Source organism: Magnolia sinica, chromosome 6, assembly GCF_029962835.1.
Source record: "Magnolia sinica isolate HGM2019 chromosome 6, MsV1, whole genome shotgun sequence".
NCBI classification, from domain to species: Eukaryota; Viridiplantae; Streptophyta; class Magnoliopsida; order Magnoliales; family Magnoliaceae; genus Magnolia; species Magnolia sinica.
The window spans coordinates 84,520,489-84,574,874 of NC_080578.1; the positions used below are offsets into that span (position 1 = coordinate 84,520,489).

The window sequence follows — 54,386 nt, forward strand, 5'->3', positions numbered from 1 at the left end:
TAAATATCCTCTTTCAAAGAAAGAATCTAAGTGTGGTTGGCCTCCTATTGCGGATCCTGTATATAATACTTGTACCTCGTCATCCTCCTTTTTAGCCTTAATCGGTTCGGTTATTTGAATGTCAATCTTTCTAGATTGTTGAAAACAATCAAAAGATAATATATGTCTAAATTTGGAGATTTTGTCATGGAGGTTAACATATAAGTTAATATTATTCGTAAAATGATTAATGAACAACAACAAACATGACTAAGTAATATTTTATAAAAATCATACCGATACAAATTAATCTCAAACTCACTATAAAGAAAGTTGATGTATTTTATTAAGAAAATTTTACATTTGCTCTTACCAATATGTTTCGGGATTCCACTCACCATTTCAAAATTTTATTCGACTTCCAAACAAGCATTCTCCACATCAAATAGATGGAGCAATCACCTCAATCCCTATGTGAAGTCAATAAAATACTCATCGTACTTCCCATTCCGTTCGACATGAATGCTATTAAAGAATCGAACCAGTCTTCTATTAAGGTGTGTGACGATCAAAGCTCTTTATTAGTTTCAGATATTTAGTGAAAAATATACCTAAAAAATACATAAGCAGTACTCTAAGTACATCCAAAACAAACACAGCTTATGACTTAAGTTAAGTAAGTCACGTAAAAGTGTAATGGCAAACTTAAACAATCAAAGTTTCACATATACTTTTAGAAGTGATCTCCATTAATATATTCAAAACTCGATCATTAATATCATTTAAAATGACATATCTATCTCTATTTTAATGCTCAACGGCACCATATTTTCGTAAAAGTTCAACACCATCTTTAAAAAGTTTCTGTCACAAATTAATCAAAATATTATTAGTTAGATGTCTACTGTATAAGTTAAATGTGCATGTTATTAAATGAATATTACCCAAAACAATGCCGTCATAAACATTCAATGCTGAAGATCTGCTTTAAAATTTAAATTATATATAATATAATATAATATAATATAATATAATATAAATTACTTAAAAAAAAACTTTTGTTTCAAAATATTACCTAGTCATCAATCCGTACATCCTCTCAAAAATATGAAAGCTACAAATGAACACCGTCATCATAGGCCGCCTTAACAATTTCATATTCATCGGGACTAAACCTTATTAATGGATTCATAAATATTGATTTGTCGGCCAAAATGAGTTTTTATTCGGTGCGAGTGGCTGCATATGGACTAAGAAGCTACATTGACAAACTTTTGTCAATCTTCATGTACCACTCTTTGCGGAAGTTGAGAGTGTCACAAATAATGACATCGCTCCCTCCGCACCACTTTCGGGGTAGGCTCCCGTCTCATAGATATCATCAGAATTGGCCCCCACCTCATCCTTATAATCTGCTGTGTCCTCCGCCTGATATAGCGAGGTGGACCAGGTCATCGACTCTTCTATGTCCTCAACTGCATTCCTCGCCTAATCTGATGACATAAAGTGGGTCCTAGACTCGTTCATGTCATCAACGTTGTTCCCCTTAATCTGTTGATGCGTCATCAGATGGATCAGAGGGTTGGAATTGCACCTCGGCCCTTGCTGACGTGGGACATGTACTATGCAAGAGCATCACATATAGTGATTTATTCGCAATAAATTAGACTTGCACATGATAATAATTATAAATTTAAATACTTTCAACGATTCCACCTCAACCCGTAGAAAGCTCACTTCATTACGAATATTTTTATTATTCTTTCCCACTTTATTCGCTCTTACCGCATACTGCACAACTTTTTCTGATAACATCTTTAAGTGATAATTAATTTTTCTCGTCTAAGCCTTATAGGTCAACTCTCTCATCCTATTCTCATCTCTTGTCTTTCTCATTCCACTATCTTCTTTTGAGGAGGTTTCTTTCTTATTATTCTTTTTCTTCTCTGCATTACTCCTCCCCCGTCTCCACTTCCTTGTTCATCTTTCCCTTACTCATCTCCGTCACCGTCTCTCTCTTCTTGACCTCTCATTCATATATCTTCCATTATATCCGTCTTCTCCATCATCCTCCTCTCTTTTCTCCCCTCAATAAATTCATGAACTTACTCAACAATAATAGTTTAATCCTCATCTGTTGTGGGTATGAGTTTGTCGTTAATCTTAAACTACAATAATATGAATGTAATGTAAGAAACACTTATCATACTAATACAAAATGAATAAATCAAGTTTGAAGTGATATTTCAACTTACCCGTATATTCATAAAAACTTTTAATAGATGCTTGTATTTTAATACCTTAGCCATTGTCTAATTTAAAAATCATGAAATTCTAATCGAATCACGTTTAGTGGCGAACCCATTTGTGCTACATACTTCGGAAAAACCTCAAATGTCCAAACCTATTGAACAAGGGAAATAATGTAAGCCCCGTATCCTAGACCGTATCGTTCCATAAGCTTTCGCGGTCTTCCCGATCGAATTCCGGCAACTTTCGATCCTTAACCGGTATTTGCGCGCGACCCTGATTCTCATACCGTCAACCCGAGTCGACTCAACCCAGGACTTGTACCTTAGTGACCGCGTCGTCGCCGCGGTTCCGATGCCGCGACTCTCACGCCAAAGCGATACCGTGGTTAGGAGATGTGGGCCAGCATTCGGTGCGAGGAAAACACCGCGCGTGCGAATTTTGAGAGAATCTCTATAAGATGTCACATTAATCAATCAACCCATCAATCCCATCATGTCAAGTACACATCACCTTTCACCCATTTCCAAGCAAGCCCCAAAAGTCAAAAAGATCTTACAAGCCCATACCTTCTCTTACACCATTAGCCACAAAAGTCAAAAGGTCCCTTACACACTCATCCCTCTCTCTCCCATCCATCACTCCATCACACATCACCCATCTCTCTTTACAACTCTCTCTCTCTTTCATTTTGAAAATTACAATCCAAGCAACCCAAGAGCTCCTCACGTCCAAGCCATTCCATGGAGAGAAAAATGCATATGTGAGGCCCACCTTTCCATCCCTAGATCTCCCATCCTAGCCATCCATTTCTCATCTTCCTCCATCAAAGAGAAGCACAAGGAGCTAAGGAAGCCAAGGGAGCAAGAAGATCAAGCGGTGGGTGCTTTGATAGGGTAGTTTTTAATGTTTTTAAGATGGGCCAAGAGAGGCCAACCGATCAATGGTTTGGATCTCACTTTGGACCCAAGATGTGGCCGATGGCCCACTTGGATCATCATGATCATTCCATGATGGGGCCATTCTCCATGGACCCCATCATGATGTTTATTTTCCTTGCATACTTAGGGTCATCTAGACCGTCTATTTTAGTGGAGAAGGGATCTCCACCGTTGGATTTCAATTTAATGGGCCCACATGTAATGGGACTCACTTGATGTATGTTTGGTTGCAAGGGAGGACCCATAGTGTCGGGGTCCCTCCATCACGCGTGTCCCACTCTCTATCCCTCTCTCTCCCTCTCTATTTTTTTCTTTTATGAGACCATGATGTGGTTGTGTGGCCCACTTGAATGGACCTCACCATGAGGCATGTATTCTACCTAACCATCTACAAGTGGGACCTACTTTGGGTGTGTTATATCCACACCATACTCCATGAGGTGGCCCACCTAAGCAGGGCCCACTTCAAATGCATATGTGAGGCTAAACCGTCCAGCGTCCCTGGACGCTGGACAAGAAGAAAAAAACACAAATATCAGCTTGTTTCCAAGCTTATGAGTGGCCCACTCATGTAGGCCCCACCTTGACGCAGGTGTTCAATCCATGCCGTCTATCCTATATACCAACTCATTTTAGGCGTTAAGCCAAAAAAAAGAGGTTGATCGGATCATCTGGTGGGCCATATCTTAGCAAATAGTGATCTCCACCGTTTAAAGTCCCCCAGATTTTTCCTTACACTGAAAAATGCCCAATATTGGACTTGATGGATGTGTTAGGGGCTGTAGAAATCAGTGGGCATGGTGGATTCTTCCCATGTGGGCCCCATGTACAAAAAACCTTGGAAAAACCAAGATTTCAAAAAAAAAAAACAAAATGCATGTATGCAGCAGCTGCTGCTGTGTCAGACGGCAGCAGGCGCTGCCTGCGCACGTCCGGGCGGACGGCAGGCGGACAGGATCCCACGGCTCTAGCTGTGGGCCCCACCTTGATGTTTATTTGTCATCCAATCCATTCATATGGTGGGCCCTGAGGTCAGTGGACCACCCTCCAAATTTCAGGTCCATCCAAGACTCAGTTGGCCCACATCATAGGAAGCAGTGTGAATTGAACTCTACCCTTGAAACCCTTTTTGGGTCCACAGAAGTTTTGGATCAGGGTGAAATTTGTTTTTACCCTTCATCTAAGTCCATGTGACCTTATCAACGGGCTGGATGGCGTATCAACATTTTGGTGGGCCCCACATGGAGCCCACTGTGATATGTGTTTTATTGTCACCGTCCAGGCGAACGGTGGAGCCCGCTGTGATGTTTGTGCTCTATCCCCACCGTCCAGGGACGGTGGGTGTGTTCGTGTGCGTGCATGTGTGGGTGTGTACGTGTGTGTGTATATATATATAATATTGTATGTACTATATATTATATTATATTATATTATATATAATTTACTGGAGGTGGGAGGCCCATCCCAGTTTACTTGTGGCCCATGGTTGAGGCCCATTTTGATATATATGTAAGGCCCATCTTAGTTTACTTGTAGCCCCATGGTTGAGGCCCACTTTGATATATATGTAAGGCCCATGGGTCGAGGCCCATTTGAGGTATTAGGGGCCCATGGTTTAAGGCCCGTTAAGATGTATTGGAGCCTATGGGTTGAGGCCCATTTGATGTACATTTGGGGCCCCATTGGTGTGGCCCATTTGATACACATAAGGCTCATGAGATTAGGCCCATTTGATGCATTCTAAGGCCCATGGGTTATGACCCATTGCAATGCACATAAGGCCCATTGGTGCGGCCCATTGATGTGGCCTACTTGATGAATATAAGGCCCATATGATGGCTCATTTGATGTATTTAAGGCCCAATGGGATGTACCTAAGGTCCATTGCAATGTGTGATCCCAACTCGGATTATGTAATGATGTTTACGCCGGTCGTGCCTTGTGAACAATGTTGGTTTGACGTCCACATTGCAAGTATAATGTTGGTTAAATGTCCACATTACAACTCTCCCTAGGGCCCATTATTAGGCCATAATTGTTGTGTGTAGGCCGTCTAGGCCATTTGCGTTGTAAGGATAGTGCATTACTTTATAACATGTATAGTATAGCTCCATAACTCATGATCATACGCATCATATACATGCTTGGTATGAGAAGTAACTAATCATAGCATATGCCTTCGGGCAGATTGTTTAAGGGCTCTCGGATAGGGGGTGTTGCCCTACATGAGCGCATGATACGCGTAAGATTGCTGTATGACTGGATAGTATGATTCATGCATTCGCATTGTGTGATATGGTTACTGTACGCCCTAGCGACATCAGGGTCATGGCCTCTACTGACGTATCGTGGTTGACAGGATTGAATACTGAAAATATTGTTCTACATGGGGTGTTATAGATATCCCTGGGTGAAAGTCCCTAAACCCTTATGGTACCAAGAGGTTGCTCCAGCGTCTAGACCGAGTGGGTGCATGAGCGTCGAGTGCCGATTACCAGACGGTTGCGCTTTCCACTGCGTCGTGGTCGGTTGGAAGGGGGTGCCGCCTTACCCGTCCGAGAGTAGGGGGTAATGCTCGGTTGAGTCTGACCAGTTCGAGGAATGGGTCCGCTATTGACGAGCCGAGCCCGATATTGGCAGGCGGATAGTGAGGTCTTTTCCACTCACCTTATTGCGCGCAATGGGGCGACAATCTGGCTTGGAGTGTACTAGACCCCGGTGATATTCCATATTTTGAGCTGTATCGATATGTGGACTTAGATGAGGATTTGTATGCTTGAGTTGCAATTCTCATTGCATGGCCTTGGTATGGCCGACATCATTCTTTGCACCGCATGGCCTTGGTACGGCTAATGGTATTCTGGGCATTCATCAGCATGTTCCGCATTACTCTGATACTGCATAACTGCATTACCACCTTGAGCATATACTTTCACCACCCTCTAAGCTTTCTATAAGCTTATGCACGACTGTTGCGTGCAGGTGACGTTGGATCGCAGCAGCGTTGAGGCTTGGGCACGTGGCAGATCATTTTAGAGTTTTTGTTCATCTTCATTGTATTTCCCTTTATGCTCATTGTACTTGTAAAGTTTTTTATCATAGTGGAAATGTGATGGAGTTTTTGGTTGTTGTTTGTGGGTTATGCCTTTGGTTATGCTTATTACGAATCAAACTGAGGTAAAAAAAAAATCCTCCTTGTAGTATCCCAGGATCGGAACCTGACGAATGGGCGCTGGGAGCCGAGAATGGGGTTCTACGAAGGCTGTCGGCACCGGATTCAGCGATCAGGAATTTTGTGAGCCCGGTTTCCGAGTTTGGGGCGTGACAAACAATAAATATTAAAATGAAGCATATTATAGTGACATATTAGTTTATGAAAATTGAAAGGAAAAACAATTATTTGCAGGGCTTATAGGCACCCGTGGAAGTCGTATAAGTCCGGAAAGTATTTCTTAATTATAATATTTGTTTCTTCTTTTAGTATTTTGTACCTCACACTCTCCCAAAGTGATTATTAAATGTATCGGAATTATTCACTAAATATATGTACTCATTTACGTACGACTTTTTCATGTCCGATCCAACAAGTAAAATCTCTACACACATTAATATCACCAACTTCATGGCCTCCACGTGATAGTTAGTTCCTCAAAGTCTTTAAAATACTTGAAGCAAACCATTCTTTGTAATATGAGACCGATCCTTGAAAAATTGATCCCTAATACTTTTTTCGTGACGATCCTTGATTGGTTTACTTCGATTCGTTTGGTGTTCCTCACTTGAGACTCATAATCAAGGTAAAATTCATCTCCCTGAATTTGAGAAAGATGCCATGAAAGTCAAAGCGAATATCGCTAAGGTGCATCTGCATCAAGTAATGGATAAATGGTCCATTTGTCCTCCATCCTCCTTCATCGAAATCAATGAGATATCTTAATTGAGTTTTTCCAAGCATCCTCATCTCGACATAACAGTTGTTGAAACCATCTTTCACAAAATGTGTAAATCTTATTGAGCACTTGGAGGAGACATTTATATTGGTGTAGTCTAAACAGGGACCATGTTCTCTTGCCCTATAAAATAATTTTGTAGTGCATAAAAAACATAGAGACAAAGTATTGGATTTAAGTGTAGTCATATCAATTCGTCCAAAGACACTATCTGTAATGCATGAAATGCAAATGAACGTGGATGTTCATTGTGGATCGTGGATATTAACTGTGGATCACAAATATTCACTATGAATATCCATGGTCCATAGTAAATATAAATGGTTTAAAATGAACATCCGCGATCCACGGTGAACATCCGCGATCATGTGGTCCCAATGTAGTAAATATCAACTTTCTACAGTGCTTTGCCTTTATTTTAAAAAAATCACTTTCAAAATGGGACCACCACACTCTCCTCATTTTTACAAACTCCCATCATTCATACAATTCAAAAAACCTAACAAACAACTATAAATGAAACTACTGCACCCTTCTTCATTTCACAAACTTTACCATTCATACAAATAAAAATAAAAATTTATAGAGGGAACCTCCACTATTCATGCCCACCAATAAAAATAAAATAAAGAAAGAAAAATAAAACTTACCTCTGGCTATCATAGCGTCTACATTGGAGATCGTGATCAGAACACTAAAAAAAACCCTGATTTTTGTGCAGAGATAGTGAAATGAGCTTGGTTAGAGTTTTTCGTTGTCAACTAGAGAATGCGAGTTCCGTCCTTATAACTATTAATTGTCAAAGAAACTTCGGCTTCATGTGGTCCCCTCCGTTAAAAAAAAAAATAAAGAAGAAAAAGAAATAAGGAAATGACCAAATGACCTTTGTTGTTAATGGCCCCATGTTTGGAACCCATCCCACATTTTGTGGGGCCCACTAGATTGTCGTAAGGCAAATCCAACCCGTCCACATGAAAGGGGTTTTAATTTCAGATCATTGTCCCAAGTTCGAGGGGCAAATTCATTACAAATAGACCACACCAGAGGAAATAATTCAGAATCAATGCATGATGATAATGTAGCTGTGAGCCATAAAGAGCTTCAATATAAAATTGAAAAATATTATTCCATGAGTTCACGACTATCCGATTAAAATAAACGGGTTAGATTGACAAAGGGGTGAGCACAATCCTTATTTTAGTGGGGCTACACCTTATTTTGAAAAATACAATTCTCTTTTCAGGAAAAGAGCTCACTGCTGCTAACATATGAGTATTTTTGTCCTGAAAAAACTAAAAAGTGTCCGAGCCATAAAACTAAGTTTTATAGTAGGAAGGTTAAAACTTTAGTTACATCGTACCTAAGATCATTTTAATTTAAAACTATCTAAATCCGTGAGCTACCTTCCGTGGGAGAGGATATTAGGTGCGACTAACATATCCAAGTAGGTGAGACCCTTGACTATGGGGTCCACTCTGATGTATGTTATTGAATCCATGCGTCCATCCGTGTTGAAAGCTTATATTAGAGTATGATCCAAAAATGGAGCAAACCCAAGTCCGTGATGGAGCGTGATATGAGAAATAGTGATGATTGATCATTAAAAACTTCACGTGGGCTGAAAAAGCTTTGGGTCCGGTCTCGTTGTCAAGGTGTTCGTGACCTTATCAATAGGTCAAATGACAAATAAACATTCCGGTGGAATCCATGAAGTTTTTAATAATGAGGATTCAATCATGATAGTGTTCCTATAGTGTGGTCCACCTAAAATTTGGGTCAGCTTCATTTTTGAAAAAATACCCTAAAACGAGCTTTCAAAATGGTTGAACGGTATGGATTTAAGTCACATGTATCACTGTGAGGCCCCACAATACAAGGGACCCGCCCACCTCGGTGTATTCGGCAATCCACAGGAAGCGGATTGCGTATTGAGTAACTCAATACGCTCGTCGCTAAGCATATTGGGTAAACTCTGTGAGGTCCACCGTGATTTAAATATTTTATCTACTCCGTCTATCTATTTTAACAGATAATTTAAGGGCTTGACCCCAAAAATGAAATATATCCAAATATCAGGTGGACCTCACAACTCGAAAACAGTCTTAATTAAAATTCTACCGTTGAAAATTTCTTGGGGCCACAGAAGTTTTGGATAAAGATAACATATGTGTTTTTTTCTTTCATCCATGTTTTTTTTTTTTTTTATTTTTATCCTGTGAACAGGCTAGATGACAAATAAACATTACCGTGGACCCTAGCAAGGTTTCAACGGTGGAAGTCATTATTACCACTGTTTACTTTAGCTCCATGCATACTTATATTTTGGACTCAACCACTAAAATTATCTGGAAAAACGGATCGACGGCCTGGATGGACCACTTACATTCAAGGTGGATCCAACTGAGTTTACTCAGTACGATGAGAGCGTACTCGGTACGCAATCCGATTTCCAATCCACCAAGGCCGCGTCCGTACGGAAGGTCGGTGCGGAATCCGAATCCGTAGCACCGCAACATTTGATGGTACCATTGCCATACGAACGCACTTCACATCGCAATCGGTCATTGTAACAGAGAAGCAAGAGAGTTGAACTGGCACGCAACGAAGTGATGTGATACTACGTGCAAGTGCGACGGTTCATACGTAGGCCTCTATAAATTAAAATGATTTAGGTGGCATTATTTCAAACAGGTGAGGCCGTGACCATGGTGCCTACCTTGACGTATGTATTGTGTATCCACGCCATCCATCTGCTTTTTCAGCTCATTTTCATGGACAAGCCTGAAAATGAAGCATATCAACATTTCAAGTGAACCACACCATGAGAAAAGTTGTGATTGAACGTCCACCATAAAAATCTTCTTAGGTCTCCCAGTAATGTTTATTTGCCATCATAACCTGTCTAATAAGGTAACTTCTCTGGATGAAGGTAAAAACAAATTTTAACTTGATCCAAAAGTGTTGTGGCCCACCGGAAGTTTTTAATGGTAGGCATTCAATTACTACTTTTTCTTATGGTGTTGTCTATCCGAGATTTGTATCAGTATCATTTTTAAATTCATAGCCTAAAATGATATAGAAAAAAAGGATGGACGGTATGGATATATTATACATACATCAAGGTGGACCCCACCAGGCTTCGCCACCTTGGGTGAGGTAGGGGTCTCACCTACTCCGCTCTCCCGTCCACGTAGCGTTCACCATTTTGGCAGTACGTGTTGAAGAAGAAAGCGGATTCGGTGGGGCTGGGAAACACCGACTTTGGTGTGGCTGTTGGGGTCTCTCTTGATGTATGTATCATGTATTCACGCCGTCCATCCGTTTTTTTCATATCATTTTATGACATTATCTTAAAAACGAAGTAGATCCAATTATCAGGTGGACCATACCATAAGAAATAGTGGTGATTGACCGTCATAACATTAAAATCTTCTTAGAGCGAATCTTAATGTTTCCATAGTGTTTATGTACCATCCAATCTGTTGATTATGTCACACAAGCCTTGGATGAAAGGGAAAAAAAAAACTTGTTTGATCTAAAACTTTCATGGCTCATTAATGGTCAATCACCGTCATTTCTTATGATATGGTCCACTTGATAATTGGATCTACTTGATTTTTGGAATCAGATCTTAAAATGATCTGGAAAAAAAGGATGGACAGCATGGATACATAATACATATATATCAAGGTAGGCCCCACATTAATCCCAGGCTAAGGTCCGCACAATCCTGGGTGAGGCCGGGGTCTCACCTAATCCGCTCTATGAGGAAGGTTTGCCTTTCAAAAAGTAATATTAATTTAAAGAGCTCAGCCTATGAATGTTGACCATGTGTTTATTTTACTACCATTGAGATGGATTTTTATATGGCCGTCCATTAAATAATATACACAAATCAACCGGTTAATAATATAAAAACATTGCAATTTAAAAAATTTAGCATATCACTCGCGAACCACGAACTGAAGCGTGTATGATTTCTGGTGCTTGCGTAAGAACCATCGCAGGTTGTCAGGGTATGGAATCCTTTGCAGCACCTGGTTTCCGAAGCGCGTAAACAACGTAAGCTCGGACCAGGATCTCAGCTAAAGCCTTTCGTGTGCTTGAAACCTAGGTGGAGCCTACTGTGATGTTTGTGAGTAATCCACCCTGTTCATCCATTTTGTGAGATCATTTTAAGAAATGGGGTCAAAAAGAGCCGGATCCAATACACAAGTGCACTGAAAATGTGAGGATTAAACATTCACGATTGAAATATTTGTGGGGCCACATAAGTTTTGAACCAATCTAATATTTTTATTTTCAGTTCATTCCAGTAGGAACCACGTTATGAACGGTATGAATGGCATGTAAACATCACTGTCGACCTAGTGAGGTTTCAACGGTAGAAATTTCCCTCACAACCTTTTTCTTTAGTGCGGCCCACTTGAGTCCTAGATCTACTCAAGTCCTAAAATGAGTTTAAAGGGGATGGACGGAATGAATTTCTTACAAATATCATAGTAGGCCCCACCTAGGCTTTAGCAAAGCAACTTCACGCGAACGGCTTTTGCCTGGAATTAAGGGTGTACATTAAGTCGAACCGAGTCAAGCTGGCCTCAGCTCAACTTGGCGCAGCCACTAGCTGACCTCATCATGAACTCGGCTTGGCTTGGTCCTCGACCCTGACTAGGGGTGTATACCGAGTTGAACCAAGTCGAGCTGGCCTCAGCTCAACTCAGCTCGACCACTAGCTGACCTCAGCTCGGCTCGACCACTAGCTGACCTCAGCTCGGCTCGGTTCGGTCAGTAACTCGGGTCAGTTTGAGCTGAATTTGCCTTTGTAGCATTTTCACAAACACATGGATTGCACCTTCAAAATCTCACGGTATTTAAAACAGTAGCGGTGATTTTACAGGTATTTTATCAAACACCTTATAAGCAACAAAAAATCAAGAAAAAAAAAAGTATTTGTTTCACATACATGCTTTCCTTGCCACCAACCACACTTCATTGAGTCATTTCATGAAACACTTGGTGAGCAACATCAATATCAAAGTAACCGAGTCATCCAAGTTCGATTCGAGTTGGGTTCGACCCGAATCGAGTCGAGCTAGGGCCAGCTCGAACTCATTTTCAAGCTAAAAAAAATCAGCTCGTCTCGGCTCAAACTCAGCTTCGAATAGAGTCGAATCGAGCTTTTTCGAGTCGAGTCAAGCGAGCTAACTGAGCTAGCTCGGTTTGTGTACGCCCCTAATCAAAGCTATATCCACGAGGAAGCGGATTGCCTTCTTGGTAACTCAGTACGAGTAAACTCTTTAGGCCCCATCCACGCTGTTATGTAACATTTTCACAAAAACATTAACTGTACCTTTGAATTCTTACTGAAAATAAAACACCAATAGTGATTTTATAGGTATTTCATCAAACACCTTATAAGCAACATTAAAATCAAGAAAAAAAAGAAAATTTGTTTGATAAAACATATATTCCTTGCCACCAATGTTGAAATGAAGTATCTCTACTGAGTCTGCCGGTTGAGTTATAGATCTGAGTGTTACTTTGTTTTCTGTTTTGCATTTACTTCAATTATACTAATTCAGTTATGAAATTCCTGCTCCTTCTTATGTTCTTTTACTTATACTACCTAGCTAAATAGATTCAAGTCAAGCTATATATCGAACCGAGTTAAGTTGAGCTAGGCTGACTCAAACTCAGCTCGCACTCATTTTCAAGCTATAAAAATCAGCTCAACTCAGATCCAGCTCAGCTTCAAACCGAGCCGGTTCGAGCTGAGTCAGAGCAAGTTGTACGCCCCTACCTGAAATCCGCGTCCCCGGAGGGCATTCATTAGGTTCCACCTTCGAAAGGGGCTGCAACGTAACTAATTGTGGTGGATCCCCCCATATGTTTGTGTGTAGGGTCTGTGTATATTCCATCAAACCCGTTAATCAGGTTTATCATACCAGGATGATGTGAATACAAAATAAACAGTCTGATTCAAAACTCAGTTGGGCCACACCACCTGAACATAGAAGTCATAGGTGTAATTTTACATTTTTTCCATCTGTGTGGGCCGTCGGAGCTATATATCTGGCTGATCTTTCACGACATAGAGAAAAAAAAGTTCCTCATTCGATGGACGGAGTTGATTTACATGCTCAACATGGTGGCTTACAAAACTAGGGTGCTTTACCTAGGTAAGGGCTATTGGACGGTGCTATGTGGGCCTCACCTTGATGTATGTATTTTATCCACACCGTCCATCCATTTTGGATCATTATTTTAGGGCATGAGCCAAAAAATGGGGCAGATCCAAATCTAAGATGGACCTCACCACAGGAAATAAAGTGATTGAACACCCATCATTAAAAAACCTCCTATGTTGATATGTTCACGAAAACACAACTATCAGCTTATCCAAAATTTTTGTTGCCCCAGAAAGTTTTTAATGGAGGCCGTTCAATAACCACTGTTTCGTGGTCTACCTGAGATTTTGATCCGCCTCAAGCTAATCCTCTAAATTGAGATGGACGGCGTGGATAAAACCAATACATCATTGTGGGCCCCACAGAGAACCGTACTCACTACTGGCAGTACGCGTACGAAATCGGCGCCCGTGTTTTCCGCGCCCACGCGGTAAACCTCTGGTAATAAAACATTCGAGCCTCCTTGGTTATCCTCCCTTTTTCCGAGAGATGTAATCTCTTCCGTATCTCAGAGAGAGAGAGAGAGAGAGGGAGAGATCCTCAAAACGCGATCGCAGCATCTCTCCAAAACCCTACTCTCCCTCTCTCACTCTCTTTCCCTCACACACACATTCTGTCTGTCTGTCTCTCTCTTTCTCTCTCTCTCTCTCTCTCTCTCTCAACCCTACCTTTCCGTTTTCGGTGATGTGAATTTGGACGGCTGAGATGGCGCGAGATGGGTTAATCGTCGCGGTGGACCCACAGGCTGCACTGAAGAAGAAGGCTGCCGTTTCGAGGAGTTGGATGTTGCTAGACTGCACCGGGGAGGGCACCATCCTGGATGTCGACAAGTATGCTATCATGCACCGGGTCCGGATCCACGCTCGGGATCTTCGGATCCTTGATCCGTTGCTGTCGTATCCTTCAACAATTCTCGGCCGAGAACGGGCCATTGTTCTCAATCTGGAGGTGAATTTTCATCCTCTTTTTTTTTTTTTTTTTTGCTTGTTTGTGATTTTGAGGTTTTTTATTCGAATTTGTTTTGATTTTGTTTGGTTGTGTTTGGGTGTTACAAAATTGCTATCAGCATATAAAGGCCATAATCACTGCAGAAGAGGTACAACATCTTAATCTTTTAATTTTTTAATTTTTTCCCTGATATATTCCTATCTTAGTTGGATTTTCTTGAGATTGCAATTTTGTTTTGTTATAGAAGGTTAATCTCTGCATTTTCCTTTTTGCGTCCTGGATTCGAAGTGTCACAGAAAAAAGGATAAGTTCTGATTAGAACTGCTTGCAAGGTTTTAAATTGGTGTATTGGGTATCGTATCTTTCACCACCTATACGCCCTTATTCGCTCTATTGGGCTGTTTTGGGCTGATGCAGCTGTATGTTCATGGGTGATACTGGTGCGATATGTACCAGTTTCTGGTGACACTTGAAACCTTGACTACTCAATTTATGTTTCCAACTGAGATTCCGTTTGGTAAGTGGTTGGGGGAGGAAATTCAGTTGTAAGTTACTTACAACCTGTAAGTCACTTACAGACGAAACTGCCAGGAAATTTCATGGGGCTGGGGTGAGAAGTCACAGGCCAACGTTCTGATTTTTCAAAAAGAGGAGAAGAGGGGGGAAACACACCTATTGAAGTCGTTCCAGCACCATTAATGTTGGATTTATGTCAGTTCCTCATCTTTCTCCCATCGCTTCCTCTTTGCAATTGGCGCTGTGGTGCTCTCTCTCTCTCTCTCCTCGACAATCGGCGCTGGGTGGTTGGGTAATGCGTTTTTATTTTCCTTTTGTGAATTTGAGCGGGCTGCAATTGTGGCGCCTGAAACTTCAGTGAGACCATGAAAGTGGGGCCCGCCTTGACATATATGTTATGTGTATCCATGCTGTCCATCAATTTTGCCAGCTCATTTTAGTTGATGGGCCTAAAAATGAAGCAGATCCAAATCCTAAGTGGACCACACCACAGGAAATAGTGGTGATTGAATACAACTAGAAACTTCCTAGGGCTTACTGTAATGTTTTTTTTTCACCCAACCGGTTGATAAAGTCACACAGACCTGGATGAAGGGAAAACACAAGTATCAGCTTGATCCAAAAATTTGTGGCCCGCAAGAAGTTTTAATTGGTGGGCGTTCAATCACCACTGTTTCCTGTGGCGTGGCCCACCGAGATTTGGCTCTTCTTCATTTTTGGGCTCATGCCTTAAATGAGCTAGCAAAACTGATGGATGATGTTGATGTACAAAACATACATCAAGGTGGGCCCTATGGTCATGGCCTCACTGAATCCGAAATGATGATCTGAACCTTTCATGATCTCTCTCTCTCTCTTTCTCAGTGCATTTGCATCATGTGATATGATTAGTTTAATTTTTGTTAGCTTTTTATGTTTTTGGGTGGTTCATTGAGCAATTACCACCCATTTGATTAGCATAAGTTGACCGTGGTCCATTCATTGTGGGGTACAAGAGATTGGTGAAAAAGTTTGGACTATGGTTCCATTCTAATTGATGGACTTTCATCAGTTGAATGTGGACCATTGCTCATTCTTTCTTCTCCTTCTCCTTCTTCTTCTTCTTCTTCTTCCTCTTTTTTATTTTTATTTTTATTTTATTTTAAATTTTATTTTCTTTAACTATTTGATTTCTTGACTGCTGATTGGACCATTAGGATTTTTTGATTGCTGAACTTGTTCAACTGTGGCACTTTCACGATAGAGCCGAAAGGATGGAGGTTACACAGAATGCAACAATGCTTGAATATAGAGCTGCACACAAGTCGAGTTGAGTCGAGCTTGGCCCAGCTCAACTCAACTCTGCCAGTAGGCTAACCCAGCTTGAACTCAGCTAGGCTCAGTCTTTGAGCCTAATTGGCTAGCTCGGCTCAGCTCAGCTTGGGCCAGCTTGAGCTTGATCTTTCGAGTTGAGTTTGAGTTCAAGCCCACGAGTTGAGTTTGAGTTTAGGTTTTAGGATTTTTAATATATATAATATATAATGTATTTAAATATATAAATATTGACAAAATATTTATATTAAGCGAACTCGATCTGAGTCAAATCGATTTGAACCGAGTCAAGTTCCGAGCCGAGTCGAGTCAAGCTTGGACTCGGCCCGAAATTTTTTCGAGCTAAAAAAATCAGCTTGACTCGGCTCAAACCCAGTTTCGAGCCAAGTCGAGTCGAGCTTTTCCGAATCGAGTTGAGTGGGTTAACCAAGCTAACTCGGTTCGTGTACAACTCTACTTGAATATAACAAGTGTTAAAAATAGGTTTCGGTCTACTGATCTGGTGACCCCAGAAATTGATATGCATCGACCATATAACAGCTAATGAGGGTAGTATTTATGATCATTTAGAAATTTCATGTGGCATATAAGTTATTCAAATTTTCAAATAATGGGTCTTAGTTTAAATGTACCAATGAACATAAAATTACGCTTATTTGGTTATCTGACTATCATATTGATGGGCATTTATTGGATGAATGAAGTGAAAAATATCCAATGGTCCCTGTAAATCTGCTACACGGTGATCCATCCAAGATCCAACTACGAGATGTCACACGTGAATCAGTAGAGGAGAAGGATGAAGAAGGGAATAACATGAGGATGTGAATCTGAGAGGGAGAGGAAGAGAGAAGGAGAGAGATTGTAGAACTGGAAAATGTGATTAGGGCTTCACATTCTAGGGTTGCTTATTATATCAAAAGGGAAAATACAATATTGGTGGGCCTCCAACCTAGGTCCACAATGACTCGCACACGCACATTCCTAGGCTCAAGACCCAAAGCTTTACACGTTACATAAACCATACATTTCTACACTCCCTCTCAAGCTAGTGCATACATATTCTGTATGCACAACTTGTTTCAAATGTGGACACACAACTCAAGGTAATGCCTTGGTGAAAACGTCTGCTAGTTGGGACTTTGAGGCAACATGTTTGGTAACAATCTCCTTGGACACAATTTTCTCCCAATAGTCCACTTGTATATTTTTGGTTCTTTCGTGAAAATCAGGGTTATTGGCAATATGGGTCGCCGCTTGATTATCGTGATGAAGTACCATACTAGACTTGTTGAAAAGCCCAAATTCCTGAAGAAGAGATTTCACCTACATCATCTTGCAAATCGCGTGGCCCATGGATCTATATTTTGCTTCAGTGCTAGACCTTGCTACCACATTCTACTTTTTAATCTTTCATGTAACTTAATTACCCCCAACGAAGGTGCAATACCTAGAGGTGGATCTCCTATTTGTCATAGATCTGGCCTAGTCAGCATCAACGTATCCTTCAACTCAATGGTGGCTATTGGACCTATACATCAATCCTCATCCTGGTTCACCTTTTAAGTATTGTAGGATTTGAATCACTGCCTCCTAATGTTGTTTTCTGGGCCGGTGCATAAATCTACTTACGACACCAACTGCGAAGGATACATCTGGTCAAGTCACAGTGTGATGAATCAGCTTTCCGACCAGCTAACAATATCTTTTAGGATCCTCAAACGATTCCCCTTTGTCACTGGACAATTTACAATTCGGCTCCATTGGAGTATCACTTGACTTGCACCCTATCATTCCAATTTCTTCCAGGAGGTTGAGAGCATATATCTTTTGGTTTAGAGTGATACCTAACATAGAGCGTGCCACCTCAATTCTAGGAAAATATCTTAAGCATCCCAAATCCTTTGTTTGAAATTGTTGCTGAATGTGGCACTTGATTTCAGTAATTCCTAATGCACTGCTTCTCGTGATTATGATATAATCGACGCTTATAATTGGAATAACAATTCCCTTCATGCTTCGCTTCACAAACACTGAGTGGTCCACATGACATCGACGGATACCAACAAGAAGAAGCGTTGTTGAATTTTTTGAACCATGCACGCGATAATTGTTTCAATCCATAGATAACTTTCTGAAGTCTACATATGCTCCCCCTCTCCCCTTGAGTAACGAACCTAGGAGGTTGTTCCATGTAAATTTCTTAGGATAAGTCACTATGTGTAAGGTGTTTTTTTTTTCTACATCCAACCGATAAAGTGGCCAAGACTTGTTAATTGCAATAGAGATTAACACGAACATAATTTAGTTTGGCCTTGGAGAGAAAGTTCCTCATAGTCGAGCCCAATGGTCTGCATATAGCCTTTAGCAACATGTGAGCTGTTTTTTTTTTTTTTTTTAAAAGCAAGCAAGGAATACTCACTTATTACTTACCAAGGGCAAAGCCTGAAAAGATTCAACAAGCAGGGCAAACCCCTAAGAGAAACAAAGAAGCAACCCACACCCCGGGTGCAAAGGAGAGAAGGGGAAAAAGAAAAGAAAGGAAAAAAAAAAAAGAGGAAGGAAAGCCCCAAGGGACAAGAGAACCCACAACATGGGTCAGGCATCAAAGTAAACCGACAATCTTGATCTCAGTGATGATGAGGAGAGAAGCTCATAAAGTAGCGACAAGTTTAGAAATAGACGTACAAAAGTGTCCCAAAGCACCAACAAGCAAGCTTTCGGGTGTTCAACTTATCCATCCAGTTTGTATTTTGATAGTAAATACCCACATGCAACCAACAACCTGCTTACCGAGTGGCAAAGGGACCAACATTCAAGTGCCCGTACAATGCATGGCTTCGATCTCATCCTCCATAGCTTGCCTCCGGCAAGGATCAACTAGGGCATCATGGTACAATGCTGGGACCACATGACTCGATAGGGACATTTCAGATGATTTAAAACTGGGGTTCAACCGATGGCACGACACAAATTGAGAGATGGCGTGTTGAGTGCAGGACTTGGTACCTTTTCGAAGAACAATTGGTAGGTCAAGGTTGGTGGTTGGTTGCTCAGAGACCTCCATGGGATCAGATCATGGTGAGCATCAGTCGGGAGCACTTGTACCATCAACAGGAGAATGCTGCATTACATTTGGAGAGCTGAACATTGGATGGGGTCGCAGTAAGAGTGGACATTCTTGGGAATCTACGGGTGCATCCTTTATCGAATAAAACAGGAGATGTTCAAAGAAACTTACTCACATGTACACGATGGTGATGAGGGTCGAGCCATAAGTTTCCTTTTGAGTTTGGGAGTACCTAAGAAAGATGCATTTAAGAGCACATGGTCCATCTTGTCTAAGGGTATGCCCACCCTATGTACAATGCAATACAACCAAAAACATGAGTGGGAAGAGGAAATGGTTGTTGATTTGGAAAAAAACAATTGAGAAGGGTGAAGGGCCATTCAATACAGAAGAGGGCTGAAGGTTCACGAGATGGCGTGCCATCAAAATTGCATCTCCAAACATATTTGGGCACATTCATATGGAACATGAGAGATCTAGCCACATCCATTAGGTGTTTATTCTTCCATTCTGCCACACCGTTTTGTTGCAATGTAAAAGAGCAGGGTGTTCGATGTGTGATACTGAAAGAAAGATATCTTTGGAAGGAACTAGAGAGATATTTAGACGCATTATCAAACCTAAGACAACGAATCTTGGTATGAAATTGCGTTCTAATTCTAGCATGAAATAATTTAAAGCATTCAAACAGTTTGCTTTGATCATGTGACATGTAAACCCAAGTCATACGAGAGTCATCATCTATATATGAAACAAAGTATCTAAATTTATTGAAACCTTGAACCTGAAAGGACCCCTGCATGTCAGAGTGAAGTAATCTAAATAACCTAGAATCAGGATTGTCTAGACGAGGTGCATAACTAGATTTTGTGTTTTGCCAACTGGCAAGTTTCACTGTTTATTTGAGCAACTGAACTTAAAGATGGAACTATTTTGCAAAGAAACTGGAGACATGGGTGTCCAAACCGAGCATGCCATTGAAGAACTTCAGTGTGTCCAACACTAGTAAGAGCATTGCTACGTCTTCCTGTTTCGAAGTAGTAGAGTCCTCGACTTTCATGCCCTCACCAACCGTCTCCCTTGATTGGAGGCCTTGAAATACACAATGAGAGAGGAAGTATGTTATTTAGCAATTCATTTGTTTAGTTAACTGACTAACAGAAAGAAGGCTATATGGGAATTTGGGAGGCAAATAAAATAGATGGGAGAGACTATTATTGAATTGAACATGGCCCTTTCCCAGAACATTGTAAAGAGATTCATCAGCTAGGAATACTGGTGAACATTGAATGGACTCATCAAGGGAGGAGAAATGGAATCGAGTACCTATCGTATGGGCTATGGCCCCTGAGTCAATCACCCAAGGTGATTTACTAGTGGATGCCATAAAGGCATTACTTGAATTGGCGATGGATGTGGATGCACGTTTCCAGGTTCTATACTTGTACCTTTGCCCAACAAATGTACCAACTCAGTACGAAAATGGACTGTGTGGACGTAATAGACTGTGATGGACCTCCAGTGTTGGTTGAGGTCTCTCCTATGTAAATAGTTGGATATGCCTCGGAAGATGGGGCGCCATTATTGCTCCTAATTAGATCCCAACTTAGGTAAGCTGTGTGGTTATTCTTCTTACAGTAAGTACAATTTACTGCCAAATGGAGGCATGGGACCATCGTTGTATGGTGCGCGTCCTTGACCCCCACTACCAGATCACCCCCCACGGAAGGGTGGTCGGCCACCCCTATTACTGTTGTCCATACCAGATGGAAGGGCCCTATTTTCATTAGGGTGAAGGGATGGTGAACAAGCCCAAGGATTCGGCACCCACAACATATATGCAAACGCTTTAGACAAGGTGGGCATCTTCTCGCTAGCCAGAAGTTGGGCCTTAACCGGTTCTAGATATAGCTGGATCGTGGCAAGGAAAAGGGCTACACATATTTCCTCCCATTGCCGTTATTACTACACAACATCCTGGGTAAAGGGATGGTGGAGGTTCCACTCATCATGTAATCCACGAAACTTTGCATAATGATCATTGAAGCTATCTCCTTGCTTCATGTTCTAGAATTCCTTAAAGAAGTCATATGAGCAGTAAATATTATTTTCAGTTGAGTAAAGCTCTTGGAGAGACTGCTAGATTGCTTTTGCTCTATCACTATACATCACAATGTGATAGACATGTTCCTCCATGCCATGAAAAAGCCAGTTCATCACTTGTTTTTCTCCCCCCTTGTGGACAAGGAGTTTGAATCTTCCAAAGGTCCATTTTCAATGAGGTGTTTTAGTTTTCCCATAGAGGCAAGGAATATTTGCATTGAGCAAGCCCAAGGAAGATAATTGTTCACCCCATGCAATTTAACCAACGAGATTTGGTGGATATCGGTTTTAGTTTCACTTGAGGAGGCCATACTCAATCAAGAACGAAACACGTTGTAATAATGCAGTGTCTAAGGAATTTTATCAAACAGATAATGGTCGAGGGATTATATACAAGAAGAAGAACCAGAGTCACGCATAGGGCCACGTGAAGCAATGAACAAAAATCTTTGGATCTTCTCACTGCACTGGTCCACATGACTCCACACTAGACCCTTGATCGAACAACACCACGACAATATGATCCACAACGAAGATTTGAATCAGAAACGACCACACACTATTCACTTGCCCATGGGATCCAACTGGTCCACATGAAGACACGTACAGAAACACGCTCAATACATCAACATTGCTCTGACACCCAATTGGTGAAGTTGGAGCAAACAAAGTAGTAGAACGATGAGGACGAGATTCAAACTCTCAAACTTGCAAATCTGCGCACTTTTTGTCATGATGGGAGCTTGTAGATCTAAGGGAGGATAGTCAAGGACAAATCAGCCCAACTGTGGCTTTGATACCATATAAATCAACTACAGGGTAATCTATCCAAGATCCAACTACCAAATGTCACCCGTGAAAAGAAGAATGAAGAAGGGAATAGCGTGAAGACGTGAATTTGAGTAGGAGAGGAAAAGAGAAGGAGAACTAGAAAGCATGATTAGGGCTTCATTTTCCAGGGTTGCTTATTATATCAGAAGGGAAACTATAATATAGCTAGGCCTCTAGCCCAGGTCCACAATGACTCAAACACGCACATACTTAGGCCCAAGGCTCAAACACTTTACACACTACATAGACCATACATTTCTGCAATCCTATTTCAACAAACAAGTGTCCCCAAATTAAAGGTCGGGATTGTTCAAACAATCTGATTTTGGGACGTGACTTGGCGTCAACGGTTTTCACAAATTGTTAACGGACTACTACACATTACAGGTGTTTTGAACCTGTTAGCCTGCCCAAATTTATGGCCCACTTGATGATTGGTTTAGCCTAAAAATTGGTTCAGATATTCATCTAGATGGGCTTAACAAAATGACATATTCTGTGCTAAGCTTTCTTATGTGATTATAACCAATGTTGTTGAATCGCATATGCGATCATGTGTGATCGCATATGCCTATGCGCATATGCGATCGCATATATATATATATATATATATATATATATGGTAAAAATTCAAAAAAATGTAAAAAAATATATAAGAAACTGAGAACTTTTCTAAGTTAATAGATAACTAATTTTACATATTTAAAATACATTTGAGAGAGATAAAATCAATTAAACAATGAATTAAACATCGAGTCATCCACATTTAACAATATAGTTAACAAGAAGTAACAACAAAATCAACAAGCTATTTATTTATTATGGTAGAAAATCAACAAGCTATCTTCCTTGAAACTTTAAAGTGCTTGAATCTTGATCTTCCAACTTCCAAGAGAGAGGGAATGTAAGAGAGAGAGAGAGAGAGAGAGAGAGAGAGAGAGAGAGAGAGAGAGAGAGAGAGATTAAGATCACTTGGAAGTAGGAAATACAAGAGAGAGGGAGATTAAGACCACTTCTAATTAAGAATGTAAGAGAAAAATAGAGAAAGAGTTTTGGAGTGAGAATATTGCAAATGGAGGAGAGTTTGAAGCCTTTTTATAGGCAAAATGTTATTTTTTTGCAAAAAAATAAAAATAAAAATTCAATGTGCCATGGCCAATATGCGATCGCATATGTTGTATGCGATCGCATATGTGCCAGATCGCATATGCTATCTACACATGGATATGCGCATATGCAATCGCATATCGCACATGACAACAATGATTATAACATTTTGGAACAATTCTCTACTATGAGCTCTGCTTGGTGTGAATACACTTACTTTAGGCTTTAACCGAATTTCAGCTTACCCAAACACAAAAAATGACTTACTTGGCTGTAAGTGACTTCCATCTTACATCGAAACATGCAGCATTTAATGTAGGTCATTTTCAACTTAAAAACTTATAGGCATCCACATGATGTCTTAATTTTATTTTTCTGAACAAGATTTCAATTTAAAGATACACAATTGATCATAAAATAGTTTTTTGTTTTTTGTTTTTTTCAGTTGAGGAGACTCACTTCCAAAATTTCGCTATAGTGATTTGTTTTGTGTTGTTTTAGTGGAATGATGTAATCTATAGTACTCCTTAAAGCCAATTCTCCTTCTATTTTAAAATTATAAAAATGTTTTATTTTCTTATGCGAAAAGACAGAAATACCTTAAAAATAAGTTTTCATTGGATTACTTAAGGGCATTTAATTAATCTCAACTGTACTAGGGTTATTAAGGGTTGAGATTTTGTCCATTACATAGAGAAACCAAAGAAAGCCATGGATTTTAGCCTATCTCCAGAAAATCGTTAGTAAGAACAGCTGTTATAAAAACGTTTTTACTTTTGGATCAGTTCTAAGTTCAATTTTCGGTCCTTATGAGTTTTGGATCAGGCTGACTTTTGGAAAGTCCCTTCATCCTACATATTGTCACCGTGTGAACTTCTTGGATGGGATTTACACACCTTAATGGCATCACATAAACAGCCATGGCTAGCATCCTATTTCATTTTTTCCCAATGGTGCGGACCTGAGTTTTGGATTGGGAATTGGCCACGTAATGTGGAGGGGCAGTTCTGATGGATGGAGTGGATTTAACAAAAAAATTGAGAGGTGGGCCCCACTGATCTTGGGTTTAAGTTATTTCTATAGTACTATATAAAAGTAAATATACCTTTGCTTGCTTTTCAATCCGCAAAATACCCTCAATACATTATGAAACTATTCCGCACAGTACATGCCCATCGGGCGTGCATCCCTGTTAGTGTCATTTTACTATATATAAGTATACCTTTAGTATCTTACTTTTCAATGCCCAAAATACCCTCAACACATTATGAAGATATCCTGCACATTATGTACCCATTGGATGTGCATCCCCAGTAGTGTCATTTTTGGACGTACATACCAAACACCGAGTGTTGAATTAGCCTGGGTGGTCCACCTGAGTATTGAATCAGCCTGATTTTGGGGATCAAGGCCAAACAATGGGTGTTGCACTTGATGGATGGGATGGATCTTATGCCAAGATGGATGGCTCTGGTTGATTAGTACCATTGATTCTACAATTGCCAGATCCTACTCCTAGATGGATGGGTGTTGTACCTGATGGACGAGTGCTTGTATAAATAATTTCAACTGCTTCTTGTTTCCCCCACCAAGGTTTCTATATGACATCTAATATTTCTATCGGGGTTGCACAATCATGAGATTTAGACATCCCAAATATGAGGCTGATCCAACCATCATGTGGGCTACTACTTAATTTGGAGATTTTTGGATGGTTGTCCCCTTTTTTTCTATGTGGGCCCTACCATATTGTGTATATGCCATCCAACATGTGCATAATGCGAGCATTATTGTAATGATGGAATTCCCCAAAAATCAGGCCTATAAAATCAATATGCAGGCCATACAAATACACAATAGGAAACTATTCCAAAACCTCCAAATTCTTGTGATGGTTCACATTTTATGGTTGGATTTGCCTTTTTTTTTGCGGCGTCCAACTTTCATGGTAGGCAAGGTATCTAATAATGGTATAGTGGCGGTAACTACCACCACCATTACTGTTACAATATGGGCCGTGACGACCATTACGGCCTCTCTCTAAGAAAAAAAAAACACATATCAGCTCCATAATGGCTATGACGGGCTCTTATGGGCCATTTTTTTTTTTCTGTAACAGCCATTGCGGCTCCGTAACACACAACGGTTCCCACCGTCACCGTTATGTAACGGTCATAATTGTTTTTGCATACCTTGATAGTAGGGCTACCTTAATGGATAGATTGGATGCCATACAAGGATTTGTGGGTCCCAATCCCATGCATGGTGCTTGTACAATAAGCTTAGTTTTAAGTCACGTGTACTCTTAACCTCCCAGGATCAGAATAGTCTACAACACATTTGCACGCCCAAGCTCTGTAGGTCCACCATGTCATGGTAAAATCTAATTAGTACATCAGGTGAGAATCATTATTTGAACTGCATGCCCAAAAGATAAAGCCCCATTAGAAACTCATATGAGCACACCAATGGGAACTATGTAAACTTGCTATCAAAACTGCTGAGTTCAAATGGTTTGGTCTGCCTGAGTGTGTGTGGTTTTTTTTTTTTTGGTATTAGACTGGTTTTTGTATCTTCTACCCGTAATTAACGGGTTCGATGAAAGATACACACCATAGTGGCCACACTGACAAACCTATGGTCAACATTCCATCTCCGTTGTTCCACGTGGTGTGACCCATCTAAGCTGTGGATCTAGCTAATCTTTATCCTCGGGGCATAACATAAAGTATAGAACCTGATGGACAGAGTGTATTTTACATTTATAACATGGTGAGCCCCACAAACGGGTTTGTGGGGAGAAGATTTTGGTTGAGGCTCCTGTAGCTATTTTGTAGGATTTGTACTGACGTGAATTTTCTACAACAATAACAACAAAAAGCACTGTGATGCGTGTGTGATATGCATCCTTCCATCATTTGATCTAGCTCATTCTAGGATGTAAGCCCAAAAATCAGACCGATTCAAAACTAAGTGGGCCACACCACAGGGAACAGTGGGATGGAGATGCCCACCATTGAAAACTTCTTGGGGCCCACCAAAGTTTTGCACCAGGCTAATAATTATTATTTTTCCCATTATCCTGGTGAGACGTGTCTTATCAATGGTTTTGATGGCATATAAAACATCATGGTGGCCTAGCAAGGTTTTAATTGTGCACATCCCCATCCTCACTGTTCCCTACGGTGTGGCCCACAAGAGCTTCTGACTTGCGTGGTTTTTGGTGTCATGTCTGAGCATGATCTAGCACAAATGATGGACGGAGTTGATGTCACACACACAAACACCACAACCACCCCAAGATGACCCCATCGAGCTCTTTATTGCATGGGCTCTATTGTATACTGACAACGTATTTCAGTAAGATACGTGAATCATGAAGTCCCAAGGCATCATAATGCGAACAGCATCCTGCTGCACCATTGTATATGAACGGGTTCATGGTTCATCCAGAGTATTTATTTTATAGACCATGGTTCTGATTGAGGATTTCTAAAGTAACATTCTAGACCGTAGCTTCCTAATCCTATGATCATTGGCATGGAAATGGATGGTTAAGAAAAGATACCGCAATGATCCAGGAAAAAAAGGCCAAAAGCTTGAAAGATAAAATCTACTAATTGTGAATATTTATGAGTCATGGATCATCTGAACTCTGTCTCATACTATCAACAGTCTGATCAATGAATGAACCATGGGCCGCACTTGTATGAAATGAGCGTACTAAAGCACATTAATGGTGACCCCCAAACCCCTTGCTACAATACGTTTCCAGGCAGCATTGGAGTTAAAAAATCCCTTTTATTTGTACACACATGGATATGTGTAAATATGAAAAGTGTGTGAAAGATCAGACCTTTCAATCTGATTAAAAGAAACTTTAGATCTTTTGCCTCAAAACTCACCATGTCACTTTGCAAGTGAGCCATACAAAGTAAAGAAATGTTTTTTCTTTTTGCTTGGCCTGGTTTGTAGGCGAGAAGATCTAAACAACAGCCAACCTAATTGAAAATTTTGTTTTCTCACAAATGTTCCATAGTGTACAAATAAAAGAGGTTTGCAAATTCCATAGGCCCTCTAGAAAACCTCTTCCATATTGCTATTTGTAGTATCTATACACAATTACTAAAAATGGAGTTTGACACAATGCATCTTCATTTCCCCACAGATAGCTATAGGATATGTCTACTGGATCTATGGCCCACTTATCCGTGGCATGCACATAGATGGTTAATAAGAGAAATCCACATAATCACCCACCTTTACACCACGAGGATTTTGTGGAACAAATTCAGGTGGTCCACATAATAAAATTATGCATTCTATTCAAAATATTTTTACTCACGACCATCACAATTCATGTCCTACTGAGGTGGGCCAGATATTTATATGCACACACACTTTGGATCCGAATTGTTCATTTATGTAACATGCTCTAGATATGCCGTATACAAAAAAATGGTAACCTTATCCCCCTTATCCCTTTGATTATCAAACCACTTTGTGCCTAACCAACCGTTTCTAATCCTTAAGAGTCTTTCAATTAGTGCTCTAGATATGCCGTATACAAAAAAATGGTAACCTTTTCCTCCTTATCCCTTTGATTATCAAACCACTTTTTGCCTAACCGACCATTTCTAATCCTTAAGAGTCTTTCAATTAGTGCTCTAAGGAACCATACCTTATCAAAACCCTACTATTTTATTAGGATTCCACACGTGCAACGCACGTGCATTTTACTTCTGTAATTTCCGTTCAAAAGGAGTCTATGTTTGTGAAACCTATTCGATATCTTATACCTTTTTCTTTCTTGAAAAAAGAAATTTATGTAATTCGACATACAAAGGCATCTAGAATTGAGTACTTTTCTCAAAGGTGTTTAGAATTGAGTATTTTAAGTTGATATTATTGGAAAAAATTATGACTTTTATAATTGTATTATAAAAATCAAGCATGGAGACTCCCGTCTCAAATTTCCAAGTAATAATTTGACTCTCCATCATTTTCTTCGGGTTGAAAATTTGAGTCTCCAGCTTTTATTGGACAAAAAGAGGAAGGGAAACAAAAATAAAAATCTTATTTTAGTATATAGCGATTTGGAGTATGTGAATCATGTTGAAATTATTGGTGTTGTAATTTGACTCTACAGCTTTTAAGTTGGTTTTGGTTCTTATCTATTATTTATTCATGTTTTTTGGGGAGTAGGTTTTGCTTCGAGATCCAATGGAAGATAATGTGATTCCGATTGTTGAGGAACTTCGCAGGCGTTTACCGCCTGTAAATTCTGCCAGCCAAGTTCAAGGGGATGGGAGGGAACACTCAAGCGGACAAAACGACGTTGAAGCTGGTGAAGAAGATGGTATGCGATCGTTGAGGATGGTATTTGGGTGTTATTTGGTGGTTTACTTCTCTTTTGCATTCTGACGTTTGAAGTGATTTCTGTTTTGTTGGAAACGGAATCCTTGCTTGCTCTTATTTTTTATTTTCAAGTGCTCTGATGGTGCAGTGTAATCCGTTGCAGAGTCCCCATTTGAATTCCGTGCTCTGGAAGTAGCTTTAGAAGCCATTTGTAGTTTCCTTGATGCACGTACCACAGAACTGGAGACTGCTGCTTATCCAGCTTTAGATGAGCTGACCTCCAAGGTATGTGGAATTTTTTTCTTTTGCATCATATATTTTCCAATCTACGATTTTTTAAATTTATTCAACAAATGAATTTGCCCGTTGGTTGATGCTTAGTGATAAGCCCTTGTGCTATGCCCTAGGTAACAAGGGCACACACTTTTCTTAAAGTTTCCCCTGTCAAAATATGTCCATGTCCACATGTCCGGCACTCTTTGGACATAACTTGAATATAGAACTGCTTTTTATGTTTAGTTATTGTTATTTGTTATTTGTGATCCATATTTAGAAGTAAAGATCGTTTTTGGGTTTTGTCCTCATCGTTATTGTCATTTATTTGGATTTTACATATAAATAATTACAATATACTATAAATTATTATATTTATTATTTTAAATATTTGTATGGGTGTGTCAGCAAATCTGACTTTTTGAAAGCCATCATGTTGGAGACTCAGAATCCATTTCTGATTTTGACACGTGCCATACCTGTGTCATAGATGATTGTCTTGCTTGTTCACATAAGCCAAAACTAAGCTGGATACAGCATCTTGCTTGTTCACATAAGCCAAAACTAAACTGGATACAGCATCTTTCTTGTTCACATAAGCCAAAACTAAGCTGGATACAGTACATAGATACTCACATTCCCCCACTCAATCCACTTGAATTAATAGCAATTATTTTCAGCTGCCATTCAGAAGGAAAATAAGCCTCCTACATTGGGAAGTCACTCGGTGGTCAGTCCACATGATGAACTTTTTTTTTTTTTAAAAATAAAATTTAATTTAAATTTCCAACATTGCTCTACAGTTATGGGGGTGAAGGAAAACTCTCTTGCAATTGCTTTCTGACTTCCCTCCCCCCTCTTTCTCATGTTGAAGAAGAATCTATGGAAGAGTCTGAAACAATCTCTGGGATGGCATCTAACCATCCACTTACAAGCATTCTCAATTCTAATAACCAGCAACATCACTCTGACCTCAAACCCTACCTACCCTTTTAGTTGTAAAGACCACTTTCACTTTTACAGTTTACATCAACTTGATGCTGCAAAGACAATTCACCCCAATCTGTCCCGATCCAAATCCAGTGATATTGCTGTTTCCATTTGGAGATTTGGGTTGGGTAACTTGTGTTGGACCGCTGTCTATTGGAGATTTGGGTTGTTGCTTGGGCGTAGCAGTTGGTTGTTGATGACTTGACGTTGAGAGAATGGCCTAGAATAAAAATGAATATGTAGGGTGGAAGTACAGGGTAAGAATAGGATGGAGTAGGTAACAAATAATGTACAAGTACTGCAATAAAAGCGTGAGCGAGGGCATAACTTGATTAAAACAAGACTTGGCCCATCTAAAGGGTCAATTTTCTGGGTGTTCCACTGTCCCTAAGGAAGTAAGGGAGTAGATGGAACAAAACTTAAATAAATTAAAGATAAAAAGGCAATGGGGGAGAAGGAGAGAAAAAGCCACCCTTGATGTTTGATGAGCAGGGCGAGGTGTTGATGAGGATATTGAGTCAGGAAGACTCAGGGAGTTACAACGGCAAGAGGATATTGAGTCAAGGAAGACTCATATAAGACTCATGAGGGTGAGCAACGACATTAAATGTTTGGTAGGACTGGTTCGGTTTCTGATTTAGGGGACAATAGTGCAGTTGGAGGGGTTAACGTCATGCCTTTAGCACACGACGGTAAGAGCCACAACTCTCTTGGCCCGATATTCATATTGTCGATGAGGATGAGAGCGAGCCACATGCAATTTTTGGTGATGAGATGATATTTAGGGAGGCCACTAGCAAGTAAAAGAAATTAAAGCAAATATGGTCAAAAAAGATTATAGATAATCTTGAAAAGGCAACAACAAAGTTATTTTTACATAATAGCATCCTTCCACATGTTGCTGATTCACCGTGTTTTCAGGTATTTGTGGATGCAGCAGCAAATGCAAGACCTGGTATAAAGCACCCATTTCTTATGACATTGGCGCAAAGTATTTAAATGAAGTGTACAATCAAGTGTGGACTTATGTACAATCATTTAGAAGAATATGGGTGAGTAGAGGATGCACAATCATGTGCAATGGTTTGACTGGCCCAACTAGAGTAAGCATTATAAAGTTCATGGTTTACTCTTACTTGGGTATAATGTTCATTAGAGCCATTGATGCATTCAAGGATGAAGTTGGGGAGAGTAATATGGTGTGGATTATCATTGATGATGACGCATCATATAAGGCAATGGGAAAGTTACCTATGGAGAAGAGTGTGTCAAAGTTGGTTGAGAATGCAAGGTTGATTATGATATACATTTACAATCACAATCAGATAATTGCCCCCTTGAAGAAGTTCATATCGGGTGAGAATTGTTAAGGCTAGGGGCCACTAGATTTGTTACAAATTTTGTAGCCATGGAGAGTTTATATAGGGGCACTTAGCAAGATGATTGCATATCGGCAATGTTTAAGCTCTAAGTAGGGAAAAAGGATGAGTGGCACGGTCGTGGGAGTGTGTGCGATAGTAAGAGACAACAAGTACTGGAAAAAAGTCATAAAGATTATGAAGCAATAGGACCCTTGATTAAGGTTCTTCGACTTGTGGAAAGTGGCAATAGGCTGACGATGGGCTTTCTTTATGAGGCTACAAATAGAGCAATGTTGTCTATTCAACGTGATTATAAATACTACACGGATTAGTGGAAGCTAATAGATAAGCATTGGAATGAACAATTTTACCATGATCATACACAACATGTAAAAAAAGATACAACTATTTAGCTTTTTTTATTTTTATTTTTTATTTTTAGTTAATAGTTACAATTATGACTTATGGGTTACTTTTGTTAGACATATAGGGATAAATATTGATATGCTCTTTGCAATGGTTATAGGCTACTTCTTAAACCCTCTATTCTGACATGCACCTACATTTGAAGAGGATAAGGAAGTTACTATTGGTTTGAAAAATGTTATTAAGATGTCAAAGCTAGACTTTAATCGGCAAGTTGATGCTATTAATGTAGTAGTTTAATCACTATTTAAAATTTGGTTTTCTATTTTGAAATGCATTACATATATCACATATGTAGAGTGTAGATTTGTAGTACAAATGACTTGATTTTTCACAGGTGAAGCAATGGTATCAAATGGCGTAAGCGATCTTGAGCCATCTAGGTGGGCTTTGTTGCTTATGCAATCGCATATTTTTTTTTTTTGAAAAAATAAAAAGAAATGCAAAAAAGGGGAAATAGAAAAAATTCATAAAAAATAAGAAAATACTGTGTAATTAATATAAGTGATTGGATTTTTTTTAACCTATTTCATTATAATTTTTGTAATTACCTAATTAGTACATTATTATATTACATTTAAATGACTATTAGACCATCTATGTGTTATATAGCAATCAACAAGTTACACTAACAAATAATAACTTGTTACAAACACTAACATAGAAATTTTATTGATAACTTGATGAGTTACTTGATTTATAAATGTACAAACTACAAACTAACAGAGTAATAGTAAAAATAAAAATAAAAATACAAGTTACAAAGTACAACTTAGTGAATGCTATACTAAATAAATACTAATACCATACACATTGATCCCTAATCCATTGTGGCACATCATCACCATCATCACTGTCATCATCATCGTCATTTCCTTCGATATATACTTTATCTTCTTCTGTTATAGGAGTGCCTTTTCATAGGCAAAAAGTAGCAAAAATGAAAAAATAAAAATAAAGCGTTCAACAGTCATAAATATGATGATTGGTGACTTTGTGATCTGCGGCCCTGTATGCAATTGTGTGATTGTATAATCGTTTATGCAATCACACATGACAACATTGAGGTGGAGACCTGGCGAAGGGTAGCTTTGGAGATCCACTTGTACAAGTTGCTACATAGAGAATCAATCTAGGTATGACGAATAGTATGTAAGATTTACGATAAGCCATGCGTAAAATTTAGAACAAACATGTATGTCTTTACCAATATATTCATTTGTTATATATGTAGCTCAATGGTGGGTCAATTATGGAGAAAGTGCACCTAATTTACAGAATATCTCAGTTAAAATTTTAAGTTAGATAACATCATTCACCGGTTGTGAGAGAAATTGGAGTATGTTCTTCTGCATCATGCGAAGCAACGAAATCGATTAAAGTAGATATAGGTGTAGATGAATGTATTTATTTACTATAATGTGAGACTGCGACTAAAAAATATGAAGAAATCAAGAGAGCAGACATACAACCAACTGCAGTATTGTCTAATAAATTTGGACTATATTTTTGCTGAAGACGACCATTTTTTCCCATGGCTTAAACAAATTGAGGAACAAAAAGACGTAGCCAAAGGTGAGGAGCTTGAATTCTCGGATCTCGTTCCAAAAACAATACAACCTTTGAGTTGTCCAGAGCCGGTTATTGAAGATGTTGATGAAGGACGTAATCATAGTAGCAGTGCGATTGAGACTGATGGGGATAACAACAATATAAGTGAAAGAGGTAGTCGTGGTGGAAAGGGTGATGATCATGGCGGTAGTACTGGTGGACGTACTAATTGGTGGTGCTAGTGGGACTGAGACAGTAGTACCTAGCAACTATCCTTATCCACACGGCCTTGCACTTGGCCCAAGCCATTCTAGTCGAGACCGAAGAAAGAGCATGTCTACTAGCTATGGAGATGATTCCGTGGTGCCTAGTCAGACTCGGGGAGATTATGGTGATGATGGGAGCAAAGTTGTCAAATCGCATATGCGATTGCATAATTGGATACATGATCGCATTTTTATTTTTATTTTTTGAAAAACAAAAAAGGAAAAAATTTATAAAAAATCTAAAACATTCTAAACATTAGGAAAAACTTGCCTAAGTGATTGGATAACTTGTTTTACTTATTTCATTGTAGTTTTGAGTGTTTCATTAAGTTACATATTTAATTATTTATATTATATTTACATAAATTTTAACAAAACAATCAACAAACTACATTAAGAGAGAATTAATTATTAAAAACTTCGAACATAGAAATTTTATTGATAAATGGATAACTTGAAACAACTTACAAGTTACAAGTTATAACTTAATGTAGTCTTGTATAGAGATTAGAGCAAGAGAGAAAGAGGAGTAAAAGAGAGAGTTAGAGATTGTAAGCTTCAGAGTGGAGAATAGTGAAAATGGGGGGGATTTGAGTGCCTATTTATAGGCAAAAGTGACAGAAATTGCCAATAAATAAATAATAAAATAAAAATAAAGTCTCAACAGTCATATTTCTGACCATTGGGCCATTATGCGATCGCATACTCGCATATGCGATCGCATATAAAAGTTTGCCATGGCATACTTGGCATGGTCGCATATGCCATCATGGCATATGCGATTTCTTCCATAATATGCGAATATGTGATGGCGTGTGCATATATGCGATCGCATTTGACAACATTGGATGGGAGTGGTAGTAGTAACAGGAAACATGCCTATTATGATGATGACGGCGACTATCGGGACATCATGGAGCCTACGAGTATGCCGCCTATCAGATCTTACAGTCTCCATGGCCAAACCCAGCGACATCATACCCATATGGTCGATATGGGGATTATCCGCAGCGACCACTGGCACAACTGCCAATTGGTCATGAGCATACCTACATATTTGGCTACGCTCAATATTCTTAGTATCGATATGAACTATATAACAGTGCAAACGATGATGACAGTATTGAACAGGTTTGACAATCCTTTTGGTATTGACCGGGTAAAACATTTGGGCTTAATCTTCAACACTTTTACTAAAGATATAAATTATATATGTGTGTGTGTGTGTGTGTGTGTGTGTGTGTGCGTGTGTGTGTGTGTGTTTTACAACGGCACCATACCCATACTTATGTGTTATACACATTTAATTTTTTGATTTGAATAATTTCATAGTCTAATAGTTGATAGATAGATTATCATATCAACAATATATGATACTAATTTATGGCATATATCAACAATTTACACACACACACACCCATATCTACTTCATAGTCTACAATGGGTCAACCTGACATACAACATTCTTACCAAAGAATGGTCCGATACGCCATTGAATACATGATTAAAAAAAAGATAGATTCTTGGATATCTCATTTTTTTTTTTCTTATTTTTCTAATATTTTTTTGCTAAAAAATTATATCCAATACAGGCCAATTCGGACCCGATACTGATATGTAACACTGTATCATATCGTTTTTTGGCCGGGCCGATACGCTTACCAATACCGATATTCAGAACCATTATCTATATAGGAGAGGGGTTGGGGTGATGGTGTTGGACCATATGTATGGTAGTCGCCACCCGTGCATTTCGGTATGCCCCATATCATCAGAAGTGCACACACCACATTCATCCATGTACCCAAATTGTTCATATCCCTCCAACATCTTGTCTTAATCCATACCAAATGAAGGATATACCACTAACAGATCACGACCATTGCTTGTCCATCAAGCATGATAAAACAAAACCAATGGTTGAAATAAATGATCCAACTTAATAAGGGAAACCATCTCAAAGCATCTGGAAGTGTGGGCCCACAAATATGAGCCTGATCTAATCTCGATAACCATGATCTACGCCACTAATCATAAGTCCGTGGTGACGACGGATCCGTTATTAGATCACACGAGGTTCATTAACCTCGATACATGTACCCAATCATATCTATTGTCAACCATGTATTGTGGCATCGCAAGATGTGTCAAATTCATCATATCAAGAATAAGATCACCTCTTGCTTCCTCAAGTCAAAGGATAAGTCTAAGCTAGCATATGAGGAAGCCAATCCAAGCATGGTGGCCTCTCAATTGGGAGATGGTGCGATTCTTACTACAAATATGGATATCCATACTCCTGTGAAGGGCCCTAAATAACAATGTGACAAATGACCCGATGGTGGAGACTAAGCCATCCCTGTTCATCACCGGTTCACAGAAACACACTGGATAACCACAAACAAGATTTGGATGGTCAAATCCTAGAGTGGTTATGGAATCTAGTATACTTAAGAATCGCATGACACAACTCTCCCATGACCAAAACCCAACCAATGTGTCACCCACTCTTTCACCATGGAGCCAACCAAGAATTGATCCAAAGGATCAGCCACATCCATAAACGTAATGTTTTCATGCATGATTTTATCATCTCATGAAAGAAGAATGTAAGGCACCGTTTGAGGTCATGGATATGTGACTTTAATAAATCCATGAACTTGTCAAATTCATGGATTTGCATTGGATTTGGATTTGGTAGGATATGTGGCAATGCAAGAACATTTAATGCGATGAAATAGCTTTTATCGCTTTTAAGCAAGTCTCATATTTTGTGGATTTGCAAAGTCAATTGTATTTGTTTATTTATTTATTTTTGGATTTAGATTTACCCCAAGTTTATGGATTTGGGAAATCCACGAATTTGATAAATTGTTGATGAAAAAAGAAAACCGGAGAATTTGAAATCCATGGATTTCACAAATCCTTGCCCCAAATCCCTCAAACCAAGGAGGCCCTCAAGCAAAAAGGTCACTAATGACCAAGTTCCATTCATCATAAAAGATCTCTTATGACCAAGTTCCAATCAACAATAAAATCGAGTTGGATTTCAAGGCTCATACTTCCAACACAATCTCCTATCAACTTAAGAAATAAGAGATTGGGTGAGCCAAATCTGGTTGTTGCATTGTGGAGTATTGCCAACCTGATTAAGGCGATTGATTTTATAGATATCTTTCTCCCATGTGCACTTTGAAGCGATTTCAGAGTCTGGTAGTCATTCTAAAGAGGAAGCTATTAGATTTCTCTATTTGTAGTTGATAGCAGAGTGGGGCTGCTTGTTATATGATCTTAGTTGAGAGCAGTGTTCCAAATATCGACGATATTATCAATAATATCATCGATATTACTAGTATCACTAGGTCATCAATACCAAAACTGATGAAAGTATAAAAAATTCCAAATATCGCCAATATTTTCGATAATATCGGGGATACTTGGTGATATTATCGATATCAACGATACTTTGAGAAGAATCTCTTATAGAAGTTTCAGTGTTGGCAATACCATCAATAATATTGTCGATACCAGCAATATATCCCTGATACTAGGAAAAGATCTTTAAATAGGCGAAAATTGATGAATGAAAATTTCAGATATATATAAAATTTTGTTCCTTATGTGATTCCAATCACTCTTGGTTTTTGTTGAATGAAAGTTTGGATTTAGGGAGAATCTTGACTCGAAACGAACATGAACACGAGTTGGAATTCAAAGCTGACAAAGAAACTATAGGAACAATTTTTATTTTTATTTTTCAAACGTTAGCATGGATTGCAATGGATTTCCATGCGTTGACATGGATTTGTGGCAAAAAAACTAACATTAAAGTGAAAATCGGGAAAATCCTTTTTTATTTTCAATTTTATATTGAAAAATGTGTTTTTCACTGTTAATTAATGTGGAAAATTTATATATTATTTTGTACTGATTTTTTTCGACAACACATGGTAAAGCCCCTATAAATGAAAACTTATTGTGCATAGTTATTTTTTACAATATTTTGATTCGTACATGTGTAAACATGTGTCTTTTAACATCTCCTGAAGTTCCACTTAAAAAGTGCACCTTTTTCCCAACTTGTCCCCATTGTTTCCCTCAGACAATGATATTTTTCCGAGTATCAGTGATGCCGATGCATGTTTCTGTATCCCCGGTCATCAATAGATGTAATGTTACCGATGCTAAACATTGGTTGAGAGTATGGGTTGATGTATCTTGTGTTGTTCATAGCTGTTTGTATTGCTTTTACTTTTAGTAAAATTTTGAGCCATTCATTTAAAAAAGGGAAAAAAGAAACAGCAGCATATCCAAATACCCATTCTACATTACATAAGCATTATTAAACAGAATTCTCCGCACCCAGATTACCTCTTCTTACTCGAGTTCCAAAACCTCTTCTTCCTGTCATCACCATCAAATCTTGCCCAAATGTATGATGAGTTGCAACTGTTTCTGCAGTTCCCACCTTAAAAACTTCAACTTCAATGCCAAGGGAATGAAGTTGAGCAATGAGGGATTCAATGAACCGACAGCCAACAAACCATCACTGGATATGATTTTGAGGGGTGTGTTTGTGATTGCAAGTTAGGTGGTGGGGTCTAGTTTAGTGTTTTTTGGGGAAGCTGGAAGAAGGGCAACTGATGGAGGAGCAAGTTGGAAATAGGATATATTTACTAACCCCCTCTGTGTATTTGTTTATTTGTTTTAGAGGGCTTTGTGGATTATTCTCCAAAATAAGAGTTTTCCAACCTAAAAAAAGAGGGTATTTTTTATTTTTATTTTGAAGGATGAGGGTATTTTTTATGGATAACACTTCCTGTAACTTTATGCTGGTTGCATTTGTGTTGTCTCATGCTTCTCCTGCTCTTGTTAAATTTATCTACCAATAACTACAATATGCAGATTAGCAGTCGTAACTTGGATCGGGTCCGTAAATTGAAGAGTGCAATGACAAGGTTGACTGCTCGTGTTCAAAAGGTATAGTTTTTCTCTCCTTTTGCAACAGAGATGTACCAAGAAACTTCCGTATGCAATTTGAGATACATTTTTCACTTGAATGTCTACAAGTAGAAATTATGTTTTTTGTCATGTGTGCTGCTGTGGGCTATGGCTTCCCTGGTGGCATATCCAAACAGAGATAACAGAGAAGCTATTTGGGTTATTGATGAAGGAGGACCAATGATAAAAATAGTATCTGTGTATTTTACTGATTGCATTAGAACCAGCACTAGTTTATAGTTAATAACCTCCATTAGGTAAAACACATCTTATGCGGTCACTGGAAATTTTTTGTAAGAAGTCCCATGCATGATATACTAATCCAATTATCCATGCGAAACAGCTAGCTAAGTTCTGTTGTACTGTTGCGACATCATTTTCTTCTACGGATCATCTTTCGGCTTGCACAATGAATGCCTGAAGCAACTAGTCCAGTAGTCTCTTCAAAGAAAATGAGGCTGTCTGTCTTAAAATTTAAGTATCTTGGTTATGATCCTTCCCTTCATCAGCTCTGAGCTCTCATCCTGAAAACCAAAAAAAGTTTCAGCTAACTAAAGACAATTGAATCCCAATCCCTCTGCAGTGGGTCCATTGAGATTTCAGAAAACTCCGGCAGCACCAATGCCCACTCAAATACCAATGAGGTGATTTGAGAAAGGAAGGGGAACACCTTTATCATCAAAGCACATATTCGGCAACACTATTCCCGTTTTCTTCAAATTCTCGATTGTAATGATTATTTTCATAGAGGCAATCCATGCTCCATTGAACTTTTTATCGTTGCCTTAGAAAAAATAACTCTAGTAAAGGAGAGAGATAACAGTATCTTCACTCTGTCAAAAGAATGTGCCTGTAATTTTTCCTTCGTCAAAATTATAAAATTCTGAGCCCCACTGGCCTACTGGAGTACAGTTTCTAAGGAAAGGTGACACACTTGTCAGAATGGCATCACACCATACTTAATCTGGTTACATGTTGCTAATCAAGAATGAGACCAAACAATGATGGGTAAATCTTAATTTCCTCACCAATCAAAACCATACTACCATGCTCGGTTTTGGGAGCTTTTTACTATCTATTTCCAGTTTGCCGACTATCATTTTGGAAACTAGATCGTCAGAGCTATTGTCATCAATTATCAATCATCATGAAACACACTTCCTCTTTGAGGTACAACTAGTTTATAAGATATCGGACTGCTCACAATCCTTTTCTTTGGCCGGTATCTTTGGGGCTATCAAACTTCTTGATTTGATTGAAGTAGGCCCATCGAGTCAATGCAACTCTGTACATGCTTCTTTGCCTGCCACTTATTTCTTACCCATTTCATTTTGTTTTTGCTGAGACTAGGTTAACTTTCGCTTCATGTTTTCTTTTGAGGCGCTCATATGATCTATATGATTATACACCATGTACTTGAAACATGTTGGCCTAAGATACTCAGACTGGGCAAGGAATAATTGGCAATTTTACGGGCTTGCAGATATTACTACTAAAATTGAAGTATCAAAATGGATATGACACATATGCATCACCTATTGTGAATATATTCAAATGTCATAGCATCGCCCACAGGTACAAGCAAATGGCCTTTGAATCACCTCATTCCCTTTTCTCCTCTCTTGGCTAGAATTTGTTGGATCCATGATAGAAAGCACATCGCTGTCCCCTTGAACTACTTAACGTTAGGAGCTTGAGGTGCCCATGTTATTAGGCTTTAACCTCTATTCAGCTTTCAATGATAATTGAAAAGACTCATCTAGAGTATGTTTCCTAGCCAAAGAACATTTGGTTCTGAACTTTGGAGTATAATCTACCAGGAGACTTCGATTTATTGACCTTCTATTTTGGAAACATTGTTGCGGATCTCAGAACAAAATGTTTGATGCATCATCTTTGATGCTCATGTTTCCTTGATGAAACATCAAATGGGACTGTTGAGGAGAACCTGAAGGAAAAAACTTTGCCGCATCACCTTCCATCCCCTTCCAATTCTGTATTCCTTTTCTTCTCCGTGTCTCATGTTTGTTGCAACTTGCAACTGCATCCTCTATAGGAATGCATTGGCCTTCGACTTTGCAGTCAAAACTTCTTCTTTTTCAGAATATACTTTTCACTCGAGAAAAATATCCTTCCAGCATGTCTTTAAAGGCCAACCAGTCAATAAAGTTCCCAGGTTGGAGATCTTCATGGAATTGGAGGCATCACAGCGATCAAGTGTAAAACTTGATCACGGTCCTCCAATCTTGGTCTCTTCTACCCAATTGGTGATTGGACAGAACATTGGAATCATTTTTTTTTTCCGTCTCTTCTAACCCTATTGGTGATTGAACAGAACATCTGAATCACTTTTGTTTGATTGCACAATGCTTCTCTCTTCTTATCTTATTATACAGCAAACATCATTATGCATGTCAGCTCAACAGCTCAACTTCTCTTCTCATTCACCATGGATCTGAAAGAAATCAGGTCTAGTGGTCTGATACTAACTTGATGTAGGGTAGTTCATTGCTAGATGAGCCAAAAAAAAACAAACACTCATGGATGCCAACAAACCACAAATTCTATCAATCACACAATAAAAAGAAAATGTGAATTTTGTATAAAATTGGATGTAGAAACTAGAAAGAAATATCAATAAATCCAAATCTACGAGAAAGAAGGGATTCAAACTTACAAGAAGCCAATGGCGTAAACCCTAAGAAAACTCCACTTCCAATTTTACCTTTCAAAAAAAAAGGAGTCCACTTGCAATTTCTTTTTTTCAAAAAGGAGGAAGAAAAAACAATCTGTTCCTATTTTCTGTAAATCAGCCCTTAAGTACTCATAATTAACCCTAAAGCAACTTTTAACCTAAACCATAACTTCGCTTTTAGCTTCAGCCTTTAAAGAACCTGTTTGAAATTCCGAATCATAGCCTGGACACTTGAACTAATTCAACTTCAAATGACCTGGTCAACTTGATCATATTTCTAGTTGACAGACCAAATGCTTGATTTGGTGAAGACCTGGTCAACTTGACTCTACTGGTCAATACTATTTTTAAAATATTAGATATTATTGATTCAGTATATTTATTGCTCAACCAAGACTCAACCTGGTCTTTTAGTCTGACTCTAATCAACTGGCCCTAGAGTCAAGATTTTATGTTTTTGAACCATGCTCCCAGGTGACTTGGTCATGTTGTCACTTAGAAGCCTTCTAATAAGTTACCAACCACTTATCGTCATCTCATTGTATCCTTGTCCAACTTATTAAGTTTCCTAGTTAAATTATTTGACAAGAGAAAAAGCCCCATAAGTGACGTAATGAGACTCTTCAAAGAATGCCCTGAAATTCCTATGAGAAAGTGAAATAATAGAAAAGGTGGTCTTCGAGCTTACGCATCTCATCATAACTATGGTCCAATCTATTGACCATTGACCATTTCACCCATCTGATTTTCATTCTATTTAGAACCTGTTTTTTCCTCCAACTTCGGTTCCAATTTGACCATACTTTCCCTTTCATTTCCACAGTGAGTACCATGGAGTTTCATCCAGTGCACATCATAAAGGCTTTGTAAACCATACCGGTCTTCTCTTCTTCATGTTTTTCGTGCTGTGTTTGTAACACCTTCCTTTAGATATAAAAGTCTACCTTAACTGTTCACTAACCCACTAGTTATTATGAATCTAGAGTGAATGTTCACAACCTCAAGTGTAGAGTCGCGATGTAGTAATAATCTCGGTGAGACCGAAGTCGAATCCACAGGGACTATTCTTGTGTGTCTATTCTGAAAGTAATTAGAATCAAAACTAGGAGAAGATCTAACCTAAATCAGAAAAATAGGGAGTAATTGTGAGATGATGAATTTAGAAACTTAAGAATTTAAAGGTTGGAACTAGGGTTTCCAAGGATCCACTTGTAAAGATCAGGGAGATCTATGCTTGATTCAAGGACACAGCTGGAATCAGAGTCCCATCTTATCCAATTGGAAGATATCTTAGTAAAACCAAATCGGAACTTCCTTTGACCTAATTCTCAATGGATGAGAGGTGTGAGAACTGGAATTGATTCCATCACAAAACCATGCCCAGGAGACAAGGCAAACAATAGGATTTACCAATCCCACAACCAACATGAGAGAATTGTGAAAGTTAAGAAGGATTCCATCATCCAACCATGCCCAAGGGACGATGGTGAACAACATGGTTTTCTAATTTCACAATCTCAATACATGAAAAGAACATACTCAAAGCCATTGCAGATCTATTGTAATTTGAGTCACAACAAACCATTAAAAACTGAAAGTATTCCTTATAATCAAACTAGAATCAAAGAGAGTTCAACATAAACATGAATCAAAGCAATAGAAACATCCCATCACACTACAAGCTTTACCTCTTAGCCCTAGCTAAGAGGTTTAGCCAACCATAGGCATGATTGAACTAAAATCTCTTAAGAAAAGCATAAAAAACAACTAAGGCAAATGAATAAAAATTCTTGGCGACGGCTTCTCCACGCTTTTGCTCCACTCCTCAAACCCTAGATGATGCCTAGGGATGCCCTGTGCACTCCTATTAATAGTTGTGCATCACCTCCGTTCGCACCTAGTTGGAAAATTCCAGAAACTGCCTTAAATTTACGTAGTCCGCGCAACATCTGCGTAACCCTCGATTGGTTAAGGACAACCTTCGACTGGTCGAGGATGACTGGAATTTAGAGGATTTTGTCGCTGGAGTTCGAGTCGATGAATCTTCGAGTAGTTGAGTAGGGGCCTTCGATTGGTCGAAGATGGGCTTAAGACTAGTTGAAGGATGCAAATTTTTAGGGTTCTTTTTCTTCACTTCAAGTCTTCAATGCTCTTCATTTCTTACTTGGTCTTCTTGGATCTTTGGTATGTGCGTTCCTCATTCTTGGCTTTGGTGATTCTTGAGCGTTAAATCCATGCTTTTAGCATCCTTTTCAATCCAACCTCTTAAATTCACCTTGCAACACAAACATGATTAAAATAGAACATTAAGCATTATCATGTTCATAAAACCAAGTAATAAATGGGTTCCAATATGCAATATTTGACCCTCAATAGTGAACCATGCCTGGTAGGCTGCACGCCTGTCTTATTATAATTTTTGTGGAAGTTATCCATAGAAAATAGTGACCATACTTATTGGTTATGGTAGGTTGTATAACCAAACCTCATTGTACCAGTGTAATGATTTCGTGTGGTTTGGAGTATCCCATACTTGTGCAAGTACTTGGGTACCATAGGTGGTGAGTGTAACCCGCAGCTACTTCATAATTATTTTTTGGTGCATCTTGTGGCCATAGCAACTTTTATGGAGGTGTGATACAGTGGACTTTTATGTTAAGAGGTCAAATCATTTGGAATATATGCTTAATAGTCACCTTACGGTCATTCTGGAAAGCATACAGTAATCAGATATTTCGAAACGACATAATTGCTTGAAGCTTGGAGGAATAGAATCACAGAGGCATATTGTCTCACCGGCCATGGTGGAAAGATTTAAGATGTCGAAAGAAATCACAGGGATCAATTGAGGTGAGGTTATGGAAAATGGAAGCCATGGTGACAAGTTTCCTCAAGATCAATTTTGAGAGAAGTTCTATCAACAATCTGGGCCCCACAATGTTATGAGATTACATTACCCTTAGGGCTTGTTTGATTTTTCAAATTCATTGTGAATGCCCTGTAAATACTAGCTTATTACAATTTCACCCTGTTTGGAAATAGGTAAGTACTTCTGCCTAGGAAACTAGTTCAAAAGGATTAACTTAAATTTGTGGGCCCCACCATGATGTATATGACATATCCGCGTCGTCAATTTGCTTTACCATGACATTTTGAGGTATGAGCCGAAAAATGAGGTAGATCCAACATTGAAGTGGCCCACACCAAAGTAAATAGTGGCCCTAAGAAGTTTTTAACGGTGGGTGTTCAATTCCTTTTTCCTGTGGTGTGGTCCACTTGAAATTTAAATCTGGCTCATTTTTTGGTTCATGCCCTAAATTTAGTTGGCATAACGGATGGATGGTGTGGATAATCCACATACATCACGGTGGGCCCCACAAGTATTTGGCAGCATCCTCAATTTTAGCATTGCAAAAGGTAAGAGTCAAATCAATCCTAAAAAACAATGCGGTAATTACCTATGGAAATAATTATTACCTATTTACAATGCAATTACGTTTACCTTAGAAAATCAAACAGACCCTTAGAGAAGCTATTTTGAGGCTGATTTTCTCGCGAAAGAGGGATTTACTAGACCATCTTCTTACTTTGTCAGCTTTCTAATTGTAGCAATGACGGAAGCTCTTGTTTTATTCTTTCTCACTTGTTGAAAGATTGTTGGTTATCATATATCATCACCATCATCATCATCTAAGCCTTATCCCGACTATTTGGTGTCAGATTGTTAGTTATCATGTATATTATAAATACATTCTGACTGGTGGTTAAAATGTGATTTAAAGTTGCCAGTAAAAAATAATGATGATAATAAAAAGAAAAAGAAAAAGAAAGAAAGAGAAGAATATGAAAGAAAATTGATTTAAGTTAAGATGCTTGCTAATGAAAATGACATTTAGTTCCATACCAAGGATATGCAGCACAAGGAGTTACAGATTGAAAATGTCATACTCCTGTTCTTGAAGTTACCTTGGGAATATCCTCTCAATGGTGTTTCAGTGCAAATATTATTGCTCATTTCGATCCTAATTTCTAAATTACTGTCTCAAGTTCGGTATCTCAGATATGCACATTAGAGCTTAAACTTATGTTCTAGTTGGTTAATGAATAAATTTGTTGCCTTTCCCAGGTGAGGGATGAGCTTGAACAACTTCTGGATGATGATGATGATATGGCAGATCTTTACTTAACAAGAAAGTTGGCTGGGGCATCTTCACCTGTAAGCGGCTCTGGTGTACCCAATTGGTTCCCTGCTTCTCCAACTATAGGCTCAAAGATATCTAGAGCAAGCAGGGCTAGTGCCGCAACAATACATGGAAATGAGAATGATGTTGAGGAGCTGGAGATGTTACTTGAGGTAATAATGGTAAACCTACTTGAACAAATCATATTTGATCAAGTCTAAGCTGTGTTATGTCTAACTTTGCAGGCATACTTCATGCAGATTGATGGTACATTGAACAAATTGACCACGGTGAGCATTGTTTGTAGTTTTTGTGATCTCAAATATTGACTTCTCTTCTGTTGGTCAACATCCAGTAGTACAAGAAGTATTTTGCATCTTTACCTTTTGCTAATGTGGGAAGTTGAGGGCATTGATATATGAATGTTCCTATTGAGAAAGTAATTAAGTTGAAAGTAGCAAGTATTTTTTTAAGTCTGAAAGTTCTCAACCACCAAAGAGTCATAATAAAGTAGTGAGTCTAAAGGGTCCATATTTAGGAATCGCGTTGTCAACTCAATCGGATTTTTATTTGAGATTGCAGCATAAAATTATTTTTTAAAAGTATTTTGTTTTCCATATATGGTTTCTCGTAGAGATGTGGCGAGAGAAAGGAAAAGGTGAACAGATTCCATCAACTATCAGAGAATGGACAGTGGAGGGGGAATTACGAGGGGCCTAGGATACGGTGACTAAGAGGAAGGCAGAACAACAGAGGAATGGTAGGAGGGGTCCACCAGGATTATTGGAATACCTCACCCTGTTTGTCGAAAGCTTTCCGGCAGGTTATTGCCAGTCAATTTCGAATGGGTCTGTGTGGATGGGTTGGGTCAGTCATGGAAGTTGTGATTCCAAGAGAAAGGAGCTCAAATAACATCAGAGGGTTCTCATTCGTTCGTTTGAGTTTGGAAGAGGAGATTGAAAAGGCAGTCTAGCTACTGAACGGGGAGAGATTTGGTGGTAAAAAACTGTGTGTTCAGAGAGCGTGGTATGGTCCAGAAAGAAAGGACAGAGAAGGGGAGTGTTGCAACAAGCAAGGGAAGACAGACAAGAAAGGAAAGATGATAGTGCACTAGAGGGAAGTAGGGTCGCAGATGCAGGGTCCTATTCCAGTGTCAAGGGGAACGGTAGGTAGTAGGTCCTTTAAAGAAGCTGTGGTGAACGCCTCAAGGCAAGGGGTTAAGGCCCTAGAGAAAGCAGATTCTTCAGTGGAGAAGTGGCTATGGAGACTGTTTACGGAGGGGGGACCCAAAGTGAGAATCCATAAGAAGGCCTAAAGAGGATTCTCTGAAATCCTTTTGAGTTTTGATTCGTGGCTGCAGTAAGGTCAGGTCTACTAGAAGAGAATTCAGTGGACTGGCTAACCCAAAATTGCAGCTAGGTGGATGAAGAAGATATAGTGTTCAAAAGGCTCCAGGAAGATGTGATGCTGGTCTCTCTGGGCTGCCAAGAACATGCTGATTCTGTGTTTTCTGTGTGTAACTCGTGTCAAGATGGCATAGTAAAAAAATAAAAAATAAAAAATAAAATCCAAAAATGGAATGAGTAGTCAGTGTTTGGGTGGAGGACCATTGGTACCAAATCTGGAATATTCCGTTGGAATTCTGGATCGATGGCATCTTTAGGGAGAGATTGGAACTTGTATCAAAATTATAGTGGCGATTGATACTTGAATGGACAATGGCGAGGAATTGTGGTTTGCAAGGATTCAAATTAGGAAGAAGAAACTCAACTTGCATCCGGGAATTATCAATTTAAGGGTTGATAATGCAAAGGTAATGGTAATAGCGGTGTAGGAATCGGAAGAACGAGTGTTAGATGTTGGTGGAGAGGGGAGACAATTGTCAATGGCAGCCATGTGAAAGGGCGAAGTAGCAAAAAGTACTCCTGCAATACACCGGTTGTCGATGACAGTTCTTGTTGTCTTCCTATTAGTTATAAAAAAGGCGTCTCACCGATCGGTGCTTGTCAATCCAGTCCGTTCCGGGTACACCGACACCGCAATTGAAGTGTACAGAAGGTTAATTAGGGTACGGGTCCTACAATTTATCATACAATTTATCATAGAGGGTGCAAGGAAGTAGTGGGAGGAGAGGGTTAGGGATACAAGAATGGAGTAGGGACTTCTCTTCGAATGATCGAGAGTATGGACAGAGACCATAGATTTCCCTATTGTTCTGAACAAAGATCTTCTAGAGGACTTGTACACAGTGAGCGAAGAGGAGCAGGTAGAGGAGAGGGTAGTTGGTACTGAATTGAGGTTTAAAGAGGTCGAGGACCAACAATGGAGCTCATCCTAGAGAGACAGAGTTCCCTAACCGAAATCAAAGCCACCCACTTAGTGCTCTATGGCGAGATGGGAGAGGACCCTTCTTCTTTAGATGGCAATGAGCGAGAAGACCAAAGTCCAACTTCCCCTATATCAACAAGGAAAGAGGTCGGTATCCAGGTTTGCCAAATTGGAAAGAGTTTAGAGGGGAATGAAGAGTTGGAGGAACCTGAAATTATGATTCCGTTGGCTATCGAACTTCAATTAGCTATAGTAGAGGCAACGGGGACGTCTCTAGGGGCAGATAATGGGGGTAAATGAAGATTTTGAATTACGACAGATATAGAGTAGGAAAATATCCATGGCACAAGGTATGAAACATATAAAGAAGGTGATAGTGGTGATTCCTCAGTTAGTGGGGGTTATGTTTGGTGATGGGCTAGAGGATTATGTGTTCGTATTCAAATTTGTGGAAGAAAGGGGAAGGCAACTGTCCAACAGGTCTTAAGTAATCAACATCACATTGGTGATAGAGATGATGTGATCGGAATATAATAATAAAAATTGTGACAATATAAATGCAGATTAGATAGATGAATGTTGTCAATTGGCACAAGCAATCGCACAACTTTTTTTTTTGGTGAAAAAAAAAAATAATTGGAAAAAAAGAAAGTATGCGATCGCATATGCCATTATGCGATCACATACATCCATATGGCATATGCAACCATATGGATGGCATTATGCGATTATGCGATCACTTTTGACAACATATTGAGGGCCATCAGGGATCAACAAGTTACCAATGAAGACAGTAAGCTGGAAAATGAGGGGTTTGGGGTGGCCGCAAAAGCGAGGTCAGGTTAAAGACGTGCAAAAGATTAAAAGTTCAAGTAGCAACATTTTAAGAAACCAAGTTGTAGAGGATAGATCAGGGCCGCGTAGTTAATTTGCTATGGTGGGGGCAACAGAAAGATTGGGAAGCTGTAGATGTGGTAAGGTCAACAGGGGGCATCTTGGTAGTTTGGAACTCAAATATTTGGAGCAAAGAGGATTGTTGGAAGGGGAATGATTTTTTATTTTTTATTTTTTTATGCGCTGCTTAATTTCATCAGCCTTCGGATGGGGTATTCTCAGCGGTTTATGGGCCTAGTAAACTGAAACTACGTTATGAGTTTTGGGTCGAGCTGGATATTGTTGGAGTAGATGGTGCTTACCATGGTCTGGAGCAAAGAGGATTGTTGGAAGGGAAAATGGTGTGTGTTTTTTGTTTTTTTTAATGCTCAATTCCATTAGGCTTCGTTTGGGTGTTCTCAGCGGTTTATGGGTCTAGTAAACTAAACCTACAATATGAGTTTTGGGTCGAGCTGGATATTGTTGCAGTAGATGGTGCTTACTGTGGTTTGTGGCCAATGATTTTAATGGCGTTAGATTTTTGTACCAGAAATCAAATGGGGGTCATATCTCTAGTAGCATGAGAAAACCTTCAGATTGGATACTTGAGAATGAGATGGTTGATTTACCAATGGGAGAAATTAAATTTACATGGTCGAACAAACTAGATTAAGTCACCAATGGTGGAGGGGGAAAGGGTTGAGGGTAAGACAAAGGTATGTGCTTCTATAATCAATTTTTATAGAAAGCTCCTATTGAAAGAAGAACGGAGAAGATTGACGCTTGATAATTAACAATTTGATTCTATCTCATGAGAATCGGTAAATTCATTGGAAAAGGCATTCTCTAAGAAAGAAATCAAGAAAGTGGTGGCAAAATTGGGCAGTGATGAAGCCCCTGGGCCAGATGGCTTTCCAATAGCGTTTTATTAAAAAACAATTAAGAGGGATGTGGTTGGTTTTATGAATGAATTTTATGAGAAAGGTATTATAGTATCAGAGTTAGGGGGCTACTTTTTTCATGGTAATTCCCAAAAAGGAAGGTGCTAAGTGTCTCCGAGACTTTCATCCTATTAGCTTACTGGGAGTTCCATATAAGATTCTAGCAAAAATGCTTGCTTCTAGATTTCTTGCGGTTTTGAGGGAAGTCATTTGGCTTCACAAGGGTCATTTGTGGAAGGAAGACTGATTGTGGACAACACTTTGGTGGTGAATGAATGTATAGATTCTTGCTTCTAGATTCCGTGAGGTTTTGGGAGAAGTCATTTCCAGCTTCACGATGGGCATTTGCAGAAGGAAGACAAATTGTGGACAACTCTTTGGTGGCGAATGAATATATAGATTCTTGCAATAGGAGAGGGTTGAAAGGTATAATCTGTAAATTAGACATACAAAAAGCAAATGATTATGATCATGCAGATTGGGCCTTCCTAAATTACATGTTGGGTAGATTGGGCTGCAGGTTAAATGGCGATATGGGATTAAAAAATGTGCGAGTTTTGCAAAATTCTCAATTTTGGTTAACGGTTCTCTGAATGGCTTCTTCTCAGCTACTAGAGGTCTACGCTAAGGGGACCCTCTTTCCCCATATCTATTTGTGGTAGTAATGGATGCCTTAAGTAAAATGATAGAGAGAGGGGCAGAGGTGGGTTTGGTGAAAGAATTCGGGGTGGATAATTTGGATTTCCATATTTCTTGCAGTATGCTGATGATTTGTTGTTATTATGTGAGGTAGATGATTTAAAAGTGCAAAATCTTGATTCGATTATAGTTTGCTTTGAGATTGTATTGGGGTTGAAGGTAAATATCAAAAAGAGTGAGATTTTGGGGATGGGTATTTCTAAAGAGGAGTTGGGGGATTACGTAAGATTATTCGATTGTAGGGAGGGTTCTTTCCCTATTGCTTACCTTGGACTCCCGTAATGTATTGGAAGACTGGCGAAACATCTTTGGGATATAGTGATTGAAAGGTTTGAGAGGAAGTTGTCTAAATGGAAAACTCGACACCTATCTTTGGTTGGGAGAATTACTTCGATCAAGGCGACGATGTCTAACCTCCCAATTTATTATATGTCGTTATTTAAATGTTTGAAGTTGGTATTTTGAAAAGGAAAATTTTTAGCGAGATTTTGTGGAAGGGATCGGAAGATAGACATAAATTTCATCTCATAAAGTGGGAGGAGGTGTGAAATCCTCGGGATTAATGGGAAGCAGGATTTAGGGAGTTAAGAAGATATGAATCTAGCTGTATTAGGGAAATGGGTTTGGTGGTTTGGGGTAGAAATGGGCTCTCGTTGGAGAGAGGTGATAGGCAGGAAATATGGGGTGGAAGAAAGGGAGTGGTGGATTAGGTTGTCATCTTTGTATAGATGATCATATCGTTGGAAATTTGTGGCATCATTAAAACAAAAAGTTTGGGAAGGCATTGTTTTTTATTTGGGGGATAGGAAGAACATTAGATTTTGGGAGGAAATATGGGTGGGAGATTTTTTTTAAAAATGAGTGAAATATTTCCATGTTTAGCGGGGATTTCTGTCGAGGCAGATTTGAGGGTGGCTAGTTGCTTCTCTATGAGAGGAGAGGAAGTTGTGTGGGCTCCGCCGTGCAAGGAATCTAGAGGATGAAGAAATCGAAGAATTTATTGGTCTGCTCAATTTGTTATACCAGGTGTCTCTGGTAAAGTCAAACTATTATTCGATTAGATGTTTAAAAGATAAATCCAGCAAGTTTTCAGTGAAATCCCTCTATTTGTTGCTAATTGGGGATACTGTTAGTGATGGGGTTTGTCCAACAGCTTGTTTGGCATTATGGTGCTCTGAAAGTTGTGACGTTTGCTTGGCTGGTGGGGAGGAAGGTGTTAACAATATATAATCTTCGTAAAAGGAAGATGATCCTTCCAAATGTATATTTGCTGTCTTCAAGATGAGGAAACTGTGGGTGTCTTTTTATACATTGCTTGTTTGCAAAAGGATTGTGGGATAATTTCTTCCAGTTGTTTGGTTTGGTATGGGTGTTGCAGTGTTCCATTGATAGTGGGTATTTGGGTTTTGTGGTTAGAAATGAATGATCGATGCTTCAGAAATCGGAAGGGGCAGATCATAGAGGTGTTTAGAAGTGCTAAATCCTTTGTTATGGAATGGTAGATGACATCAAAGGTTATTGCTCATCTTCCAGATTGTTGGCAGTTGTAATTTTTCCTGTTTTATACATTTGTATATTTTGTCTTCAGCCTTTTATTAATGATACTGTCAATGTTATATATATATATATATCTTAGTTCAGAATATTTACTCGCGACTTTATGTTTCCTTCCAGCTGCGTGAATATATTGATGACACTGAAGACTACATTAATATTCAGGTAATTGCTCATGCATGAATAAAATTTTCCATTTGGCTTTCCAAGGCAAAGATAATTATTTGGGTTGACATTTTAATCTTTTTGTTCATGAAAAAGAAATTCCATCATATTTTTATCTTATCCATCTCAACTTTTGTTTTTATTTTTCATATATTTTCTTTTCTTGTTTCAGCTGGATAATCATCGAAATCAACTGATTCAGGTGAGGTTTTGAAGGACCCGATAGGAAGAGTTTCATATCCATTGTCCTGCATTTCTCTTCATATAGGCATTGTTCACATTATAATTTACTAATGTTTCTTCTGTTTTTTGTGGCACAGCTGGAGCTCTTCTTAAGTTCCGGCACTGTCTGTCTCTCCATATATTCTTTGGTTGCTGCAATATTTGGCATGAATATCCCATACACGTGGAATGATGATCACGGATATGTATTTAAATGGGTATGTAAATATTTTCTTTCATGATTTACAATACAGAATCTGCACTCAACTGAAACTTATCTAATTAGCTAAGTTTCCTTTTGGTTGGTTATTGAACAGGTAGTCATCCTCACGGGAATAGCTTGCGCCTCCCTCTTCATATTGATAATCTCTTATGCCCGTCAAAAAGGCCTTGTTGGGTCTTGATAATCTTAATAGAATTCCATCCTAAAGGAGCCAAAAGGAAGGGCTCCAAATTTCCCAACCATTTCATGAGATAAAATAAGGCTTCTATGATTTTGCTTCAAAGGTTAAAGAAGTTGCCAGAGCTTCAATAAAAGTACTCTCACAGATTTGAATTTCCAGATTTCTTAAAGAAGAAATGAGATAGCTGCTCAAGAGAGTAGCCAGCCGAATCCCGCTTGCCCAGGCTTGCATTGTATGTAAGTGTCAGGTCTGTGCCATTTATTTGTTAGGTTTGTGTGTGCGCTGGTCATGTCATCAAGAGGGGCCATGCTTTTGAAGCCGATAACAAAGAGAATTAAACAACATTCCATGCAGTCAAGCATGGACCACCTGATATTGGACTGGACCGATTTTCAGGCTACTGCACATACATAGACCGGATTAACAACCCTGGATCTTGCACACAGGTCACAGAGACCCACATGCGCATGTAGATGGTAGGGATCTGGATAGCAATTGGGCCGGGTAGCCATGGCATGTTCCTTACTGAAGGAGTACTTATATTTTTCTCTGTTTTGGTTGCAAAAATTTCAGTCTGAGACCAGAATGGAAATCATCACTACAACATGTTTGTACGGTGCTTAAATGGCCGTTGGGCCTCATTCATTCACCTTCATAGACGGGTTTATACATCCACCCAGTCATTCCCGTTCATTCTTATCAAATTTCTGAATTTAGCTGGAATAGTAGTGTACTGGTTCTCAGTACTTGTACTTAGTAATCAGTTATGCATTATAGCATGCACAATATTTCATGCAAATGTGTTGGGCAGTATCCTTTATGGTTTAATATTGCTTGGGTCGGGAATGAGTCACAATCTCTACCATTCAACAGTTCTCTGTGTGGATGGGCCATCCGTCCCAAATTTGTATGGATTGGATGGCCTAACCTATTTCAGGGGGATTTTTCCTGTTCTGTCCTGAGCATTGGCAATATTATCTTGTAACATACATTTGTTGGTGAGAAATTGGATGATGGAGATGATTTGATCAGTAAAATTCTGATGGCAGGCCCACATGGTGAATGGATCACCTTCCAGAATACAAGTAGAGGTTTGTTACTGTTTGATCCGTCGCTCTATATTTTTGAACGCTCAAGAAAAATTTTAAGTGTAACGAGTGAGTCCTGGAAAAACTCCATAGGTTGCGTGATTACCATGGCCTATCCCTGGGGGGGCTATCTGTTGGTTGGGATCGATCAACATATTTGATGATATTATCTTCATTATTTTATTTTATTTTTCATCAGCGAATAGAAGGCCATGAAAGGTGCATCTGGTGCAAAAATCAAACCTTATGCCAAATTCAGATGGGCCACACCACCTGGAACAGTGCAAAATCATGTTTGTCGAATTCAGCTGAGTTTTGGAATATAATGAAATTTGGTTGGATCCCTTCTCCAGGAGAGAGACCCGTAATGGATGGGTCAAGATGTCTGAATCGCATCTTGGAGGGCCCTACAAACATTTAGAAAGGCTTTGACTGGTGGGCATCCAATCTAAAACGTTTCCTGTGGTTTGGCCCTCCTTATTCATGAATTGTGCTTGGTTTTGGGGGTTGGGGTGCAAATCTTATGGTTATGCTCTCAATCTGACACACATCATGGAGGGACCCATAGTACTCGACCTACCTTAAAGGAAGGTCATTCACTCAGCATGCATGTGCTGGGATGGTGCACGGATTGCATCCTACCCCGACCGGTCGGGCAGTTCTGTGGGCAGGCACACCGTGGTGTATCTATTTATCCATGGCATCCATTCCTTCTCTCAGATAGTTTTTAGATGTGCACAAAAATGAGGCATATCCAACGCCCAAATTGACCACCCCAAAGATGACTCTTGCATTCAATGATCTCATAGAAGGGAT

At 39.2% G+C, this 54,386-nt stretch overlaps 1 protein-coding gene across 3 annotated transcripts; it reads left to right on the top strand.

Annotated features, from left to right (window-relative positions):
• The first annotated feature begins 13,805 nt into the window (after window positions 1–13,805).
• Window positions 13,806–53,205, top strand: LOC131248969 (magnesium transporter MRS2-I-like). 3 transcript variants are annotated; one of them, XM_058249499.1, is made up of 11 exons: window positions 13,806–14,256; window positions 14,375–14,404; window positions 28,400–28,553; window positions 28,716–28,837; window positions 38,325–38,399; window positions 45,242–45,469; window positions 45,542–45,586; window positions 51,812–51,856; window positions 52,029–52,058; window positions 52,177–52,296; window positions 52,396–53,205. In XM_058249499.1, exons 1-11 carry the CDS (start codon window positions 14,014–14,016, stop codon window positions 52,480–52,482), a joined length of 1,179 nt encoding a protein of 392 aa, XP_058105482.1. In that variant the 5' UTR covers window positions 13,806–14,013; the 3' UTR covers window positions 52,483–53,205. The 3 variants fall into 3 exon arrangements, with proteins under 3 accessions (XP_058105482.1, XP_058105484.1, XP_058105483.1); XM_058249501.1 differs by lacking the exon at window positions 38,325–38,399; XM_058249500.1 differs by lacking the exon at window positions 14,375–14,404.
• Window positions 53,206–54,386: the final 1,181 nt, after the last annotated feature.

Coding starts and splice junctions, on each gene's coding strand:
- LOC131248969 (XM_058249499.1), top strand. CDS start 14,014: ATGGCGCGAGATGGGTTAATCGTCGCGGTGGACCCACAGGCTGCACTG. Junction 14,405..28,399: donor CCATAATCACTGCAGAAGAG/GTACAACATCTT, acceptor TTTGGGGAGTAG/GTTTTGCTTCGAGATCCAAT. Junction 52,059..52,176: donor ATCGAAATCAACTGATTCAG/GTGAGGTTTTGA, acceptor TTTGTGGCACAG/CTGGAGCTCTTCTTAAGTTC.